Source organism: Trichosurus vulpecula, chromosome 3 (genome assembly GCF_011100635.1).
Source record: "Trichosurus vulpecula isolate mTriVul1 chromosome 3, mTriVul1.pri, whole genome shotgun sequence".
In the NCBI taxonomy this organism is placed as follows: domain Eukaryota; kingdom Metazoa; phylum Chordata; class Mammalia; order Diprotodontia; family Phalangeridae; genus Trichosurus; species Trichosurus vulpecula.
In genome coordinates this window covers 266,085,210-266,157,298 of record NC_050575.1, presented here as the reverse complement: position 1 = coordinate 266,157,298, position 72,089 = coordinate 266,085,210, and the positions used below count along the sequence as shown (strand labels likewise).

At 36.6% G+C, this 72,089-nt stretch overlaps 1 protein-coding gene across 1 annotated transcript; it reads right to left on the bottom strand.

Moving 5' to 3' along the window:
• Window positions 1-29,488: 29,488 nt before the first annotated feature.
• On the bottom strand, window positions 29,489-66,889 carry ANKEF1 (ankyrin repeat and EF-hand domain containing 1). The gene is made up of 9 exons (XM_036752627.1): window positions 66,544-66,889; window positions 64,691-64,890; window positions 63,257-63,406; window positions 62,398-62,521; window positions 45,180-46,002; window positions 41,264-41,490; window positions 39,172-39,338; window positions 36,623-36,760; window positions 29,489-29,647 (listed from the first exon to the last, which is right to left on the bottom strand). Exons 1-9 carry the CDS (start codon window positions 66,887-66,889, stop codon window positions 29,489-29,491), a joined length of 2,334 nt encoding a protein of 777 aa, XP_036608522.1.
• Window positions 66,890-72,089: the final 5,200 nt, after the last annotated feature.

Genomic DNA, 72,089 nt, shown 5'->3' with positions numbered 1-72,089 from the left:
ACAGAGGGTAAATAATCCCAGGCTTCTCAAAATTTTAGCATCCTCAGGTAAAGCCTTAGTCACTTCATACAGTCACTATCTTAGTCACTAGTTCTAGGGCCTTGGTGGTAACAGATCTGCTGAGACTAGATAAGGCTAGTAATGGGAATATAGGCAGATGCATGAGTAAAGCAAAGACCAGGGATCAAAAAACAGGTTAACAATCCATAGAAATAGTTCCACATTAATCTAGTAATAGACACATAGAGACAAAAGTCCCTAAAATAGATCTGAGTCCAGAAGGTCAAGATGAGGGGACAATATAGTTGAGATGCTGGTATTGAAAACCAAAGAAAGTTACTAGAAAGAATGTTAGATTTGGAGTCAGATGGCCTAGGTTCAAATCCTGACTGTGTCTGATCTTGAATAAGTCACTTAAACTCTCCGTGCCTCAATTTCTTTTTATGTTCAATTAGATGACCTCTGAGGTCAATTCCAACTCTACTTTTCTGTTCCTATGTGTTTATAAATGCAGAATCCTTTGAGATTCAAAGATGTCAACCCTGGAAGGAGCAATGTCTGTTAGATCCAGTAGCTGATGTCAGGTAATTAGCTATGGGAGGATTAAAGCCAAGGACGAGAACCCAGTCACTGGAGACTGGGGTACATTATCAGGGAGCTAATCAATAAGAGAGACAATCTATCCAATGCAAAAACATTTACTAAGTACCCCTTATTTATAAGACACTAACCCCCCCACCTCTACTCTGTGATCCAATGACACTGTCCTCTTTCCTTTTCTCACATAAGACATTCCATTTTCTGACACTGGACATTTTTGTGGCTCCTCCCTATCCCCCAGCCCTGACCACACCTGAAATTCTCTCCCTCTTCATCTCCATCTCCCGGAATCCCTGGATTTCTTCAAGTTCCCGCTAAAATCATACTTCTGCAAGAAACCTTTCCCAATCTCTCTTAATACTAGTGCTTTTCTCCAGAAATTATTTCCAATTTCTCCTATATATCTTGTTTGTATCTCATGGATAAGCCTATACACAAGATCTACAGGTGTGTGCTACAAGATTCGTTCATTCAATAGTGAATGCTCAAAAGAGTCAATATCTAGAAAGTGCTTAGTACCTAGCACACAGTAGATGCTTGATAAATGCTTCATCCCTTCCTTTCTCCCCTTCAATAAGTATTTATTATATTTATTATATATCTACTTGTATGTCAGGCACTGGACTTATTTCTAGGAATACAAAGACAAAAATAAACAACTCCTTACTTCCCTGGAGGTTAAATTTTATTGTGCAAAGTGGGCAGGGAGGAGTCAATATGTATACACATAAGTAAGTATAAAATACAAAAAAAAGTTACAAATAGGGTGGGCTCTAGCAACTGAGTGGGGTTAGTCATGAAATGGCGCTTGGTCTAAGCCTTGAAGAAACTAGGGGTTCTAAGAGGTAGAGGTGAAAGGGAATTCATTCTATGCATGGGGGGATAGCATGGGCAAAAGCATGGAGGTGGGAGATGGGATGTCATATTCTGGAGTTCCATTTAGCTAGAACACAGAAGGCATGGAAAAGAATAAAATGCAAGTACTCCTTACATGCAAGAGCCTTCGCATTTCGTTTATTGTGGCACTTAGCATAGTGCCTGATAGTAGATGCTTAAAATAAAGGCTTGTTGATTGATAATAGAAAAATAGGTTTGAGCCAGATTGGTAAAGGTTTTAAATGCCAGAGGAATTTGAATTTTTGTCCTAGAATCAATAGAGAGACATTAGAGAAGAGGTTCTTAACTTTGTCTCTCTGCGTGCGTGCGTGCGTGCGTGTGTGTGTGTGTGTGAAGAACCTCTTTGGTGAAGCCTATAGGCACTAAACACAGTGCCTGGCACATAGTAGGAACTTAATAAATGTTATTGATTGATTTATCAGAATAATATTTTAAATACATAAAATATAAAACATAGGATTATGAAGGAAATGAATTATATTGAAATAGTTGTCAGTATATATACTTGTATATGCATATATACTGATAACTATTTCAATGTATATGCATATGCATATTTAAAAATAAATTCATGTATCCCTACCTAAAACATCCTGTGCCAGGGTTTCTTGATCAAAGTATTGACCTAGTCATACCTATGTATTAGGAACATCAATTTGACAGGTGTGTGTAAGACAGATCAAAGAGAGCAGAGATAGTTTCATGTATTTATAACTGGTTGAATGAGTTAATCCCCAAAACAACAATTAATGGATTGATAGCAAAATGGAGGGAAATCTCTTGTGGAATGGCCAAAGGCTCTATCCTTTGATCTTATTCCACTTTTCATATTTTTATCAATAACTTGGTTAAAGGCATAAATGACATGAAGTTGGGTGGGTGGGATGGCTAACACATAGCATTAGAGAATCAAGATTCAAAAAGATCTCGAAAGTCTAAAATGATGGGACACATCTAATAAGATGAAATTTAATAGAGAAAATATAAATTTATGTGCTAGAGTTTTAAAAAATCGTTGCACAAGTACAGAGTAGAGATATGATTAGACAACAGTTAATGTGAAAAAAATACCCCAGGGCTTTAGTTTACCAATAGTTCAATATAAATCAACTTTGAGACATGAAAACCAAACCCTAAATCCAAAACTAATTCAGTCAGCCTTCATCAGTAGTGTTAGTCTTTGAATGTGTTTTGCAATCATGGCCTACCTCTAAAGTAGAGTGATAATCTGATGTAGAAATTAGGACAAAGAGGCTCTAAGAAACTAAATGTTCCATGTCACCCAAATTATTTATGAGAGTAGGGATTGCTAAGACTTATTAATCAAATCAATATCCAAGATGCAAAACACTTTCCCTACAATGAAACCAGTCATCATTATGTCCACCCTCTCCCCACCCCAGCCCACCCCCACCCCGACTCTGCCCCGGACCTTTCTTCCATTCCACCTCCAAATCAATCTTGCCTTTGGACCTCTATGGTAAGGTGTGGACCATATCCATTACCACACGTATGTATTAAACATTTAGGTTACTATAGTGCATTTTGAAGTCAGCCACCCTCCTATTCTCTAAATACCAATTGTCCTTTACTTCTTAGCAGTAATTCCATAGACTAGTGGAGAACCAAGAGGCAAGGAAAACAGATGATGGTTTTTCCTGCATGTTAGTGCCCTGGAAAAGCTCCATTTGTCCCATGGTAGCTATGGCTCTGGAAATATTTTAGCAGTTTTAAAGATGAAATGAATGTTGATTTACCTGGATATAAAAGTCAAATACTAACAGTGTTGAGGAGATATTCTAAAATGTGTTGAAGTAAATCTATAAGATGAAACACTCTTCCATGAATCATAATTTAAATTTCCTGTCATCCCTAGAGAAAGGTTCCTTCTATTCTTTCACTTTAGCAAAGGGAGCATGTATGTCAAAGTATTCCTTCCTGTTGACGAAGAAACTGATTTCACGGAACAAGCCCAGAAAGCAATGTAGGAAGTTGACAACCTTCCCAGCACTAGTATGGAAAAAGAAGAAAGGTTTCAATGTTAAAAGTCTACAACCATCTTTTGTTTAAAAAGTATTTGACTAATCATTATCATTAACAACTAAGGCATATATATATATATATTGTGTATATATATATATATATATTGTATATGTATATGTATATATATATCAGGTCCTCAATAAATGTGTTTAATGAATGAACGTACATTCCCATTGTGCATATAATCTTGAAAAGACTACAGCTTATAAATTACAGCAATGCTTAACAGCCCATTAGGGCTGTAAAGTCAAAAGGAAGGATATACTGAGCAGTGAGATGCTTAATATGTCATCATTCATGAGAATTTGTGCAAAGAAAGAGGTCTTCTCTATTTAAACTACAGAAAAAGGTGGGTAGCTGGCCGATTAAAAAAAAATCTCTTCTCTCATGCTGCTGTCCCTTGAATTTAAATAAGAGAAAGACAGGCAGATAAGACAGTAGATTCAAAGGCCAACAGAGAGGAGTATTAAACTCTTACTATGGGCAAAATACTGGGAAACAAATATAGGCCAAGAAGAAAGACTCATCTCAAAGAACTTACATTCTAATGGGTGAAATAATACACAAAGAGGATCAGGAAAGGGTGGGGCATGGTGAGGAGATGATTGGAAAGTGGTGCCCCTGGCCTATTTCCTGGGCTTATTGAGCTGGCAAGTGTTTTTGAGCCACGAGCTATTATTTTGAGAAGTCATAGCTTTCATTTTGTTCCTAAACCTTAGGGGACATGGCAACATTCTGTAGATTGATTGCTGGTTATCTATGACTTGCAACAGGGAGAAAAAAGCCTAGAGGAAAGAAAGATCATGATGAAAAATATCTCTAGCTCGTCTAGTTGGTCCTGGGGGGAAAATTGATTCCAAGGAAAGGAGGGATGTAATATTATGCATCCATACCTGACCCACAGGGAATAGTTCTGAAGAACCATTGAAGATCTAGGCCCAGGGCAGCTAGGTGGTGCAGTGAGCAGAGCACTGGCCCTGGAGTCAGGAGGACATGGGTTCAAATCTGGCCTCAGACACTTGACACATGTACTAGCTGTGTGACCTTGGGCAAGTCACTTAACCCCAATTGCCCTGCCAAACCCCCACCCACCCACCAAAAACAAACAAAGATCTAGGTCTGTGAGAGGGAGATTCACTGGAGGAGCTATAAGGGACAAGTTACGAAAGAATAAGGAGGAAGAGTGAGAGGGATGGGGGATGTGGACAGAAAGGGGGGCAGCAAGCCATAAGCATTGTATGACTGTTATAGCAGGGAAAATAGGTAGTGGTAGAATGCCTGTCACCGCTCTAACCACTGACACACAAGGGTTGGTGAAAGACAAGGATGAGTGCCCAGGAAATTGAGACACCTGGAACAACACAATGTGAGAAAAGCTAGGGAGCCAGGACAAAGTGTTTCTTTGTTATTTGTCTCATCTTTTGCACATGGACTTTTGTGTATATGGCTTTCAATTTTCATCATATTATTTGTTGGGGCTTCAGATACACTGCTATTTAAGTGTTAATTTTACGGCTGGTTTTAAGAACTTGATTTCATAAGTAAAAGATGGGGGTGGGATGTTTATATAACAGTTATTTTGAAAAAAATTATGGAGTTTTTAGTGGATTCCAAGTGCAATGTAAGTTAACAGTGTGATATAATCAAATGCCATAGGTTATATCTAAATACAATGTAAAGCAATTTTGGGATCCATTAAGAAATTCACAGCTTCTAGGGATAAAGAAGTGATAGTCCACCTCGGCTCTAGTCAGACCACATTTGGAATATTGTGTCAAATAACAGTCAAAACATTTTAGAAAAGACACCATATCTTGAGAAATGCACCTGGGAGGTTAACCACCTCAAGTTCATACCATATAGGCTCCACTGAAGGAACTGAACACAATTAACCTGGAAAGGACAAAACTTATAAGGCCAGACAATATTTGTAACTACTAGAAAAATTATCATATAAAAAATTAATTCTTCTCTCCAACAGTTAAAACTAGAATCTTGCTTGATGTCAAGAAAACAATTGCAATTGTTCCCAAGTAGAATGATTTACCTGAGGAGGTAGTGGGTTCCCTCCAATTGGAGAAATTAGTGCAGCAAGATTGGATGACCACTTGTGAGGTGGGTTATAGTGGGGATTCATTTTCAGGTGTAGGTTAGACCAGATGACCACCGAGGTCCTTTCCAACTCTGAAAGTCTGTTGTTCTGTAAGCCACTCTCCTCTCATTGTATTTACCTTATCTTTCTAACATTGAATTCCCCATAAAAGTGCCCCTTCTCCTTTTTTATATTACCTTAAGAATCCTGATGTATTGCTCTGCTTAGTATAATAATTCATGTGTAAAATATATCCATCTGGCTAAAGCAGCCTGGCAGCCAATTTAGTTTTGAACCTATTAACCTGGGCCTCATGTTGCATTTTCTAAGTAACATTTACTAATTTTAAACTCTGATGTTCTTTTTTCTGCTATCCAACAACTTCGTATTAAGAGAATGTGTGTGTCCACAACAAACAATCTTTGTTCCTCCCGCTCCAAACACACAGGTTCTTAAGAAATCCAAATATAATTCAATCCTATTTGACAAACACTAAGCGCCTAGAGTGAGCAGAGCACTTGACTGAGAGCTATAGAAAATGCAAAGCTTAGGTAAGTCTTCTTGCTGTCTCTGATTTACAACCTTGTAGGCTGATGAGATACATAGATAGATAACATCGATCGACCGATACATAGATGGATAGATGGATAGATAGATAGATGGATGGATGGATGGATGGATGGATGGATGGATGGCTAACTATATAGACACATATAGGCAATATGATCCAACAGGTACTTATGTAACAGGGAGGGCTGAGGCAATCCTCCGTTGTAAGAGGCTAGAGAGCCAACTTCTAAAAAGCCAGGATGATACATAATGAAAGTGCCCTGCACTTTTGGAACATACACAGATATTTCATAGCTAGGATGGCTATGACTTTAGATATGCCACCAGAAGCCTTTGAGTAAACACCACCAAGATTTTTCTGGAGGCTAGGTAATAATGAACAAAGTTCCAAATGACTTGCCCAGTCCAGTCTAGTAGTAGCAGAGATGCAGCCTCATCTACCCATAAACCATGGCAGATTTGGAAGTGAACTTGTTGGGGGTAAATGCTATGGAGAAGCTGTAATAAGTCTGGAACCACTCTCTTCTGGGACTAAGATGGTTTAGGGGAAAATGTAAACCCCAGGTGTTAAGGGGAAATGTTTGTACTTCTTTCTTATCTTGCTAACTCCGTAAAGATCCATTTCTAAAAGCTAATTCATGCTAATTAGTTAAATGGAACTGGGGTACTAATTGCCGGTGGCTAATAGTTTGTGTGGGAAAACACAATAAAATAAAGGCTCAAATCAATAGTATTAGTGAAAGCCACTCCATTACCCCTCAGGGATACCCCTAGTACCCTGAAGGGAGAATAGCTGAATTCACTCTAAGTGAGTAAGCCTAGAGCATTACTGCATTAAATATTTACTCAGCGCTAGGCACTGAGGAAACAAAGTACTATTAGAGGTATGAGGGGAAGGTTCTTTGCCAACAGGGAGGATCATGGAAGGCTTCATAGAGGAGAATGCACTTGAACCGGGTTCTAAATGATGGAAAGGAATTCCATAGGTGAAAAAGGAAAGGAAGGAGATTCTGAATGTGGGGAATAGTGCGAACAAAGGTCCAGGAAAGCACTGGGCCTGTTGGGGAGACATAGAGTAGCACAAGTTTAGCTGAATTGTAGAGTTCGGGGAAAGGAGTAATATGAGACAAATTTGGAAACATCGAGTGACATCAGAAGGGGAAGAGCCTTGGCTGCCGATGAAAGGAGGTTGAATCTTACTTATTTGGCAAAAACCTGAAAATTTGTAAGCAAAGGAATGACATGATTCGGTCTATATATGAGGAAGATTAGAAGAGTGACAATACAAAGAATGGACCGGAGGTGGTGCAGATTGGGGAGGCTGGAAATCCTGTAAGGCAAATTTAGGTAGATAACAGTAAGGCCTGTTCTCTGATGGTAGCAGTGAATATAGAGAGATGGAGGATGACCCAGGAGTCATAAGAAGTCGATTTGGCTTGATAACTGATTGTACACAAGACACAAGAGAGAGGAAAAAGGCAAAGACAAAGATAACAAGGTTTCATACCTGGGAGACTGAGTGAATGATAGTGCCACTGACAAAAAAAAAAAAAAAAAAAAAAAAAAAACGGAGTAAGAGGGAGGAGCAGATTTAGAAGGAAAAATAATAAGCTTGCTTTTAGACATTGAGGTGCAAGAGTAATAGGAGAAAAAGGAGAAAGTAATGAGAAAGTAGAAGACAGACCGACTTAATAAATACTTATTCACTGATCGATCGAGGCTAGAATCTTTAAACACTCTAAAGGATCAGAAAAAGGACAAAAATGAGTGAGGAAGAGAAAGAGCAGTTAGAGAGGGGCACCAAGACGGTATGATGCCTCTGAAGGCAAGGGAAATAGGATTATCCAGGGGGTGTGGCCAACATAAAAGAGATTTTGAGGAGTGTGAGAACTGAAAAAGAAATAAAGTAATGGTATAGTATACTATAAAGGGCAATGGAGATTTAGGTTCAAATATCGTCTCTGTTCCACACTACCTATTTATGACTTTGGGAAAATCATTTTACTTTTCTGGACCTCAGGTTCCTCATCTATAAAACGAGAGGGTTGGGTGAGGTGACCTCTAAAGCAGGAGTCCTCAGTGTATTATGTGTCATGGGGTCCCTTTAGGAGCCTGGTGAAACCTATGGATCCTTTCTTAGGATAATGTTTTGAAATGTATTAAATTTGAAATACAAAGGATTAAAAATGAAACAAATTATATTGAAACACTGTTATTAAAATTTTTTAAAACAAAAACAAGTTCACAGACTTCAGGTTAAGAATCCTACTCTAAGGTTTCTTCCAACTCGAATACCCAAGGAGATCCTTTCTTTTACATTGACAGGTGTGTGTTGTGTGTGTGTGTGTGTGTGTGTGTGTGTGTGTGCGCGCGTGCGTGCGTGTGGTATCAGTATCATGCGAATTTTCAATCTCATGGACTCTTTTTAGTTGATTTGCTCTTCAAACAGACTAAATATAAGATAAAAAATGAAAATTTAACACTTCAGAGGATTCAGGATAAGCATAAAAAGCCATTCATTCATTCCATACACATAGTAAAGATACCAAATTGTTCTGAAACCAATTACCAGTACTCTCAGTTTCATCTCAGATTTTGGTGGTAGACTCTGTGGTACCTTTAATAATAATAGCCAACAAGTTTATAACATTTTAAAGTTTACCCGCAAAAGGCCACAAAAGTCTTACTCCTATACCTCACCTTGCCATGGAGGTTGCCTGGGATCATTGCTCAAAGGCTCCTCTCATGCCCGTGGAGTGCGGTTGGTGGTTGTCCTTCTTACTCCAAGAGGAACAAAATGACATCACTATGTTGGAGCCAAGTTACAGTGTGTCCAACTGGCCGATCAGACCAATATGAACTCGGAATACTCTATCATAGGTCAGGCAAAAATAGTCCAGTGGAATGCAAACTGTACTGGAAGGTTCTACCATGAAGGAAAAGCTTTGAGTGTAGCCCTAGAACAAACTGAGTCTATTTTAAGAGGGCTAGCCTAGCTAGTAAAGGAGAGGCAGATTATCACTTAGCCAGCCATGGAACAAGGTAAAATAGAAAAATGGGCATCAATTCTGTGTAGCCCACTTCCCTTTTAAAGGGGTAATGGGGCAAGAAATGGATCAAAGGGTGCTAAGAGTCACACAATTAAATAAGACTTTTAACAACTTTTTCTTGTCTCTTGCTACTCTAAATGTGAGATCATTGACCAATGACTAATTAGATTTAGATGAAGGAGCTGAATAATATCAATCTCTTTTTTAGTTTTATTTTTGCAAAAACAGGGTTTGTTTTTTTAAATTCAAATAAGGAGCATTTTAGTCATCTATTCCCCCCCTCTATCTCCCAGTAAGCAAAATTTTAAAAAGAAAACAATCAAATCCTTCAATATAGAAGACAGGGAAGAAGATAAGCATTTATACAGCACCTACTACGTGCCAGATATTATGCAAAGTGCTTTACAAATATCTCTTTTGATTCTTACGACAATCATGTTTGCTGCATAGCCCAACAAAACAAAACCCCGCATTAGCCATCTCTTAAAAAAATGTCTCTTTGTACATTCTAAGTTGATGATTTCTCTGTTAGAAGGTGTTTTCCATTTCATCTTAATTCTTTTGGATTTGTGATTCATCATTTCATTGATAAGAATTTTAGTCATTTAAAGTTTTTTTTTTCTCTTTAATATTGCTGAGTGTGTAAATTGCTTTCCTAGTTCTGATCACTTTATTCTGTATCGGCTTCATGAAGGACTTCCCAGTTTCCTCTGACATTGTCCATTTCATCATTTCTTATGGCACAATAATATTGTATTATTCATATACAATAAATTGTTTAGCCACACCCCAATAAAAGGACATTACTTTCCAGTTTGGGGCTACTGTGAAAAGCTGACATAAATATTTTTACCCACGTAGATTTTTTTCATCTTTCTTTGATTTCTTTAAGGGACATAGTTGGGTCAAAATGTATACATAGTAAGAGTAGAGGATCTAAGACAGAGTCCTGGGGGAGCCCTATAGTGGCTGTCTGTGTACTCAGTAAATACTGAAATGAGGTCAAGTATATGGAGAACCAGGAAAATACTGTCACATTTGATTTGTTTGTGTAAAACCTTTATAATTTTATGTAGTTAAAAGTGTTCATATTATGAGATCCTATCACTTGTTTAGTCAAGAACTCTTTGCCTATCCATAGATCCAGATGGTGATTTCTTCCTTTTTCATTAATTTGTTTATTATGTGAATGTTTATATCCTGGCCACGTATTGATCTGGAGCTTATCTTGGTATATGGTGTGATGTGTTGCTCTCAAGACAATTTCTGTGAGAATGCTATCCAATTTTCCCAGTATTTTTTTTTTTTTGTAATTCAACCATTCGTTCAATCAACATTTAATTAAAGGCCCGTTAAGTACCAGGCACCATACTCAGTGCTGGGGATCCAAAAAAGCAAAAGATAATCCCTTCCCTCAAGAAGCCTACAGTCCAGGGAGTTCTTCCCCCAGTATCTGTGGTCTTTTGGATTTATTAAATACTATGCTACTATTTGAGGCAGCTAGATGGCATGCTGGATAGAGTTGTGTGCTTAGAATCAGGAAGATCTGAGTTCAAATCTAGCAGCAGAAACTTTCTAGCTGTGTGACCTTGGACAAGTCACTTAACTTCTGTTTGCCACTGGAGAAGGAAATAAGAAACCATAGGGTTACAAAGAATTGAACATGATTAAAGTGACTGAACAAAAATGTTACTGTCTGCTTACTTATGTTCTATATCTAATTTGTTCTACTGATTGACCTTTCTTTTAACCAATTCTAAATCATTTTAATAACTATTGCTTTGTAGTACAAGTTTAAAATCTGTTACCACTCGACCTCCTTCCTACTTTTTTCATGATCACCCATGGAACTCTTGATCCTTTGGTCACCCATAAGAATTATATTATTATTTTTTAGCTCTATAAAATATTCTTTTGGGAATTTATAACAGGACTGAATAAGTTATTTTAAGTAGAATTAGAATTTAAAAATTGTATTGTTGACCTATCCATGATTAATGTTTCTATGATTATTATGACTATATTTCTATGATTATTATGTCTATATTTCTATTTCCAGGATATTTTATTATTCAATTCATATAGTCCATAGGAAAATCTTGGTAATAGATTCCAAAATATTTTCCAGATTCTGTAATTATTTTGAATGGAATTTCTCTTTACTATTCTGACTGGGTTTTCTTGGTAACTTTAAAGTATTCTAATGATTTATGTAGATTTTGCTTATATCCTGAAACTTTGCTGAATTTTAATTATTTAAATTGATTTTGCTTAATTCTCTAGGATTTTCTAAGTGTACAATAATTTTTCAGAAAGTGATAATTCTGTTTCCTCTTTGCTTATACTTATTTCTTCACTTTCTTTTTCTTTTCTTATTGTTATAGTCAGCATTTCTAGCACTATGTTAAAGAATAGAGGTGATTATGAGTATCCTTGTTATACTCTTTATCTAGGAAAGACATCTAAATTTCTTTATTTCATATAATGTTTATTCTTGGATTTGGATAAATACTATTTACTATATTGAAGAAAGATCCATTTATTACTAGGGTTTTTAGAGTTCTAGGTGAGATGTTGGTCTAAACAATTCATAGATTTCTAGATTTGTTAATAGAAATTAGTGTCACAATTTTGTCAAAAGCCTTTTCAGCATAGAATGATTTAATCACATGGTATTTATTATTTATATTATTAAAATAGTTTATCATATTTGTAGATTTTTTATGTTGAATTAACCCTGCATTTGTAGTATAAATTCAACATGGTTATAGTACATAGTTTCTCAATATGTTGGTATAGTCTTCTTGCTAATATCATATTTAAAATTTTTGTGTTGGTGTTCATTAGGGAGATTGGTCTGTAGTTTATTTTTCTAACTCGTCTCTTCCTGGTTAGATGTCAAGACGTTTGTGTATCAATAAAAGAGATTGGGGGGGATCTCTTATGGAAAACACTTTATGCTAATAATGGAATTAATTGTTCATTGAATGTTTAATAGAATTTCTTTTGGAATCCATTTGGTCCTGGAGGTTGTTCCCCTCTTTGGGAGTACAGTTATGGTTTGCTCAATTTCTTTTTCTTATGCTGAATTATTTAAATAGTCTATTTTGTCTTTGGTTAACCTTGGTGTTTTGTATATATATTCATCTATTTCCTGTAAGTCATCAGCTTTCTGAGCATTCTGTATAGTGGCAGAATAGTTTCTGATCATTTCCTTTATTTCCTCTTTAGTTATTGGAAGTTCTCGTTTTTCATTTTTCTACAATTTGGTTTTTCTCCCTTTTATAAATTGAGCTAGCTAATGATTTTCTACTTTATTAGTTTTTTCAAATTATAACTTGCTAATTTTTATAAACTCAATGGTCTTTTTGCTGTCAATTTCATTAAGCCTTTTAATTGTCAGAATTTAACTTTGTTACTTAATTAAGGCTTTTTATTTATGTTCAAGTTTATTTTATCTTAAACCAAATGCCTATGATTGGTTTGTTCTTCTTTTCTTTTGTTGAAAATGTTGAGATATTAAAGTTCCCCTCAAAACTGCTTTAGTTGCATCTCCCAAATTTTGTTATGTTATCTCATTGTCATTTTCTCTGATACAATTTTATATTTGTTTCTATAATTTATTCTTTGATACAGTAGTTCTTTAGAATTATGTTAATCCCCAGTTACTTTCTAAATATTTAAGAGTTTTTTATTTCATTGTAGTTAGTAAAATATTTTTAGAATTTGTGTTTTTTACAATTTACAATTTACATTTACAATTTAATTAGGACTTTATGCCTCAATATGTATCTAATTTTGTAAAGATGCCATATACAACTGAGAAGTAGGTAAATTTCTTCCCGTTTCCATTCAATGATCACCAAAGAGCTATTATCTCTAAATTTCTTACAGTTCTCTTTAGGTCCACAACTTCTTTCCTGCTTATCTTTTGGTTATATCTGTTTAGGTCTAAAAAGGATAGATTAAGGTTTTCCCACTATTATAGTTTTAATCTCCTCCAATTTAACTCTTCCTTTAAGTATTTTGATGCTATATTATTAGGTTCATGTATATTAAGTATTGATACTCACTCAACATTTATGGTGCCTTTGAGCATAATATCATTTTCCTCATCATCTTTTTATAACATTTATATTTAATGTAGTATCTTTATCTGCCACCATAATTGCTAAAGCTGCTTTTTGTTCAACTGAAGCAAAATAGACTTTGCCCCTGTCACTTATTTTGACTGTATAAATCTTTGTTTCAAATGTATTTCTTGTAAACAACATGTCAGATGCTGCTTTTTTTTGGAAATAGTATTTTATTTTTTCCAATTACATATAAAGATAGTTTGCAACATTCATTTTTTATAAAATTTTGAGTTCCAATTTTTTTTCTCCATCCCATTCCCCTTCCTTAAGATAGCAAGCAATCTGTTATAGGTTATTCATGTGGAATCATGTAAACATATTTCCACATTAATCATGTTGTGAAAGAAAAAACAGAACAAAAGCAAAAAACCACAAAAACCCAACAAAAAGTAAAAATAGTATGATCTGATCTGCATTCAGACTCCATAGTTCTTTCTCTGGATGTGGACAGCATTTTCCATCGTGGGTCTTTTGGAATTGTCTTATATTATTGTAGTGATGAGAAGAGCTAAGTCAATCATAGCTGATCATCACACAATGTTGCTGTTACACATGTGTACAATGTTCTCCTGGTTTTCCTCACTTCACTCAGCATCAGTTCAGGTAAGTCTTTCCAAGTTTTTCTGAAATCTGCCTGCTCATCATTTCTTATAGCACAATAGTATTCCATTACATTCATATAGCACAACTTGTTCAGCCATTTCCCAATTGATGGGCATTCCTTCAGTTTCCAATTCTTTGCCACCACATAAAAAGCTGCTATACACGTAGGTCATTTATCTTTTTTTATGATCTCTTTGGGATACCGACCTAGTAGTGGTATTGTAGAATCAAAGAGTGTGATAGCTCTTTGGGCATAGTTCCAAATTGCTCTTCAGAATGGTTGTCTCAGTTTACAACTCCATCATTAGTGTCCTAATTTTCCCATATCTTATCCAACATCTATCATTTTCCCTTTCAGTCATATTAGCCAATCTGATAGGTGTGAGGTGTTACCTTAATTTGCATTTCTATAATTAATAGTGATTTAGAGCATCTTTTCATATGACTGTAACTGGGTTTAATTTATACATCTGAAAACTGCCTGTTCATAACCTTTGACCATTTATTAATTGGGGAATGACTTGTATGCTTATAAATTTGACTCATTTCTCTATATATTTGAGAAATGAGGCTTTCATCAGAAACAGTTGCTATAAAAATTGTTTTTCAGCTTCCTGCTTTTCTTCTAATCTTCATTGTATTGGTTTTGTTTGTGCAAACCATTTTTAATTTAATGTAATCAAAATTATCCATTTTGTATTTCATAATGTGATCTATCTGTTATTTGGTCATAAATTCTTCCCTTCTCCACAGGTTTGACAGGTAAACTATTCCTTGATCTCCTAATCTGCTTATGGTATCACCCTTTATGTCTAAATCATGTACCCATTTTGACCTTATCTTGTTATATGGTGTGCACTGCTGATCTATGCCTAACTTCCGTCATACTATTTTCCAGTTTCCCCAGCAGCTTTTGTCTAAACCAGAAGCTGGAGTCTTTGGGTTTATCAAACAGTAGATTACTATAGTCATTGACCACTGTGTCTTGTGTACCAATCCTATTCCACTGATCCACCTCTCTATTTCTTAGCCAGTACCAGGTACTTTTGATGACTGCTGCTTTATAGTACAGTTTAATATCTGGTATGGCCAGGCTGCCTTCCTTCACATTTGTTTTTCATTAATTCCCTTGATATTCTTGACCTTTTGCTCTTCCACATGAATTTTGTTATTATTTTTTCTAGCTCTATATAATATTTTTTGGCAGTATGATTGGCATGACACTGAATAAGTAAATTAATTTAAGTAGAATTGTCATTTTTATTATATTAGCTTGGCCTACCCATGAGAAATTGATATTTTCTCAATTGTTTAGATCTGACTCTATTTGTGTGAAAAATGTTTTGTAATTTTTTATATTGTCTACAATTATTTTAAATTGAATTTCTCTTTCTATCTCTTGCTGCTGAGTTTTGATGGTAACATATAGAAATGCTGATGATCTATGTGGGCTTATTTTATATCTCATGACTTTGCTAAAGTTAATAATTTCAAGTAATTTTTTAGTCAATTCTCTGGGATTCTCTAAGTATACCATCACATCATCTACATAAGAGTAACAGTTTTAGTTCCTCATTGCCTATTTCTTCAATTTCTTTTTCTTATTCCCTCAATTTCTTTTTCATTAGATGTTGCTTCCTGAACTAATCTATCATGTGCTTCCATTTTAAAATTGAGCTCATCCCATTCACATTCACAGTTATAACTATCAATTTTTTGTTTCCCTCTACCCTGTCCTCTTGTCTTCATAAATAAAGTGAAGGAAGAGAATTTGTCTAAAACTTGAGATCTTATAAATGAAACAATCTATCCTCTTGCTACATCTCTTTAACCCCTCCTTAACCCACCCATTATCATTATCTAATTTTTACTTTTTGTTCCTTTCCTTTTAATCCTCCCTTTATGCTCCTCTCTCCAATACTGGTTTGGTTAAATTATCTCTTCACTATCCTGCCATATCTCCTGCCATATCACATATCACTGCCATATCTCCTCTATCCCTCCTCTCATCCCAGACCTCACGTATTTCCATTTTGAGTTTTATATATTTCCATACAAAGAGAAATACATGTGTATATGGAGGGGAAATAGGGTGTGTCTGAAACTCTTCCATCTTCCTCTCTCTGGTTCAGATGAAAGTGAGGTTCATGGGATGCTGGTTGCCTCTATCACTTCATCAATGGCTATGTGCTCTTTATCCCATGCATCTTTATTATTCAATACTGATTCCCCTGTTCTCCCTCCTTTCCTCCTTAGGATAGTTCTCTGTCTCTCCTAATTTTACTTTCTTCAAAGAAAATTAAAGCAGAATAAATGGTCCACAGGTGCTTTGCCAGACCTTTTAGTTCTCTATGACCATTAAATATATTGGAGGTTTGAGAAAACTCTTGTTTCTTATCCTTTTATTAATATGGAAACAATTCATCCCCACGTATTCCCTTTCAATAAACTTGGCACTTGTGTTTTCATTGCCAAATGTCTACTCAGTTCTGATTTTTTCATCAAGAATGTTTGGAAATCCTATTTTATATTGAAATTCATTTTCCCCCATAAGATTATACTTACTTTTGCCAGAAAAGTTAATTTTGATTATAAGCCTTATTCCCTGCCTTTTGGAATATCATATTTCAATTTATTTTCTCTTTTAGTTTGGTAGCTTTAAGTATTATGTAATCCTTATTGTGATTCCTTGGTATTTCAAACCCGCCCCCCCTCTTTCTAGCTACTTGTACAATTTTTTCTGGATCCTGAAGTTCTGAATTTTGGCCATGATGTTCCTGGAGGTTTTCATTTTGGGGTTTCTTTCAGGTGGATTCTTTCTATTTTCACTTTGCTCTCTGTTTTTAGGAGTTCTGGGCAATTCTCATTTGCAATTCCCTGAAATACAATATTCTTATTTTATTCTTATCATAATTTTTGGAGAGTCTGATAAGTTTTTGACTGTCTCTTCTTGCCCCATTTTCCAGCTCAGTTGTCTTTCTTAGATTTTATTATTTTATTGGGGGAGGAGGTTGATTTTTTTATTGTGTTGTTAAGTCATTGTTTTCTGTCAAGCCAATATAATTCTCAGAACATTCAGATCTTGAGTGAAGTTTTCCATGATCTAGTCTAACATTTCAGTTTCCTTCTCATTATTTCCTCCCTAGTTTTTTGGGGGGTGTCTTGTTTTATTTCTTCTACTTACTTCTGCAATCCTTGTGGCCAAGACATTTTTCCCCTGAGGCTCTACTTGGACATGTGGGATCACTATCTTTTTTTTTAAGGTTTACCACCTCCTTTGTTTATACATGGTGGGGGGAGGGGAGGGTGAAGGTAGGGAGAGGGCCTGTAATGAATAGTTCAAGCTCCACAACTAAGTGGTGTGGGCAGGCCCTGCCTAGTTCTCAGCACAGCAGAACAGAGTAGGACCCCCTCCCCCTTCAAGTGATTCCAGGTCTGCTCAGCTGATGGACTCTGCCTGGGTTCTCCCTATAGTCACAAGGCTCTGAGACCTCTTTCTGGGTATGTAGGCTCTAACTAGGATCCTTCCCCTCAGTTGCTGAGATTAGGGGACACTGCCATTCTAATGTCCTCCCATAGGTTTCAGGGACTGATTATGCTGTACTTTACCTTGGGTCTTCTTCTAGAACCTTGACTCTGGACACTGGTGCCACATGCCACTTAGAATATCCAGAGACTATACTCTCTCTTGTCTTGGAGTCAGGCACCTGGGCAAAGGCTTGGAGAAGACTATACTGTTGGGCTAGGTCACAGAGTGCTGAGCTAGACCACCTAGAATGCTCTAAAATTGCTCTTTCAGCCACAGCCTTGAGGAAGGCTAGGATTCCATAATAGAGAGCTCAGGAAATTCTGAAACTCTTTGAAAGGCTCCAGGGGCTACATGAACTCTTGCCTTTGGTCTTTGCTCTCAATTCCCTCCCTCCCCTCACCCCTAGACTTACCTTTACCAGCCAGCAGCAGGACTCTGAGGGTACCTCTGTGGATTCTTAGGTTGGCTGGGGAAATCTAGAAATTATTCTTTCTATTGTTTATTCAAAGGGCACCTCTAAGCCTGAAGGAATGTTTGTGGAAGGTTTGAGATCCTCTGAGTCCTACACTACCATCTTCCTACAATTCCTATGTTACCAATCTTGTCATTCTTGGTATAAATGAACAAGAAGAATTAAAGAACTTGAAGTTAAATGAAAGGATATCTTAGAGGTACTATTTGGAGATAATAAAAAAGAATTTGTGAAGGGAATTCTATTATGAGGCCAAATGCTACAAGAAATGTTATTTCATTAGATATCTGGTCATGTTTTGAAGTACTAATAATAAGTGTTTTCAAAAAGAACTACCACGAAAATAATTGCAACTTACACATCAACATTAATTGCTGAACAGGAAGGAGTAGATAAATTCCATGACAAACTTGATAAGACCCTCAAAATCAAATCAACATACATTCTGATACTGACTTTAATGAAAAGGAGAGAACAGGTACGGGATGAAAGATATACATGGTAAAGTATGATTCATGGGAAAGAAGATTGGTAGATTATATGAAATTTCATGCCTTGAAATGATAAAAACAGTATTAGTGGGTGCTAGACATGGTGAGCACCAAACAACATCACAAAGAATGCAACTATTTTAACAGCTGAGAAAAGATGTATGGATATGAGATTTATACCTACATGCTGACTCTCCTATGGACATAAAACTTTTGTGAGGGTCACTTCACATAAATCGAAGGAATCCTCCAATGAGTGTATTATTAAGGAACAAGCAGACTTTCAAAATCTTTATCATCTAATAGCTGACTAAAAGACATAGAAAACATAAGGGCTCATTGGGATTATCGCTTGATCATAAAAAATTTGACTCAGTAGAACAAAATAGAGCATTACAAGCTCTTTGAGAAAAAGGTATCATGCACCCATAAATCAAAATCATTCATGCATCCTTGAAGGATTTAATAACAGAAATAGCCTGTTCAATAACCCTCTGATAATACATAGCAGGAAAGACATAAAACAGAGAAATGTAAAGTTGCCAAAATATCCATCACTGTGATGGAAAAGAACCAGCATAGAGTCCAGGCTGAGGAAGGATTCTTTGTGATTGGTGGGGTCCTCCAGATACTACTGGTGGAATCCTAATAAAGCTACCCCCAACCCAAATATTCTAACTTCCTTATGGGCCTCACTGAATAACAGGCATGTCCTGATTTGACCATACAATCTGGTTTTAACCACACTGGCCCCTAGACTCAATATCCTAACTTCCTCTTATATGCCTCTCTAGAACAGCAGGTATCTCCATGAACTCATGCCTCACTAGAACAACAGGCATGTCCATAAACTCATGTCCCAGTAGAACAGCAGTCATGTCCATGTGATGGAATCTCAGCCACTGCCTCTAGCTAGCCTTTCCTCATATTCCTCATAGAAACAGCAGGTGGGTGTGTCCATGCACTTAACCACAACTACATCCATCTAATCTCGGACAGGATCACAATAGCCAGGAACTGGAAACCAGCACCACCAGTTTTCCCTAGCAAGATGTGGACCCCAAAAATATAGAAAGGATTTTCCCTAAGTAGGCACCTGGCAGTAATAGCAAAAGCTATTCTTTGGGTAAACTTATGATATAGAGAAGCTTATTATAATATCATTATTATACATATATGCACCCCAATGTTTTTTTCTGTATACATTGTGGGCAATCACATAAACAGTTCCACTGTGCTTGGCACCCCACCCCTATTGCCTAATCCCTTGACAAACCCCTCCCATATTTTAATATTCATATGTTCTTTAATGATGTAATTGTATCTTTTGCCCTATAAAAATCCCCATCTTGCTTTCAGTAAGCGGCCAGCTCCCTCTTGGAACTCAGTCCACTTCCTGAGAGGCCATATTCTCAATAAATGCCTTTGCTTGGGTTGGAGATGGTCTGAGTTTGTGAATTCTTTTGAGATGACCCTACAACATACCATGAAACCACAGTTCTCTTCTTCTAAAGTCTTGATTTTAAAAAGTTCAATCTCTTGAAGGAAATTGCTGATAAGGAGATTGGACTTTCTTGTTCAAGACTCCACCCCTGTGGAGTAGCCCTTGTGTTTTGCTCAGGTTTGGGTGGGGCACAAATTCTTTGAATAGACTGCCCGAGTCTGGGGATGGTCTGAGTACAGAGATAGTTTCTCTGTCCAAGGATAACATGATGTCACTATCAACCCCTCATTGTAATATTCTTTCTTAGCCAGAGTCGATTGCCACTCCTCTTCCAAAAGAACATGTAAGCCCTGAGACTGCCACCATGATTGTCCTTAGTCTAAGAAAGAAAGAGCCAAATGACCACCCTTTTATTGATAACATGCTGGCCTTATTAATAAAATGATTAAATTATCTAGAAATTATCTCTCAAACCTTTTTAATCACTATACCTTACTATATCAGGATACTATCAGGAAAACCTAAAATACTTTGGGTGGATCCCTTGTAGTGAACTTTGTGAAGAACAGTCACAAAGGATGGGCAGGCATGGCTTCATAGTTGGAGGGAACTCTTGAACAGACAACATCACAGATCCATTTTTTTAGTAGGGTTTACAAAGCACTTAGCATATTTTCCTTAGGTCATGTATAAACAGGAATGTAAATTAATTGCTACGGGTATTATTATGCCCATCTGAAAGATTAGAAAACTGAAGCTTAGACACAACTAAATAACTTGCCTATAGTCACACAGCTAATAAGTTTTGGAGGCAGGATTTGAACTCTGTCTTCTGATTTGAGACCAGAACCAAAATGACATCATTCAGGGACTTCTATCATTTTCTCCCCATTCCTTTTTCTCTATAATAACAGCTATTTGTGGCAACACAACACTATTACCTCCTTGATTGTAATGAAGTCATTTAAGAAGGAGGGGTGGAATTTGTCTCTGCTAAAAAACTGTTGGATTTTTTTTTTACAATTAATAAATATTGAGACATTTTCTAAATTTTTTACTTGAGCATACAGAATTTAAACTAATGCCACAAAAATCCATTTGAAAGGAGGCAGCTAATTAAGAATCAAAGAATCAAAACATTTTATTCTAAATGGACAATTGATCCTCTTTTGAACTCAGACCCACATCAGAGTTCTTCCCACCCCTGCCAGGCCCAAGCCCAGATCAAAGCTTCAAGTCTATTTCTAGGCTTAAGAGTTGTACTCATTTTCATTTCTTATCACTTAAGATTCATATTCAATTTTTCTCTTTTCTAACACGTCCATTCCCATTTTATTCATTATTATTTAAGTCTTCATATAATCACTACTTTACGAAAGATCTCGAGAATTCATCTAGTGTAAAAATCCAGAGCTTTCCTAGTTCTGATACCTGGCTATATGACCACAGACAAGTCATATAGCTCTTTATGACACAGTTTCAACAGCTTTAAAAATTGTTATTGTTGAGTTGTATCCAACTCTTCATGACCCCACTTGGGGTTTTCCTGGTAAAGATATTGGAGGGGTTTGCTATTTCCTTGTCCAGCTCATTTTACAGATGACCAAAACTGAAGCAAATAGGGGTTAAGCAACTTGTCCAGAGTCACACAGCTAGTAAGTATCTGAGGACAGATTTGAACTTAGGTCTTCCTGACTCCAGGCCCAGAGCTTTATCCACTGTGCCACCTAGCTGCTCCTGGAGTAGTTGGTAGGATATAAAAGTTAGACTGGTTTATTTCTAAGAACACAGTAACTATGTCTTTGAAAATTTCAACATAAATAAACATAGAACTAGATCTCCAAGATATTTCCCAGTTCTAGAAGACTACAATCCTAGGAAATAGTATAATTGTCTGCCTTCATGTTGTAACTGTTTAATGCCACCATTTAATCATTGGGGCCGTTAAATAGTACAGCGGATAGAGCACTGGGCTCAGAATCAGGAGTTCAAATCAGTCCTCAGACACTTACTAGCTGTGTGACCCTGGGCAAGTCACTTAACCCTGTTTGCCTCAGTTTGCACATCTGTAAAATGAGCTGGAAAAAGAAATTGCAAAGCCATTCCAGTATCTTTGCCAAGAAAACCCTAAATGGGGTCATGAAGAGTCAGACACAATTGAAATGACTGAACAATAACAAAATTTAATCATTAGCAAAATGAAAAATTGATTTTATGCTTTTCTTCAGTGATTCCACATTTGGGTTAGGAACATAAAGAAATAAAATAATGCATACACAAATACCTGTTTATCTGGGACATTTTTTCTAGTATGCAGGGGGTGGGGTGGGAAATGAAATAAAGATCAATCCATTTCCTCTCATTTCAATTCTATCTCTCAAGAGGCCCATGATACCTTGCAATGAAATGACACTTCCCCTACTGTTGGGGGCAAATGAATGCTGTTATTAGCTTGTGTTTCAAATGTTATGATATTGGAAAGTAAGATAGATGGGCCATTTTCCTCAGCAATGGGAGCCTGCCTGGACATAAAGATTCGTTGCATTGAGACCAATGGGAAATAGATGGAGACAAAATCTGGAAATTGCTGAAAAAAATGTGGTATATTTATGTATTCAAATATTCATTAATTACAAATATGTTGAATTCAGAGAAACATGCTAATATAATGGACCAGATCTGCTTCAGATCAGGCCAACAGCTCAGGCTTAAAACTGTAATGAAGTGAGCCATGCATATGGCCTATCCAATGGTTAACAAAAAGAGTTTACTTTGCCATTGCAGAGGATGGACATTTAGAGTAGGGTAATGATACTCTTGAGGATAAAGTATTGATTCAGTTATGTACAACCTCCAGGTATTGGTCACATTTCTTATCTGTCCATCCAAAGCCTCAGGGATGAACCATGGCAACTTACATGTTGGTTTTTCTAGTTAGGTGACCAGGAGGCTATGTTGGTGATCTGACTCTTAGTCCCTTGAGTCAGTCAAGTCCTGAGGTCAGTTTCAATGCTTTTTAAGTAAAATTAGACAAGTGCGGTAGGGCCTTAGGAAAAGAAATCCCAACCTACATGGAAGGGCTTTAAGAAATACTGCTTTTTACACAGCACAGCCCTGGGGCTCAGGGTCCTAAAAGTCTTCTAGAAGATCTACTACTTAAATAGTTTTAGGGCTCTTATTGTCCCTAATCTCAGCAACATGAGAAACCTGTCATAAGTGCACTGGAAAAGAAAAACTAAATCAGAAAGAGAATAAAACAAAAGATAACAAGCAATGTAGTAACATCTTGAAGGAGTGAATCCAAGGGAATGAAGACCAGAAATCCCAGACTTTGCCTCCCTGCTTTGGAAGGACCACATCTCAGATCAAAATGATCTGGTCCAAGTAGTCGGCAAAGCTAAATCTTTGCACCTCATGGAGGGTTTCTCTCAATATAAAGAGATGATGATGAACTGAAGCAGCACCAGGAACATCAGGGCTACAATGCAGTACTACTTCAAGTTCAGTCACTGATATTTATTATAGTACACAGTCATCTATAGTAGGATAGCTAAGACTTGGTCATTACCTTCTGGCATGTAGCATGTGCTGATTCCAGGGTCAATAAAAAAGAATTATCCTGTACCACTACTACCCAATGTTCCCAGGCCCACCAACCATGATCTTTCTGCTCCTAGTGGTTATGAAAGAATCCCAAATATTTTCCCCTTTAAAGGTCTCTGAGAAACTAAGCCTCTTTCTTCTTCTTTTTTGGTATATAGTATTTTACTTTTTCCAATTACATGTAAAACAGTTTTCAACATTCATTTTTATAAGATTTTGAGTTTCAAATTTTTCTCCCTCCCTTCCTCCCAGACCCCTCCCCAAGATGGCAAACAATCTGATACAATCATATTAAACATATTTCTACATTAGTCATGTTGTGAAAGAATCAGAACAAAAGGGAAAAAAAACCAAGGGAAAGGAAAAAAAAGGAGAAAATAATATGCTTCTATCTGCATTCATACTCCGTAGTTCTTTCTCTGAAGTGTAGATAGAATTTTCCATCATGAATCTTTTGGAATTGTCTTGAATCACTGTAATGCTGGAAAGAGCTAAGTCAATCATAGTTGATCATCACACAATGTTGCTGTTACTGTGTACAATGTTCTCCTTGTTCTGCTCATTTCACTCAGTATCAGCTCAAGTAAGTCTTTCCAGGTTTTTCGGAAATCTGCCTGCTCATCATTTCTTATAAAGCAACAGTATTCTATTACATTCATATATCACAACTTGTTCAGCCATTCCCCAATTGATGGGCATTTCCTCAATTTCCAATGCTTTGCCACTACACACACAGAAAAGCTGCTATAAATATTTTTCTACGTGTGGGATCTTTCCCCTTTTATGATCTCTTTGGGATAGACCTAGTAATGATATCGCTGGATCTAAGGGTATGCACAGTTTTATAGCCCTTTGGGTATAGTTCCAAATTGCTCTCCAGAATGGCTGGATCAGTTTACAATTCCACTAACAATGAATTAGTGTTCCAGTTTTCCCACATCTTGTGCAACATTTATCATTTTCCTTTTCTGTCATATTAGCCAATCTAATAGGTATGAAGTTGTACCTCAGAGTTGTTTCACTTTGCATTTCTCTAATCAATAGTGATTTGGAGGATTTTTTTGTATGACTATAGATAGCTTTGATTTTGTCATCTGAAAACTGCCTGTTCATACCTTTGACCATTTACCAATTGAGGAATGACATATATTCTTACAAATTTGATGCAGTCTTCTATATATTCGAGAAATGAGGCCTTCATCAGAAACACTTGCTTTAAAAATTGTTTCTCATCTTTCTGCTTTCCTTCTAATCTTGGTTACATTGGTTTTGTTTGTACAAACCCTTTTTAATTTAATCAATCATCTACACTCATCCCGATGAATATCTGGTCAAAGTGAGGCTGGTGACCTTGCACAGCCCTCCCTCACTCAAATCAAAGTCAGCTGCAAGTCATGTCATAATTTCCCTCATGTCATGGTCCTCTTCAAAAACGAAGGACAAACACAACAACAATGTTCTCTATCTCTTATTTGGTCATAAATTCTTCCCCCTTCTCCACAGATCTGACAGGTAAACTATTCTTTGCTCTCCTAATTTGCTCATAGTATCACCATTTACATCTAAATCATATACCCATTTTGATCTTGTTTTGGTATGTGGTGTGAGATGTTAATCTATGCCTAATTTCTGCCATACTATTTTCTAGCTTTCCCAGCAGTTTTTGTCAAATAATGAGTTCTTATGCCAGAAACTGGAGTCATTGGGTTCATCAAACAGTAGATTACTATAGTCATTTACTACTACATGCTTCGTACCTAACCCATCCCTCTAATCCACCACTATATTTCTTAGCCATTACCAAGTAGTTTTGATGATTGCTGCTTTTTGATATGTTTTAGATCTGGTATGGCCAGGCCACCATCCTTTGCATTTTTTTCATTAATTACCTTGATATTCTTGACCTTTTGCTCTTCCAGGTGAATTTTATTATTTTTTTCTAGCTCTATAATTTATTGGTAGTTTGATTGGTATGGCAGTGAATGAGTAAATCAATTTAGGTAGAATTTTCATTTTTATTATATCAGCTTGGCCTATCCATGAGCAATTGATAGTTTTTCAATTATTTAGATCTGACTTTATTTGTGTGAAAAGTGTTTTGTAATTGTGTTCATATAGTTCCTAGGTTTGTCTTGGCAAGTAAACTCCTAAATATTTTACATTGTCTACAGTTATTTCAAATAGAATTTATCTTTCTAACTCTTGCTGCTAGGCTTTGTGGGTAATATATAGAAATGCTGATGATTTATGTGGGTTTATTTTATATTCAGTGTCTGCTAAACTAGTTTTTAGTTGATTCGGTAGGATTCTCTAAGTATACCATCATATCATCTACAAAGAGTGATAATGTTGGAAATAATTGTTCTTTAAATGTTTGGTGGAATTCACTTGTAAAACTACCGAGCCCTGGAGATTTTTCCTTTCTTTTCATTTTCTTTTTTCTTTCCCAGGCAATCGAGGTAAGTGACTTGCCCAGGGTCAAACAGCTAATAAGTGACAAATGTCTGAGGCTGGATTTGAACTCAGGTAGTCCTGACTCCAGGGCCAGTGCTCTATCCATTGAGCCACCTTGTTGCCCCAAGATTTTTTCTTAGGGAGCTCACTGATGGCTTGTTCAATTTCGTTTTCTAAAATGGTGTTATTTTGTTTTCGCTTCTGTTAATCTGGGCAATTTATATTTTTGTAAATATCCATCCATTTCATTTATATTGTCAGATTACTGGCATACAGTTGGGTAAACTAGTTTCTGAGTATTGCCTTAATGTTCTCTTCATTGGTTGTGAATTCACCCTTTTCATTTCTGATACTGGAAATTTACTTTTATTCTTTCTTTTTAAAATATAATTAACCAAATGTTTATCTATTTTTTCCCTCCAAAAAACCAGCTCATAGTTTTATTTATTAACTCAATACTTTTCTTACTTTCAATTTTATTAACCTTTGATTTTCAGAATGTCTGGAGATTTTTAATTCATTCTTTTTCTAGCTTTTTAAATTGCATATCTAATTCATTGATCTGCTGCTCTTTCACTAATTTATTTATATAAGCATTTGGAGTTATAAATTTTCCCCTAAATATTGCTTTGGCCACATTCCATAAATTTTGGTATATTGTCTCATTATTGTCATTCTCTTTGATGAAATTATTGTTTCTATGATTTATTATTTGACCCACTCATTCTTTAGAATTAGATTATTTAGTTTCCAATTAACTTTTAATCTATCTTTCCATGGCCCCTTATTATATGTAATTTTTATTGCATCATGATCTGAAAAGGATGCATTCAATATTTCTGCCTTTCTGCATTTGATTGTGAAGTTTTTAATGCCCTACTACATGGTCAAGTTTTTTATAGGTACCATGTACTTACACATGTATGTTCCATGTACCTATACATGTAGGTACCATGCTGTAAAAAGGCATATTCCTTTCTATCTCTGTTCAGTTTTTTTCTAGTAGCCTATCATATCTAACTTTTTAAAAATTCTATTCACCTCCTTAAACTTGTTTCTTGTTTATTTTGTGGTTAGATATATCTATTTTGAGAGGGGAAGGATGAAGTACCCCACTAGTATAATTTTGCTGTCTATTTCTTCCTGTAACTCATATAACTTCTCTAAGAATCTGATGCTATACCACTTGGTGCATATATGATATTACTTCATTGTCTATGGTACCTTTTAGCAAGATATAGTTTCATTCCTTTTCTCTTTTAATTAGATCTATTTTGGCTTTTGCAAAATCTGAGATCAGGATTGCTACCCCAGCTGAAGCACAATATATTCTTCTCCAGCCTTTTACCTTTACTCTGTATGTTTCTCTCTGCTTCAAATGTGTTTCTTGTAAAAAAACAAAACAAAACAAAAAAACCTGAAGGATTCTGATTTTTAATCTACTCTGCTATTCACTTTCACTTTATGGGAGAATTCATCCCATTTATATTCACAATTATGATTAGTAACTGTATATTTCCCTCCATCCTATTTTCCCCTTTTATACTTTTCTCTCTCCTTTCACCTTGTCCCTCCCTCCTCACCAGTGTTTTGCTTCTTACCACTGCCTCCCCTAATCAGCCCTCTCTTCTATCAGCTCTCTTTTTCTTTCCCTTTTCCCCTCCTACTGCTTTCCCACCTTTAACAGCTCCCCCTTTCTTTCCCCTTTCCCCTCTTACTTCCCTATAAGGTAAGATAGATTTGATCCCTCTATTTCATGAGTATGTTAATCCCTCTTCAAGCTAAATCCAATGAATAAGGTTGAAACAATGCTCACTCACTCCCTTCTTTCTCTCAACTCTAATACGTCTTTCACATGATATAATTTATCCCATTCTAGCCCTCCCTTTCCTCTTCTCCCAGGACAACCCTTTTTTTGACCCTGTAATTATTTTTCTTTGGTCATTACATCAAAATCAACTTATGCCCACATACTCTTTTTAAGTAAATTCCTTCTAATTGCCCTAATAGAGATGCAGTTCTCAAGAGTTAAAGTATCATCTTCCCATGTAGGGGTAGAAACAGTTTAACCTTATTGAATCCTATATTTTTTTTCATTCCTGTTTACCTTTTTATGCTTCTCTTGAGTCTTGTATTTGAAGATTAAATTTTTTGTTCAGCTCTGATCTTTTCATCAAGGAAGTTTGAAAATCCCCAATTTCATTGAGTATCCATCTTTTCCCCTGAAAGTTTAAGCTCAATTTTGCTGTGTAGTTGATTCTTGGTTGTAATCCAAGCTCTTTAACCTTCTGGAATACCATATTCCAAGCCCTCAGATCCTTTAATGTTGAAGCAGCTAATTCCTGTGTAATCCTGACTATGACTCCTTAATATTTGAATTGTTTCTTTCTGGTTGCTTGTAATATTTTCTCCTTGAGCTGATAGTTCTGGTATTTGAACTAACCCCTTTCTTGAGCGGGGAGTGGAGGATGGAAGAAGGTGAGCACTTAAATGTGAAAGAAAGCCAAAAGGAAAAAAAAGTCAGATTTCTTTAGGGCAGCTAGATGGTACAGTATACCTTGGAGTAAGGATGGCCTTAGTTCAAATACTGACTCAAGACACTCACTAACAAGTCTTTTAACCTTCATTGGTCTTATTTTCCTCAACTGGAAAATTGAGATAATAAAGTGATTGTGATAATGATCAGATGATATATATATATATATATATATATATATATATATATATATATATATATATATATATAAAAGAGCTTTGAAAAATATCACAGTGTTATATAAATATTAACTTTTATTAATTTGTCTGAGGTTGGCAAGTGGGTAGGATTGGGGAAGAAAAAACCCTTTGAAGATAAGTGGTGGAAGCTTCTCCCAAGAGTATCTATGCATAAATATGAAAACTTCTGAACAATCGTGCTTTGTGTTTACTCCTTGGTTTCCTTTAAGTCCCCCTCCCCTCCCCAAGTCACACCTTCTAAAGGAAGCCTTCTCTAGATGCTTTTAATTCCAGTACCTTCCTTTTGTTAATTATTTCCTATTTATCCTGTGTATAGCTTACTTTGTATATATTCACTTGTATGCTGTCTTCTTCATTAGATTATAAGTTCCTTGAGGGTAGGGACTATCCTTTACCTCTTTTTATATCCCCAGCACTTAGCACAGCACCTGGCATATGGTAGGTGCGTAACAAATATTTATTGATTATCATAATTATTATCATCATTATCACAATGATATGCCATATGGATAAATATATTTTACATACAAAACCATCGATTTAAATTATATAAAAAATCTAACTAGCTGTAAAAAATGATTCACTGAAAAAAATAACATGGTTCTTCTACAGTACAGAATATTTATGGCTGTTAAAGGTTATTTGCTCTCATTTGTAATCTGAAGCTTAAAATTAAAGTGACATGATTTGGCTTTGTAGAAACATCTAACTTCTTTAAATTCCCATTGCTGCTACTGAAGGCATTTACCAAAGACAGACTGAAGTACTTTAGGAAACCATAGAGGCTTCCATGGCTCGAGCTTTTTCAGTGAAGTTCTTTTGAAACGGCATCATGAAGTCTTCAAAGTCCACCTCATAAGTGAAACGCTCACGCCGCATTTCTCTTTTCTTGACTAATTCTGCAGTTGTAGCTTCAGGGCTCCAGAGCTGAAAAGAAAAGTAAGGAATCATTACAGCATGCCTAAAAGGAAACAACACTGAGATCAGAACAATTTTGGATATAGTGAAATTAGGAAGATTAAAGTATCCACATTCACTTTCAAATGAGTTTTATCTTTTTTTTAAAATGTTCTACTAGTGCTTTTGTGATAATGGGCTCTTCCAGCACCAACCAACAAACATTTATTAAGTGCTTCCTTTAGGCAAGACACTCTAGGCATCATTAATTTACGCATCTAAACTTAAATGAATAACAAGACAACAATAATAATTTTAAAGTAGGGAGACCTAACCGAAGAAACCCAAACTGTGTGGGAATGTAATGAACTGTCCTCCTGGAGTTGTACTGATGATGATTTCAGTGAGTTACAGATGAGGGCACAACCGAATGCTCTCATTTTCACTTCTGAAAAGCAGACATTTTAACCACCTGTGCAACAGTCCACAAAATATGAAATATGAAAAGAAGATATCAGGATATTATCAGCATAACATCAGGATAACAACTTGTTCTTGGACTATTTCTATCTCACCTTTCCAAAAAAGGTGAGAACAAGATTATAATAATAGCATATCTGACAATTAATATCATGCTTCACAACTAGTAACAAAGCACTTTAGATACACTGTGCTTTCTGATCCTCACATCAGCATTGTGAGATAAGCAAGATGGGTATTATTATCTGCATTATACAAATAAGGAAACAGCTGATTGGGAGAGGAGCAGAAGCCAAAGGTCATACAGTATTCTTCCCCTACTGCCACGCCATGTTGCCTCCCTTTCCAAATTCCCCCCTACTAGCTCCCTATAGTGGTATAGTGGCCCCTGGTTCAGATATCTAAGATTTAGAATGGAACAAAAGGAAAATGAAAGGACAAAAGAGGAGACAGGGGATGCATTCTCTGCTTCCTTTGTGGCACCAGGACTAAATTCTGGAGATTACTCACAGCTGTAGTCAAAGCAAGCGTTATGCAGAGATGAAGGAAATTTTGGCCTCAATGCTCTGTGATGGACATTGGGAAGAGCTCTTTTATTCTAAATGAATTCCCTGCCATTTTCAGTCAAGATGGGCTAGTTCGAGTAGTTCAGGCATGAAGTAACAAAATATTATACTAGAATATTTGCAGTGGGAATAAGAGAAATTTAAAGAGGAAGACTGAATCACAGGACTCAGTGTCACTTGTTGTCCATTACAGATGGAAGAAAGGAGTTCAAAGATATCCTTAGAAACAAAGGATTCAAAGAACTGCTAATAAAAATTTAGAATGAAAGCTGGTTTAGAGTAGACTGTGAGTTCAATTTTGGGGTGACAACTGAGTTTCAATTGAAGTGACAGCGCAACATCAGAATAAACTGTAGCAAAAGAGAGGATTAGAATTTTAGGGAGAGAGTCAGGCCTAGAAAGGCAAATTTGAAGATTGTGAGTATAGAGGTGATAGTTGAAGTTTGGAGAATAAGTGAGCTCTCCAAAGGAAAGAAACATAGAGCAGAAAAAAATACAGAAGGCCAAAGATGGCCTTGGAAGAAGCCCAAAAGGCTTTCTGTAGAAGTGGAAAAAAGAACCAGCAAACATGGAGATGGAGTGGTTAGAGTGGAAAAAAGGAGAAAGAAAAATTTCAAGAAGGAAAGAATGGTCAAAATGTCAAATGTCAAAATAAGATTAAGAAAAATGAAAATTAAGACCACTGGATTAAGAAGGAGTCCATGAATTAATGCTTATAAGGGTTTTTCAGAGGAGTGTGTGCTGTAGAAGTCAAATTGAAAAGGGTGTTAGAGGAAATGAATGAGTGATGAAGAAAATGAAAAAACCACTTGTTTTAAGAAGCATACTCACAAAGATTAGAGCGATAAGGGACTTTTGAATTTACACTGAAAGCAAAGAAAAACAAAACTATTATACATATTGTAGATGCTAATATTGTACATACTACTGTATAAGGATTCTGTAGGGTGAGACAATTAAAATGTTTGTTTTTTCCCCCAAATGGAGGAAACTATGCACATATAAAGGCAGAATACAAGATATTACTGGAAAAAGATGAGATTGTAAGTAGTAGAGAAGAAAGGGTAAACTAAATATAGGATGACAAAATCTCCCATTTCTGTGCCTTTGCATAGTGTCTTCCAAGTTTGGAATTCACCTTCTTCTTTACCTTTGCCTCTTAGAATACTAAGTTCAGGGGGACGGAGCCAAGATGGCGGCTGGTAAGCAGGAAATAATGTGAGCTCCGTACCGAGACCCTCCAAAAACTTATAAAAAATGGCTCTGAACCAATTCTAGAATGGCAGAACCCAGAAAACAGCAGAGGGAAGCAGGGCTCCAGCCCAGGACAGCCTGGATGGTCTCTGGGTGAGGTCTATCCCACACGGAGCTCGGAGCTGGGAGCTGGGAGCTGGGAACGGAGTGGAGCAGAGCCCAGCCTGAGCGGCGTGGACCATCCAGACCAGAAGCTGGGCGAAGGGGGCCCTAGCGCCCTGATTCAGTGAGCTGCGGCAGTTACGAGACTTCTCAACCCACAAACACCAAAGACTGCGGAGAAGGTTAGTGGGAAAAGCTGCGGGAGTGGAAGGAGTTCGCGGTTTGGCTTCCAGCCCCGGGGGCAGCGGAGGTGGGGCAGCTACAGCTGTTGTTACTTCCGGCTCCAGGCCCACCTGGTGGGAGGAATTAAGTGGCGGATCAGAGCAGGGGTGCACAGCCTGCCGAAGATCTAAGCCCAGTTCGGGTTGGGGGTTCTTGGGGAAGGAGCAGTGCTGGTGTGGCAGAGCTGGCACCTCCCCCCCAAACGTGGAACATATAACTCTGTAATCTACAAGCAGTCGTACCCCACTGAAAAACTCAAGGGTCAAGTTAGTTGGCTGGGAATATGGCCAGGCAGCGAAAATGCACCGAGATTCAGTCTCAGACTTTGCATTCTTTCTTTGCTGACAAAGATGACCAAAACATACAGACAGAAGAAATTAATAAAGTCAAAGAGCCTACAACAGAAACCTCCAAGAAAAACATGAACTGGTCCCAGGCCATGGAAGAGATCAAAAAGGATTACGGAAAGGAAATTAGAGAAGTAGAGAAAAAATTGGGAAGAGAAATGACAAGGATGCGAGAAAACCATGAAAAACAAGTCAATGACTTGCTAAAGGAGACCCCAAAAAATACTGAAAAATACACTGAAGAAAACAACACCTTAAGAAATAGACTAACGCAAATGGCAAAAGAGCTCCAAAAAGCCAATGAGGAGAAGAATGCCTTGAAAGGCAGAATTAGCCAAATGGAAAAGGAGGTCCAAAAAGGAGGTCCACACCACTGAAGAAAATACTACTTTAAAAATTAGATTGGAGCAAGTGGAAGCTAGTGACTTTATGAGAAATCAGGATATTATAAAACAGAACCAAAGGAATGAAAAAATGGAAGACAATGTGAAATATCTCCTTGGAAAAACCACTGACCTGGAAAATAGATCCAGGAGAGAGAATTTAAAAATTATTGGACTACCTGAAAGCCATGATCAAAAAAAGAGCCTAGATACCATCTTTCAAGAAATTATCAAGGAGAACTGCCCTGATATTCTAGAGCCACAGGGCAAAATAGAAATTGAAAGAATCCATCGATCACCTCCTCAAATAGATCCCAAAAAGAAATCTCCTAGGAATATTGTCACCAAATTCCAGAGCTCCCAGGTCAAGGAGAAAATCCTGCAAGCAGCCAGAAAGAAACAATTTGAGTATTGTGGAAACCCAATCAGAATAACCCAAGATCTGGCAGCTTCTACATTAAGAGATCGAAGGGCTTGGAATGCGATATTCCGGAGGTCAATGGAGCTAGGATTAAAACCTAGAATCACCTACCCAGCAAAACTGAGTATCATGTTCCAAGGCAAAATATGGATTTTCAATAAAATAGAGGACTTTCAAGCTTTCTCAGTGAAAAGACCAGGACTGAATAGAAAATTTGACTTTCAAACACAAGAATCAAGAGAAGCATGAAAAGGTAACCAAGAAACGGAAATTGCAAGGAACTTACTAAAGTTGAACTGTTTTGTTTACATTTCTACATGGAAAGATGATGTGTATGATTCATGAGACCTCAGTATTAGGGTAGTTGAAGGGAATATGCATGTATATATGTTTATATATATGTATAAGTGAATGTGTATGTATGTATGTATCTATGTGTATATGTATGCATGTGTATGTAGGTATATATATGTGTGTTTTTATATATGTATATACATATATATATGCATGTAAAAGAGAAAGAGCAGACACAGGGTGAGCTGAAGATGAAGGGAAGATATCTAAAAGAAATAAAATGAAATTAAGGGATGAGAGAGCAACATAATGAGAGAGGGAGATAGGGAGAGATAGAATGGGGTGGATTATCTCGCATAAAGGTGGCAAGAGGAAGCAATTCTGTGGGAGGAGGGGAGAGGGCAGGTGAGGGGGGAATGAGTGAACCTTGCTCTCATCAGATTTGGCCTGAGGAGGGAATACCATACATACTCAGTTGGGTATCTTACCCCACAGGAAAGAAGAGGGAGGAAGATAAAAAAAAAATAAAAGAGGGGGGGATGATGGAGGGGAGGGCAGATGGGGGGGAGGTAATCAAAACAAACACTTTGGAAAGGGGACAGGGTCAAGGGAGAAAATTCAATAAAGCCGGATGGGTTGGGAAGGAGCAAAATGTAGTTAGACTTTCACAATATGAGTATTGTGGAAGGGTTATACATAATGATACATGCGTGGCCTAGGTTGAAGTGCTCGACTTCTTAGGGAGGGTGGGTGGGAAGGGAAGAGGGGAGAGAATTTGAAACTCAAAGTTTTAAAAACAGATGTTCAAAAACAACAAAAAAAAAGTTTTTGCATGCAACTAAAAAATAAGATACACAGGCAATGGGGCATAGAAATTTATCTTGCCCTACAAGAAAGGAAGGGAAAAGGGGATGAGAGGGGAGGGGGGTGATAGAGGGGAAGGCTGACTGGGGAACAGGGCAACCAGAATATATGCCATCTTGGAGTGGGGGGGAGGGTAGAAATGGGGAGAAAATTTGTAATTCAAGCTGTTGTGAAAATCAATGCTGAAAACCAAATATGTTAAATAAATAAATTTTAAAAAAAATTAAAAAAAATACTAAGTTCAAGGTCTCTCTGAAGAACTTTGGAATTGATTGTGTGACAAAGGAGACACTGGCAAATGACCTCCCAGCATGGTATACCTGCATCAAAGAAGGCACTGTGCTCTCTGAGCAAAGCAGAATCGAAGTAGCTCAAAAGAAACACGAGATGCACAAACTTAGAGAATCCGCCCCAAATGTTCATATGGACTATTTGCGCCCATCCACAGTTGGGTACGCTGTAACCTGACTATGACATAGTGATGTCATTTTGGTCCTCTTCAAGAACGAAGGACCACAATGAACTAAGTTTTCTTCAAAGCTCAAACCAAATATCTCCAATTTTGTAGCCTTTCCTGATCCTCTAAAACTGTTGGGGACTTTCCTCAAAGAATTTACCTTGTATTTATTTTCTATATACTTTTGTGTATATACACATCTTGCTAATTCCTATAAGTTCTATAGGAATTAGCAAGATGAATACATATCCTTAAGGGAAAGGATTATTTAATTTATGTCTTTGTATCACTAGTACCTAAGCAGCCAGGCAGAAAGAAACTTTAATAAATGCTTGTTGATTGAATTCTTGAACAAATTATTAGACAGGAAAAGATTACCTTCAGAAGGAACAAAAGACAACTCTTTCTCTGAGAATTGTGAGAAGACCAAGAGGTGCTGAACTGAAGACAAGAGTAGATAAGGATGCCTACAGGATTACTTTGGTCTCAATATGGAAACTGCACTGTCCATCAGAAAGTGCTACATTTAGAGTCAACAGACCTGCATTTAAATCCTGGCACTTAGTACTTGTATAATCTTGGTCAAGTCACTAAACATCTCTATGTCTTGAAGTTCCCTCTCCAAGTTCCTTTCTCTTCTAGCTCCTATACTTCTGGACTTTTCAGTAAAATAGGAGTGAGGTCACCTACTAAGAGTGAGATGGTGGATGGGGTGCAGGACTTAAGGGAAAGGGCCAAACCTTGAAGCTGTGGAGAGCATCGCAGGGAATCAACAAAAGATGGATCAACAGACTATACTAATTAATTGCATATAACAAAGATAGTTTCAAATATCTATGATAGCATCTGAAGAAACTTTAAAAGCTTGTACAGGGAAATATATGGAATGAAATACTGCCAGTACTGAGAGTGCTCATCGTGAAATAAAACAACAAAGGTAAATACTTCAAAGAATATTATAAATACCAGTTCCTATCTCTCATTCTACCATCTCTTCCATTTTAACAATAAACTACAGTTCCTTTGAAACTTAAAAATATGGTTTTAAAAATTATTTTAACATTATTAATTTTTAAATAATAGTAATATATGTATTAAGAACATACATACATTCATACATACATACATATGGAAGCTTTGTCATCAAGAAATTAACTGACAGCACATAGCAAAGTAGTGGAAGTGATAGCACTGGAAACATAAAAAGCTCATCTTTTTCAACATCAAAATATTTGGAAGAAAAGCAGAAAATCCAGTTAGCCATCGGGATTTTTGGGGGTGCTATTTACAGATAGCCTGAAGGTTACAATTTAAATATTGGTTAGCTGCAGAGATTCAGGATCTTCACTTTCCTCTGGATTATATTTTTCACAAGAGCAAGTACACTAACTCTCAAAATTTACAAAAGAATTATGATCTGAGGGAACAGATTAGTAGATCTATGTTAAAATGATTAGTGATAACTTTAAGCATCTTAGCAGGTTAGAAATTAAACCAATGAGGGTTATATAAACCATATAATATTTTAATCAATACACATGTTATTTCAAGAGCACTTGAAAAAACTATGGTTTGAAATTATAAAATAATATTTAACTTCTGCCAAAGTACTTACTTTCCGTGGTATGAATGTGATGTTAACTTTCTTTGTAAATCCACTGGTAATCAGGGAATTGAGGTGAACAACATTATCCTTAACGGGTGCTTTTACTTCCTTTATGGGTGGGATATCATAAACTGGTGGAAGTGGCTCCTGAAATTTAATCCCAAAAAGTTATTAGTTATAGAAAATTATTTTTCTATGTTTTGTAGCTTTTTTTGCAATATGCTGGGCTCTATTCTAAAGCAAGAAATAAATTTATATACCATTTCATTCCACTGTTAATAAGTAAAAATTCCAATCCAAGCTGAAATGGCTCCAGTTCAGAGGTTTTGCACAAATTTGGGAAAAGCTGGCTTTGTCTTTAACTTGTTGCAGCTAGAGCCATTTCACATAAAGGCTTTACTCTAGTCTTTTGTGACCAGGTGCTTTCTCATTGGTTGGAAGGTTGGCTATGTACTGAAAATTACATTAGCATATGACACGGACCTGTCACCTACTATATTGGAGTCATTATCACTGCGGCTCTCAGTTTAACTGTTTCAGTCTTACACCAAGATTCCCCCTCATTCCTTTTCATGCTGAGGCAGCCAGGACTTCCAGGGAAACATTCCTATTTCCTACCACCCCCTAACAGTCCCCTTTGTTGAAAACAAATGCTGTACTTCCTCTGCCAATCACAGTGGTAGAAATACCCATCATCTTCAACTCTTCACTGGTTTTCCAAGGGGAAATTTTCAGCACGAACTTTTCTGGTGACTCAGAACTAGATGGGTAGTAAATTTGACCTATTCCCAGTAGGAATACTGCAGGGGGGGAGGGAATATAAAACATTCTGTTGTCCAGGTTACCAAGGCAAGCATGACACTAAACTGTCACCAAAGCACAGCATCTCAGGTAGAAGGAAGGGACCTTAGCAGCCATCAAATCCAAGCCCACCCTCTCTTCTTGGGAACACCAGAACAAGGGGTCATCCAGCCTTTGCTTGAAGACCTTCCATAAAAAGAAACATGCACACATCCTGAAGGGACTCATTCTAATTTTGTACTGAATTCCAATTTCTAATTGTAAGGATTTTTTAAATAAAATTACATTAGGCTGAAATCTGCCTCTTTTTGACTTCCTTTTATTGCTCCTATGGAGTCACTCCTTTTATACTTGACAGTTATAGGTACTACGTCCCCCAGAAGTCTCTTTATTTCCTCATAAGGGATGGTTTCTATAGTCCCCTCATCACCTTAGTAGCCCCTCTCTTCCTTATATACTCCAGCTTTGCCAGTCTCATTCCCAAAATTGGCATTAAGAACTTAGTATGACGTTTCAGATGTGGTTCGTAATAATAATGTTCCAGATGTCATTTGACTAAAGCAAGGAACAGCATGATTATAGCCAACCATTTTTTAAAACTCTAAGCTTCTCTTAAGGAAGATTGCTTAGCTTATTTTGGTTATCATACCATATTATTGACTCATATTAAGTTCACTAAAATCCTAGATCTTCACATGAAGTGTGACCCACTTTGTATTTGTGAAGTTGATTTCTTAAACCAAGCCTGGGACTTTACATTTGTTTTCTATCAAATATAAACTTATTTGTTCAAGCCTGCCCCAGATCTTTTTGGTTCCTGATGCCATGAATAACTATGTTAAACAGTACATGAATAGACTGATAGATTTATGTTGCACTCCAGTAGAAGCATCACACCAAGTTGACAATTACTCATTAATTAATGACCCAACTCTTAGTGTGGTAATGTAATGTTGAGAGTTGCTGTGTACTAGAGTGGCATACCTCTTGACCCAAGAGTTCAGGTTCAGTGGAATAGTATCGATGTATCTTAGAGAAGCATTGAGACATTACAGGACTAAAAGAAGAAATATAATCCTTTTGGTGATTCCTGATAAGAATGCCTTCCTTTTTTCTTGAACCATGTTGATATTTAGTTTGACAATTTTAGAATTCAAGGTGGATTTAAAAAAATACACTAGTTAATTCTACCATATTAAAAAATATGTTAGAATCTTTCACCAGTTAACATTTACCTTGTTAGAGGGCAAAATGGATGGATATTAATAATATCTCACATTTAAAGTTTTTACAAAAAAAAAAGCTTTCTCAAATAATCTTAGGAGAATGGTAAATGCCAGTATTATTTTCTCCATTTTAGGTATAAAGATCTAGCTATAAGTACAGTTTCTGTTTGCCCTGAGGATTTCCAGCAATGCTTTGTTCTTTTTTTTCTTTTCTTTTTTTGACAAGGCAATGGGGGTTAAGTGACTTACCCAGGGTCACATGGCTAGTAAGTGTCAAGTGTCTGAGGCCAGATTAGAACTCAAGTCCTCCTAACTCTAGGCCCAGATCTTTCCCTCTATCCACTGTGCCACCTAGCTGCCCTGTAATGCTTCATTCTTAAGCTGGACATGTTTTTATTTGTTCTACTATCAATACAATTATAAATTTTCATTACGTATACTATTTCTTAAGCATTGTATAAAGAGTATTTTAATGCTGTACAAATTCTCCTAGGGTGACAAGTCACTTAACTTGTACATTTTTTTTCTTACCTCTTCTTTATTAACTTCACCAACTGGAGTTGCAGGTTTAGGAGGTGGCTTTTGTTTCCCCTTTCCTTTCCCTTCTACTGCTTTTGGCAAACGGTCCATCTTCTCTTGGATATAGTCAATTATTTTGTAGTCAGCATAGGCTTTGGCAATATCCAAAGCATTATGTCCTGTTTAAAAAATGATAGCAGTCAAGGCGGAGTGTGTGTGTGTGTGTGTGTGTGTGTGTGTGTGTGGTAATCTGAATGATCACTCCTCTTCACTCAGGATCTCTTTCTACTACACTGCATTGCTATTTGAGCTTACTAAAATTAAGATACATTTTAAATGCCACTTATTGGCATCATTATAACAACTAGCTCTATTCCTTCCTCCCCTCCTTTTTCTTTAACTTTTTCTGACCTTTCTTTGATGAGGTATCTCCAAAATGGCGGCCATAAATATTGATATGTTACACGCTCTGTACCTTGTAAGTATGGTTGCTGCCCTCTCCCAAAGAATCATGGGATATTGAAGGTGGGTGCCACTTTAGAGGTAATTTAGTACTTCATTTCACAGGTGAAGAAACCAAGTAAGGAGAAGAGAGGTCAAGTCACTTGCCAATAGTCTAAGAGTTGGAATCTAAATGTATCTTCTGACTCCAAATCCAGTGCCTTTTCCAGTAAATCATGAAGACTTCCTGTAAGGCCAATCAGTGAAAGATCTTTCCCACCCACTGAATAGGCCTCAGGTGTGGCCAACAAAGGGAGGCCTGATTACAGGCAGGCCCACACCCTTTCACTAACTAGATGTGAGGCCCCAGGCCCACACCCTTTTGCTAGTTAAGCCTATGTGGGTGTGAAGCCCTCAGAGCCCTAAGGGAGTTGCTAAGACCAGAGCCAATGGGATGTGCGCTGAGTTCTAGTCAATCAGATGCTGGCTAGGATAGTATAAAAAGAGAGCCCAGAACTGAAAGCATCAGAATTAGGAGCAGGGGAACTGAGAGGGGCAAGATTCAGAAGCAGACATCAAGAGGACACTGAGCTAGTGAGAACTACAGGAATCGAAATTCAGCCCAAGGAGAAGGAGCAGAACTTGGAATCTACAGAACTGCAGGAGAGAGACCTGAGCAGAGAGTTAGGATTCGTGAGTGACTGTTTACGGGAAGGCCGTAAACAGCAGGGGGGAAGGTTACAGGATGACTTGGCTCCTTGCTATAATACTGTGTTACAATTTCCTTGTTGCTATATTGAGGTGGGCTTACTGGTTTTGGAATATTATTGCTACTATATGGAATTGGAATTACTGGTCCTGGGATCAGATTCTCTCGTGTCTAAATAAATGTTATACTTCCTCTGCCTTCTATCCAGGAATTCTATAATTCGTGAAGTCCAAACCATTCAGGCATGTTTGTGGTCATCCTCGAGGTCACGAATCTTGCCTTACTGATATACTTCCCTAACATGAATAGTGCTACATAGTTACAGAGTTTGGGGTAGAAGTGTGTGTGTGTGTGTGTGTGTGCGCGTGTTTGAAATGGAGATGACTGAATGTATTCGATGACTATGCTGGTCATCCAACTGCTGACTCAGCATTGCACTGCCTCTTCTGTGACGGTTTTATAGAGCTTAACAGAGGTTACAAAGACTATCAGTAACTAGCCAACAATTCATCTAAACAAAAGTTAGTTTCTTTTATTCTCTCTATGCTTGGGAAGTTATTAATTCCCTCACATACATAAAGATCTGGAGTAATAGCATTTTAGATTTATCATGTGGCGTTTGTTTCCAAGAAACTCTAAAAGAATCGGCCCTAAATTCTGATTTACATTCATTTGTGGTGTAGAATACCTCAGGTGGCCTTCCCTTGGATTCTTAGAGCCAACAATGGCCCCTACTCAAGTCGATCCTTTATCACCCTTTAGGAGGAAACTGGAGGCCACTGAAACTTTAGTATCCACTTCTTACAGATTATAAGATGAAGCTAGAAATTTCATGTGATCATGTTTGCAGCCATGGCCAAGATGTTGCAGAAGTGTAGCTGTATAGCAATAAAATACTAGATGTCTTGAATACTATTGGCTAACTCTAATTCCAAATTCATTTCTCCAACATACCTTTTCTGTTTGTAGCCTGAAATTTAGCACCTAATTCAATTAAGTATTGTACAGTATCCAGTCTACAGCTTTCAACGGCTCTCATTAAAGGTGTTGAGTTGTTGATTGAAGGTGCATCTATAATGGCTCCGTTCTGTACAAGGAGTTCAACAATATCCTGTTGACCTGCATGGCATGCATGATGGAGTGGAGTCCATAGGAAATTATCCGTTTCATTAACATTGGCCCTATTAAAAAAAAGTTGCATTAGTTAATGGTACTGGTTAATGGTACCATGGTTAATGGTTAGGCAATGGCTTTCAAGTTACTTTTCTTTAAAGTTAAATTTGAGATGAACATTCAAGATAGTATTATTTCATCTGAGGCAGCAAGGTGGTAGTGTGGATTGAGCACTGGGCCTGGAGTCAGGAAGACCTAAGTTTAAATCCAGCCTCAGACACTTACTAGCTGTGTGACCCTGGGCAAGTCATTTAACCTATTTGCCTCAGTTCCTCATCTGTAAAATGACCTGGAGAAGGAAATGGTAAACCACTCCAGTATCTTTGCTAAGAAAACCCCAAAGGGGGTCAAGGAGAGTCAGAAATGACTAAAATGATTGAACAATAACAACATTATTTCATCCAACTTCTATGAAACTTCTTCAAACTAGGAAAGTTGTGATTAAAGTGAAATAACTTGCCACAGATTTTGATGGACTTTTAATTTCCATTATGATTTTTAAATATTCTGTACTATAACCTACTTTTAATTTTTATTTTCTTTGCCTTTGTCTTTATTCTCAAGATTTTTACATGATAAAATAGCAACAGCTTGTGTTTATATAATATTTTATAATTTGTGAAGTACTTTCCTTACAATCCCAAACTGGCAAGCAAAACAAATATTATTATCCCCATTATATGATAAAGAAAGTAAGGGTCAGAGAGATTAAAAGATTTGTTCTTAGTCTTGAACCCAGTAAGTCTTCAAGTCATGACTAGAACTCGTTACTTTGCCTTTGAAGTCAGTGTTTCTTTTTACCTCACCATATTGCCTCTAATTGCTTCATGTATGTAGGTTTCCATGCATGGATGTGCATATACACATACATATATGCATATGATACACTCCATGTGCAAATATCTAAATAAATATCCATGTGAATGCAAATATATACATTCATTTTGACGTTTACATATGTGTATACACATACATATAAAGATGAAGATGTAAATCAGAGCTCATGGTAAATCCACAATAGGAATAATCCAATTTTATTTTTTCTTGCACACTACTACTTTTATTTTATTTTTTTTTTAAACTTTTATTTTACATTCTACTTTTAGCGTTTTCCAAGTGCTTTATAGACATAAGCTCATTGGATGCTTACGACAACCCTACGGCGTAGGCGATACATTTTAAACAAGGGAAGACAGACTCAAGGATGGAAAGGCTGACTTTCTCAAGGTCACTGGGCAAATGGGTGGAAAGGCCAGGATTCATTTCTGAGCTCTGGAATCCAAGGGCAGGGTTTTCTCTACTACGTGGCTTTGTTTTTTGCTGGAATGAGGGCCAAGATTCACAAAAAGGAGCGAGCTAGCAAGAGGAACTGTTGGGGCGGCGGTTTCATGCAGAAACTGGCCTGATTTGAATTTGTTACTCTGTTTATTTCGTACATAGTTTTCTAATATTTTCCCTGAGTGGGCCTGGCCTTCACCAAGCCCCTGACTGAGAAGTAAGCATGGTGAAGGGTACACAGTAGGCGCTCAATAAAGTGCTTCTTCCGTGAATGGAGGAAAAAGCACACTACTACTTTTAAAAAATAATTCTTCAAAAAAAACCCCAATTCTTCATTATGTCTACTCCTAAGCATGATATTTCAGTTTTAAATCTGCAATCTCTCATAAAGGTCAGTTAAACAGATTACACTTTATCTGCAATGAAGCGATTCTCCACTAAAATTAACTCATTAATAAACATATCTGAATATTTATGTGTTTATTAATTGTAGCATTTTAGTTACAAAAGTTAAATATATGAAGGGTTTAAAGCAAAGATCATAGCAGCCAACATTCTCATGAGGCTTTAAGGCTTTCCAGTTTTTAAAGTGCTTTACACATATGAGCTGGCATTATTCTCACAACAGCCCTGTGAGGTACGTCAGTTTTTAGATGAGGAAACTGAGACTAAAAGAGGGTAAGTGATGAGGACCACACAGCTAATTAGAGTATGAGGGAGGATTTGAACTCAGACCTTCCTGCCTCCACATGCAGTCCTTTACCTGTTTCATCAATGGCACACGACTATTATTTTTTCCAAAGCTCTTTCATGTTTGTTCCATCATCTGAGTCTCACAATACAGCTGTGAGGCAGATAGGGCATGAATAAATTTTATTTTCCAAAAATACTTATTTCAGTACTTCAAGGAGCTGTGATTCTGTGAATATGGATTCTCCCACCACTGACACAGATCACAGTTTTCCTAGAATACAGCAGATAGATATTTTAGAGTTGCTGTGTACCCCAAAGTCATTATTCTAGAGCTAGCCTTGTGATGAACCTCTAGGAACTTAACTTTGGACAACAAATAATCCATCACTATCTATAATTGATGCCTCTTCAGCTCAGCAGGACAACCAGGAGGAGTGGAAAGTGGTCTCCTGTACTCTATAAGTGGGTGTCGGGGACTTCATATACTTTTAGTTCCCAAAATTACCTGGCAGAAAACATAGCAATTAGTCTATATATATATATATATATATATATATATATATATATATATATATATATATGTGTGTGTGTATATATATGTGTATATATGTATGTATGTGTGTATATATATATATACACACATACATACATATATATATATATATATGTATATAGTATGTATTCCTAAGTGTGGAATGGATAAACATAATTATTGTCATTACTCTGGCCTGCCTATTAATTCCACACACCAAAGAATGTCTGAGAGAGGGTTGTCTTTTCAACTTCATATCAGATTGTCATAAGCTTTAGAGCTGGAAAGGACCCCCTGAAAGATCATCTAGTTCAACCTCAGAATATGTCACAAAGGTCATGCTGCTAGTAACTAGAAGAGTCAGAATTTGAACCCAGGTTCTCTGAATCTAAATCCAGTATTCTTTTTACTATACGTTACTACACACACACTTTCCCACCCCTCTCCTTTTATCTCCCCAGGAAGATAAAGCAGGATCCTAAGGACCCTGCTTCTTACTCTAGTAGCATCTTTGAAATGGAAAAATTATGTTGGGAGTTAGCAAGGATAATGTCGTTTCATTCAAGTAAAAAGAAGGGAGGGACTATTTTGAAAGGACAAAAATGTGCTTTAGAGAGAGAGAGAGAGAAAACATAGTCCACCTCTTGTCCGAATTGACTGGAGTGTCTCAAAAAAAAAAGACATCTCCAGAAGGGGCTTCCCCATACCATTGAGTGGTCCTGATATTTAACTACTGGCTAACTAGTTTGGGGGTGGTCTGGAAACCTGATGGCTTAGCTCTTTGACCTGCTTACTGCTACATGGAACCTTAGGCTGGGGGTGGGGTGAGGAATGGGTCTTTCCAACAAGCAGTATTCCTTCACCAGAGTGCTGTGGGTCTACTGTTTCAAAGCACAGTAAACCACAGACTACCTATTTATCACAAAAGAAGTCCACAACTAAATTCTCCTTTGGCTTTGGAGGCTCTCTCGATCTTCAGAGAGCAAAAGGATCTGAAGCGATCTCTTGTACTCATGAATTTAGTCAGCTACCCAGAGGAGGTCCAGCAGGGAGTTAGAACTGAAAAACAGGATGCTTTCAGGGAAATTAGTCAAATTCTAGAGTGGAATTATTGATACCCTAATCTTTATCACAATTTCTTTTGATCTTGAAGAATGATGGCCAGAAAACGTTTCACTAAACAAAGTAACATACCCCCTTTCAAGAAGAAATTTCACAGCGTCTATGTTTCCACATTCACATGCAGCCATTAATGGAGTTTTATAAAAGCTGTCCTTCATATCTACTGGTATTCCTGCTTCAAATGCTTTTTTCAGGGATGCCAAATCTCCACTTTTGGTGATGTAATTAATATTGCAGTACATTTTTCCAGGGTCATCAACATACCAGGAAGAATCATCCTGAATGGGATGTCTGGGTGGAAAATCTCGATTAAATCTATTGCAGTCTGTAATGTTGTGGTAAGTTTCAATCATATAGTAAGGTGGCCCACCCTCCTTTCGGCGTGGAAATACATGGTCAGGAATATAGCAGACTGGAAGAGGAAGGACAAACTTGCCTTTCTTGCCCCTCCTGCCCTTTCCCTTCTTCTTTTTCTTGGGTCCATAGGATCCCAGCACAAAGGCCTTTTGCAAATATTTGGTCCCTTTAAAGAATTCATTAACGTTAACACCTGCTCCTCGGCTCTTTTCATGACGCTGAGCGAGAGCAACTAGCTCTTCTGTGCTTGCTAATGATTGCATTTCCTCAAGCACCATCACAAAATCCTCTTTAGTTAAAGTTCCATCACCACGATCCACAGAAGCAAAGGCATCTCGCAATTCTTTTTCATGTTCATAAGACCAGTCATGTAATCTAACTGCCCAGGGTGGATTTGGATTATGCACTCCAGGCTTGGATAGTTTTTTGTCAATTCGCTCAGCTTTGCGTATTTCTTTGGATGCTGCCTTGAAGCCACCTTCTTTAGCAACATTTCTTGGTGTCTTGTGATCTAAGTTCTTCCATTTTAGGTCACATCCTAAAAAAACCCACACATTTCTTTACTAATTGGGGAAAAGACTAGCATGATTTCTTTTTGTTCTACAAGCACTACAAAACATATCTGTAATGCTATTCAAGCAATTATTGCATGTTTATATTTATAATTCTGTCTAACATCATAATGGTATTTCTACAGTATTGAGGACATATACATAGGAAAAGATTAATTAGAAATAGAATGATACATATTTCAGTTCTTATAGAATTGAAACAGTATTTCAACAGCATAGGAAATCCCTTCTCTGACTCAGATCAGAACCTCTCTATGCCTTAGTAAATAGCCTCTTTGAATTGTTGTGATAACAAACATTCAACACCCTTCCACCAACCTGGTGATGGGCATCTCTTTGAACTCAGCTAGCAAGTCGTCAGAGCATATATCTAAGTCCTTCATTCCTGAAGGCTTTCCAATTTTGTAGGACAGGGATGGTCTTTGGGAACACAAGCACCTCCACGCCAAGATGAGGCTTTGGGATGGGATTAACTAAGGTCATAAAAAGTTAAAGAAAATCAGAGCAAACTGCTACAATTCTAACTTAATATAGCATATTTTTCTTAAACACTGGACCTCAAACAGCAATCAATCAGCAAGCATGTATGAGATAGCTACTATGTGTCAAGTGCTGAGCTAGGCACTCTGAATATAAAGATAAAAGGGAGAAGTCTCTGCCTTCAGGGAGCTCATAGTCTAGCCAGCAAGACAACATGAACATTGGTGTATACAAAATAGATACAAATGGGTACAAGGTAGCTCTAGGGAAAGGTTAGGGCACTAGCCACTGGGGAGGATGAGGAAACATCTCATGTAGAAGGTGGCACTCAAAGAAAATAAATAGAGGAAAGAAAGGAGAGCTTTCTAGGCACTGGGGACAACCAGTACAAAGATTTGAAGACAGAAGTTGCCATGTCATATGGAAGAAATATCAAGGAGAGTTTGGTTGGTCTGTACTGTGTATAGAGAGGAATGATGTATAATAAGGTTGAAATGCCAAGAGACATTTATAGATAATAGAAAGCTATTATAGCTTATCGAGTAGGGAATACCTTGTTCAGACTCACTTTTCGGAAAAATCAGTTAGGCACCTATGTGGAAGATGGATTAGAAAGGGGACAAACCAATTAGGAGACTATTGCAATGAACTTTGGAACTTTGTAGCCTTTGACCAGAGAAACCAGCTGGGATGGGGGAAGGAAGGAGGACATATCACAAAAAGAATGGGAGAAGAGGGATTTTCCCCACATTTCATTTTTCAAGAATGCTTTTCTCCAAGACGGTAAATTAAAAAGTCATGAACTGAGAAATAGTTTGTGACAGTAAACAAAAATATTTCGGAAAAAAATATCTATGTATCGGAATCGTGGCTTCACTTCTTTGGAAAAAGAAATTCCACTAAAGACTCATTGATATGTATCATGGCATGGATGTGACCATGGGTTTTTGAAGAATTTGCTCTAGTAGGCCCTATGAAAGCTAGAAAAGTTTGAAGTATGGACCTGAAGATGGATGATATAGCTGAAATTGAGGACTTGTCTAGCCAAAGTGGAGTGGCATATCTTACACGGTTGATTACCAGGTGGTGAAATTAAGCCTTAGTACTTCAGAAAATCCATTTATTAAGTCAAAATGGCATGCTATATGTATTGGTGAAAACATGCTATATGTATTGATGCTAAAAAGCTACTGTAGCATAAAAATTACTTTACATTGAAGGCAATGAATCCAGTGTAAGAGAGAGAAAAGCTGTGACGTGGTAGAAAGGGAGCTGAGCTGAAAGTTAAGAACTTGGTTCCTCTAATATTGATGATGCCACAAAGGAAAGGCATAAGATAAATAATTTGTTTTCTGAGTCACAGTTTCCTCCACAAGTGGAATTGGATGATCTATAAGTTCCTGACCAGCTACTAGGAAAAAGCTGTGGAACTTCTGGGAAAACTGGAAAGCAATTTGCCAGAAATTAGGCTTAGATCGACACCTTATATATTATTCCACAATAAATTAAAATGGATTCAGGCAGGACCTGGATATTAAGCATCATATCATTAAAAATAAGAGAAGTAGATCATATTTATTTCTCAACTATGGGTAAAAGATGTATTCTTAACGAAACATGGGAAAGAAGCAATTGCAAAAGACAAATAACTTTGACATGAAATTAAAAAGGAATCTCTTAAACTTAATTCACCTAGTGCAAGAGAATTTAATGGGAATAAAAATCATCGTGACAAATTTCTCAGATAAAATTTCGCTAACCAAGGTATATAGAAAATAATTAGAAATACATAAAATTACAAGCCATTCCCCAGTGAAAAAAACATGGGAATTATCTATTTTGGAGGAGTTGTAGGAATATAGGCATACAAGTGCATTGTTGGTAGATATGTGAATCAGTACAACCATTTTGGAAAACAATTTGGAATTATGCAAATAAAGTAATTATGATGTCCATATATTTGGACCCAGAAATTCCAGTAGTAGGCCTAAAATCTAATGAATTCATTGATAAGAAGAAAATTTCTAAATACAACATTTGTAACAACATTTTTTTATGATTGCAAAGAACTGGAAACAAAGCAGATACCCATGTACTAAGGAATGATAAACAAATTGCGGTGTATGAATGTAATGGTATATCGCTGTGTTGTAAGCAATGACAAATATGCTAAATATGGAATATCATAGAAAGACTTATATGAATTGATACAGATTGAAGTAAGCAACTAGAAACCAATCTACAAGACTACAACAATGTAAAAGAAAGAAAAACCACCACAAAACAATCAAAAGTAAATGCTGCAAATTACAAAGAATAAACATGACCCCCAAAGTAGTGATAAGAGAAAACACCTCCATTCACTCCTTTAACAGAGGTGAAAAGTCCACAAGAGTGGAAAATTACATGTATTTTTGGATGGATATTCTCAACGCATTTATTGATTTTGCTGATTCTCTCTTTTATTTTAAACATTGCTTTGTCATATGAGATGGCTTTTTGGGTGAAGGGGGGTGAAAATACAGGGAGAAATTTTAGTGATGTCAAAGCAAAATACATCAATAATGGCTGATAAGCCAAGATGGCAGGGTAATATGATGAAATAGAGCTAAGCTCTCCCCACAGTTCCTTCACAAAGATCTAGAAAATTCACTAGATGAACTCTTGATAAGGAAATTTTAAAAAAAAATTCACAATGATATTGGGCATAGGGATAGAGAGTGAGAGAGAGAAAGAGAGAGAGAGAGAGAGAGAGAGAGAGAGAGAGAGAGAGAGAGAGAGAGAGTTCATTTGACATGGGCTCAAGGCCTTTTAATATTCTGTTCTCCCTCTTCTGGATACTCTCCAGTTTATCAATGTCCTTCCTAAAATGTAATATTAAGAACTGAACATAATACTTCAAACTGACCAGGACAGAGCATAGTAGGACTATTACTTCCCTAGGCAGCTAGGTAGTGCAGTGGATAAAACACCAAGCCTGGATTGGGGAAGACTTCAATTAAAATCTGGCCTCAGACACTGTCTGTGTGGCCCTGGATAAGTCACTTAACCCTGTTTACCTTGGTTTCCTCATCTGCAAAACGAGTTGGAGAAGGAAATGGCAAATCACTCCAGTATCTTTGCCAAGAAAACCCCAAATGGGTCATGAGGAGTCAGACATGACTGAAATGACTGAAGAATATTGCCTCCCTATTCCTAATCATTAAACATGTCAATGTAATCCAAGATCATATCCGCTTTTTTGACTGCAGTATCATACTGATGACTTGCATTGAGTTTGCAGTTCACTAAGACCTCTAAATCTTTTTCAAAGTGCCATCTTGTCCATGTGAAGCCTTTCTTTTTTAACCTGAGCATGAGAATCTTAACCTGAGCATGAGACTCTACATTTATCCCTACTTGAACTTCATCCCTGTAGATTAAACTCAATGTTCTAGTCTCACAAGATCTTTTTAGATCCTTACTCTTTCGGATAGTATATGTTAGTTATTCTTAGCTTTTCATCATTGGAAAACTTGATGGGCGTATCTTTAATCCCAGATAGAGTTTAGTTCCATAGTTGTAGATTTATATACTATATATTCATATTAAATATAGGGTAAAATAGCCAGGTATGATAAAAAGGAGGCTTCACACATCAGGAGAATGAAAACGTGGGCTTTTATTTTATTTTTATTTTGCACTTAAACAAAGCTCATTCCACATACATACAAAATACCTGATGTAACAAAGAACCCAGTAAAATAAATCCACACAATGGTTGTGTCCAAAAAGGTATGTTTCTTTCTGTTATGTGATTCCATCACCTCTATGTTGGGAAGTTAGAAAACATATTATCATAGTCTTCTGGAGATGTTGTTAGTCATTATAATGACTGAAGTTCTTAAGTCTTTCAAAGTTGTATTCTTTCAATATTATTGAACAGTGGCATTCTTTCATGAGTGTTCCTTTCAATATTGTCACCCTGATAAAAACTGTTCTACTACTTCTGCTCACTTCACTCTGCCACAGTTCATACTACCCAGGTTCTCTGAATTACTGTCTTTTGTCATTTCTTTCTTGGTTTCTCTTGTATTTCAAATTCCAACATAGCTCTGCTCTTTCCATCAGGAATATTTGAAAATCCTCTATTCCAATAAAGGTACATTTTTCCCTGACTGTAGGATGATAAAACTTTTCAGGGTAAGCTCTTGTTGCTTATAAATTTAATCTTTTGACTTTTAGAACAATGTGTTTGAAAATCTCTCATGTTTAGGAGGAGCTTCCAGGTCTTAAATGATCCTGTGTTTCTTTAGTACTTGATGTATTTCTTTCTGGATTCTTGTAATATTTTTTTGACATGACAGCTCTAGGTTTTGGTCATGACATTCTTGAGACTTTTCCTCTTAGGTTTGTTTTTTTTTAATTGAGGAGGTACTCAAAGGTTTTTTCTATCTTCACTTTGCCCTCTGGCTCTAATACATCTGGGCAGTTTTCATTTGCTATTTTTTGAAAAACTGTCATCAAGGCTTTTTGTTTGTTTTTCTCATCATGGTTTCTCAAGAGACCAATGATTCTTAAATTATCCCTCCTTGAACTGTTTTCCAGGTAAATTGTTTGCTGCATCAGATATGTTACACCTTCTTCTTTTTAAAAAATCTTCATTTTTTCTACTATTTTTTGCTATTTCATGGACCCACTGATTTTTGTTTGATCCATTCTAGGATAAAGGGAGTTATTATATAGTAAAGATTTATCTCTTCCTCTTCTAAGTTATTTATTTTCCTTCCAATTCTTTTCTTAGAGCTTTTATTTAATTTTTGTCTCTTGCTTCATTTCTTCTATATATTCATGTAGTGCTTGTGGGAAAATCTATTCTTCCCATCTTGAGTCACTGCTTTTATTTGTTACAAAATTACTAGGTGGCACAGCGGATAGAGTACCAGCTAGGCCATGAGTCTGGAAGACCTTAGTTCAAATTTTGTCTTAGAAGCTTACTAGGCTCTCATTATTTCTTTTATTCATTGTGAATTCTTTAAAGTTTTGATACTGGCAAATTCATTTTCTATCTTATTGTCTATTTCAAAGAGACATAGAAAGCCTTGTAGGAACTAATGCAAAAATGGCAAAATGGAGTACTAGAAAAAATTTACATTACAACAACAATTTTAACAGTTTTTTAAAACTTCTAAGGAATGAAATGAGTAAAATCAAGAGAAAAATCCATACAATAAGAACAGCATTGTAAAGTCAAATAGCTCTGAAAGCTGTAAGAACTCTGATCAATGCAATAACTATCTATAATTTCAGAGGATTGATGATTACAAAGGACTGATGATTAAGTGTGCTATCCACATCCTTACAGACAGGTAATAGATTCGGGTTGCAGAATGAGAAATGTTTTCTGAATAAGGCCAATGGAAGTAATTTGTTTTGTTTGACTAGGCAAATTTGTTGAAAGGAATTCCTTTTTCTTTTTTTAAATGAGGTATGGAGTGGGAAAGAGAGAAAATAAGATTTATATTCGTTAAAGAATAACATTTTAAAAATGAAAAGTAAAATTAATTCTCTTTTTAAAGAGAAGTGGGTAAATGGTAAAATTCTTTGCTGCAAGTCTCTCTGATAAAAAAGTCTTATACCTAAGGGAACTGATTTATATTTATAAAAATTGCTGTTCTCCAAATGATGGTTAGAGGACACGAAGAAGCATTTTTCAAAGGAAGAAATTTAATCTATTAATGGCCACATAAAATGTTTTACACCATTAATAATTGGAGAAATGCTCATTAAAACAACTCTAAGGTGCCATCTCACACACAATAGATTATTAGCATGTTGACAAAAAAGGAAAATAACAAATTTAGGTGGACTGTGAGAAAATAATTATATTAATGAATACACTGTTTGTGGAGCTGCAATCAGGTCCAGCCATTCTACAAAGCGATTTGAAAATATGCCCAAACAGTTATTAGACTGTACATACTCTTTGACCCAGTGATACTGCTACTTTGTCTACACTCCAAAGAGATCATAGAAAGGAAAAGGACTTGCAATTATAAGTAGTTAGAACACTTCTTTTCATGGTGGTAAAGAATTGGAAATTGAGGAGGATCCAGCAATTGAGGAATAAATGGCTGAATAAGTTATCGTATATGAAGGTGATAGAATACTACTGTGTGGTAAAAATTATGAAAAGGGTGGTTTCAGAGAAACCTGGGAAGATGCGTACGAACTGATGAAGAGTGAAGTAAACTAAACAGGAGAACAATTTATACTGTAATAACAATATCATAAAGACAAACAACTTTGAAAGACTTAATTGCTTACTACCTACTTGTCCTTTGGCAAATCCCTTCATGTGTTAGGCTTCAATTTCCTCATCTGTAAAGTGACAAGATTAAACAAGATGGCCTCTGAAGTTCCTTCCTGCTCTCATTCTATAATTCCACGTCCTCTTTTCCCCCAGAACACTGGCACTCTCACAAGAGAAGGAAAAGTGGGATGGGATCCATCTTGTTGATTTTACATAGAGATTTCTGAATGGAGATGTTCCTGTTCTGTTGATTGGAAGACTGGGAATGGGATGAGTATTAGCAGTGAGATCCATTTACTCATGTAGCAATTAGAAATGCAGAGTTTATTGCCCTGCTTGTTCGAGAGACTTAAAACAAAGAGATGAATGAGTGTAGGTTGAAATATTTTGAAGTCTGAAGTTCCTTGGCTCTGGACCTTCGAAGATACAGGGGCTCTAAAAGAAAGTATGCTTTGATACCAAAAGGTAAGAATCTAGATTCACCTAAATTCAGGATATAAAACTATATTTTTATCTCATTCTCAAATTACTGAAACCTATGTAAATTTTAATTGAGTTTCTGTTAATCTGATGCTGTATGACTAAATCAGTTATCTCATTCTATTGACAGTAAAGTGAGGTCTGTAAGAAAGAAAATTGCATATAGTCAGTCCTGAAAAGATCACATTATTCAATTTATATGTGAAATAGCCTAGCATTATTTGCAAGAAAGCCAGTAAACTACAATATTTTTTCCTCAGAAAAATGGTAAGACCAACTTTTACCATAATTATGGGATACTTCAAATTGTTTTTGAGAGTGGGGAACTCACCCCAAACTCAACAACTGGCAAATATTATCAAAGGAAATACGCTCCTTAGAATGACCAAACAAATCTTTATACTGAGGAAGTATACTTAAGTTGGCTATACTTAAGAAGTATCCTCAGACATTTTAAAGTGGTTAAACTGTTTTAGGAAGTCAACACAATGAAAAATTACCAGTAATTCTTTCTAGCTTTCTCAATTCAGAATTCCTTCTTCTGCAGATGATTTAGTTATCATTTTAATTTTTTCTTCTAATTTGGTATCAATTTTTGCTCTAATAAGCCAATGGCTTAATGGAACAGAAAGCCAGTTTGAAAATGAATTCCCTATTAGTAACCAGTCATTTCTAATTTATTAAAATATAGTCAAAATTTCATTTATTATGGTGCTATTCAGAGCTTGCTGTGTTCAGCACTTCCCAATTCTCATCTTGATGAAAGTATTCATGATACATAGGTTTGAGACTTCTGTGTAGTTTATAAGCCTTTGGCCCTTTCTTTTGATAAATCCTGGTGTGCATTTTCTAAGATATTTTTCACAGCCCTTACCTATAGCGTTCCTTTGAAGTGCAGCTGCTATACACTGAAGTTTACGCTGATTGAATTTATAGAGTCTCAGTGAGTTCTTCATAGAATTTCTTTACTGCCTCACCATAGTGGTATATAAGCTATTTGCAAATGCTGATCACAGACACTGAACTACACGATGATGGGATGGCTCTTCATGTTTCTTGTTTCCTTTGGATGGAGAATAAAAACCAATCTTCCTAATTTCCTTTCTAAGGAGAACATGTGACCCAGGTTCCTGCAACTTCTTTTTTGTCATTTCGTTTATACAGATAGCCACAATGCCAACAGCACTATCATTCAATTCCTCTGATAGTTTGTCAGCCCATTGTTCACTGAACGAGCATCACCTAAAGCAACAGCACTTGTTAATATAGCCCACCTTTTGGCATGCCAACAAAAAGGCTTGGACACTATGATAGTATGCCATTAGATGATATGAAGGGAGATAAGAGACACAGCTGATGTTTGATGGGAAGTAACTTCTCCATTTCTCTAAGCTGTTAGAGGATTTCTGATTCTACCTGAGGGCAAAATGTCAGAAAACCTTTTAACTCTGAACTTTACAGGGGCTTCCTAGAGAGGAAAAGGAAGTTTAAACAAGCCAGCAAGAACAGAGATTAAGAGACTTTGACCTTGGTCAAAGGTAGAGAAGACCAGAGGTTACAGCTACAGTAACCCTAGACACAGTCCATACGCCTAACTCTGATACTGTCAGCTTTCAAGTTTGAGACTCTCCCAGCAGCAAGGGGTACCTTGAGGTGCTGGGGCAAGAATTGTAGCAAAGGCCTGTGACATCTGAGATATAGAAAATTTGACTATTAGTGAGACTGCCTTGAAGACCTCTATGTTTTTTTGGGGGGACTGAATTCTACTCCCCCACCTTCCTCACTTTCTCCTTTGCTTTACCAATTCTCTAACAAAGAACCAGACTGCACAGAATCAGTTGCACTTCTCTGAAATTATTTTTCTAAATAGCATTATTTTAAGTGTTTCTCAATATGTGTGTGACAATGAACTACAACCCAAGTGATCATTCAAACCCTGTGCCAAGTCTCACTTGAATGATAATGGTGAAGCTCAGAACAGTAAGAAAACACACGCTTAAAGGGAGAAGAATTCTGGTACTTAAGTTTTATAAATAACTTGGAATCATCAGTATAAACTGGCTTGAAATTCAAACCACATTGAGAGAACAGTAAATTAGAAGAGAAAGAGAATGATACTTGAGGCCAGATTCCTCCTGACACAGGAAGAGAAAGAATGACCAAGACTAGAAGCAGGCAAAACCTAGGTAAGCTTATTTTCATTTTTAAAGTCAGCATAGTTTTTCTTGCTGTACTGAGTTTTGAAAAGGAAAATTATGTTCCTGAGGAAAGGAGAGAGCTGAAAGAAACCCATCCCTCCAAAGAAGAGAGTAAGAGTGCATTCAGTAGTTCTTCTAGTACGGATTACTGGCAGCTCAGTCACCCTAGATTGTTAGGGCCACCAGCTTCTTATGTTAAAGTTTATAGATCTGAAAACGGTCTAATTCTTAGTACCCTCATAATGAATGTTCACATATTACTGCAGGGGCCGCTAGGTGGTACAGTGTATAGAGCACCGGACCTGGAGTCAGGAGGACCTGAGTTCAAATGTGACCTCAGACACTTGACACGTATTAGTTGTGTGACCTTGGGCAAGTCATTTAACCCCAACTGCCCTACCCCCCCCCCAAAAAAAACCACATATTACTACAATAGGATGATGTTTATCCATCCACCAAAATTTTCCTTCAATGGTTCATTGTGATATAATGGTAGCACTGAATTCTTAACACCTATTTCCATAGGGAAGTATTAGTTCTGGCTGCTCTTATCAAGCTGAAAATACTTCAGGTATGGTCTTGGTGACAGGTTGTGTCTGTATCTGTCATCTGAGTATCAACTAAGCTATGCATTGAGCCTAGACAGGCTTATCACAAAAAGGCTAGAGAGTAGATAATAAATTATTTGGCTGTAGCAACCAAGGTAAATACTTTTTTCAATTACTTCTTCTATGGTGTGATCTTCATTGGTGGAGGGATTATCCACACCAATCAAAATTATATTTTTAAGGGAGGATGCAAATTTCATGGCCTAAAATTTTTCCTTAAGATCACTGGGCATTCTTCAAAGCTCTCAAGAATGAATGAAAAGGACAAATTCTAAAATGAGTAGAAGGTACTCATATTAAAAGACAATATGGCATTGTCTATACAGAACTAGAGTCAGGACACGAGTTCAAATTCTGCCTCAGATGCTTACAGGGCATATTGTGAGGAAACTACTTTGTCATTATGATTATTATATTGTAACTGCTATCTTCAAAAAGAGAATAATAGAAAATAAAAATAATGACCCTAAAATACTTTTGAGTAAAACAGTGGAGTAAACTACTAAAATACTTTGAGAAATCGTTACAAAGCAAGATGGGTCCTTAAGAAACAGCAATAGTCATGGATCTAAAGGCACAAAGAATTACAAAGAACATTATACTTTGTTTGTATGTCTAATGGTTTCAGATATAGAGCTTTCCAGAGATTCCATGACCATTTTTTCCACATCCTAGTAAGATTCATTTTACTTAAAAATTTATACACAGCTTCACTTATAAGCAGGAAAAAAGGTGAGGCTCTTAAGAAATGAGAAAAAAAAAACTATTTTGGAAATTAGTTCATACCAGTCAATCAACATATTTTAAGAGCTTACTTTGTGCCAGGTACTATGCTGCCGTGATAAAATAATGGCTTCCGAGATCCAAAGGAAGAAATATAAGTGATAAAAGGGACAGTTTCTGCAACTCATGGGGTTATTAAAAACAAACAAAAAAAACAAGCAGTGGATTTAAGGCTTTATATTGGAATTGTACCTTGAGAAATCTAGAATGATCAACAATCTTGTTCAAAGTACTCCATCTCCAGACTCCAGGCATTTCATTGGCTGTCCCCCCATCCCTAGAATTTTCTTCCTACTCATTTCTGTCTTCTGGCTAAAAGCTCTCTTTCTACAGGAAGCTTCTCTCAATCCTTCTTAATTCTAGAGCCTTCTCTCTGTGGAATATCTCTCCTATTTGTCCTGTACAGAGTTTATTTACGCATAGGTATTTGCATGCTGTTTTCCTCATTAGATTGTGAGACGCTTGAGGCTGTAGTGGCTGTCTTTTTTGCCTTTCTTTGTATCCCCGGCATTAGCACAGCCCCTAACATAGAATACACACTTAATAAATGTTTATTGACTAAATGACTGATTTAACATCCCTGAGACTGCTGGTTCTTAGAAATACTATCTGGGATTCTGTGAAATATTTTTCTTTTGCCTCCCACATCAAGGTAGCAAGGCCTGTGAACAGAGAATATCAGACTCTTGCTTCTTACTTCCTTCATATTTTTTATTCACATATAAAAGGACATTTTGACCTAGGTTTAGAAATAGTTGTATCAAATCACAAAATAAGCTAACATGTTAAGTGATAGAGAAGCTTGATTCAGGGCAAACTTTGTAGGTTTCAGAAAAAAAAAATTTCATTAACAAAACTGAAACACCAGAAAAAGTAGAAATATCTGACAACAACAATGTAAAAAATGAGAAGATAAGGGAAATGTTAATGTGATAAAAGTTAAATTCAGGAAGGTTTTTTTCACCTCTTTTCTGAGCACATTTTCTAAAAACTGGGTAGTACTTTTTATATCAACTTAACAATGGTGAACACTTAAACTAGAAAATGAAATGAGACCAAAAAAACCCCTCTTTATTATAAGGCCAATGTTTTCTTTCTTACTCGAGTTCTGGACTACTTGTCAAACACTGGCCAAAAAAATAATAATGCTTGATTTCTTATATGAAGTCTTTCTTGATTCTCTCAGATGCTTATTCCCTCCCTTTTATTTTACAACCTTACATGAATTTTCTTCATATTCATTCTGTATAAATAAAAATGTATATACATATATATAATACTATATACGTATATACATACATATAAACACATGTGTGTACATGACTGTGTTTTACATACATATATGTATTTATATACATATATAAACTTCTTGTCAATTCCTTTATAATGTACTCTCCTTACAGGTAGAGATTGTTTCATTTTTTTGTACTTGTTCCCCTAGTGCTGTAGTACACAGTGGTTGCCTAATAAATGTGGATTGACTGACAGAGGCTGCCTAGCACATAATAGGTACTTAAAATAAATACTGTTGATTGGTTAAGTTCAACATCTTGCAGATGCACTCAAAATAAAAAAAATGAAAAACAATAAAAAGTATACTCCAGTAAGTTTAAACATTTTATACTAATAAACCACATATTTCTTCTTATTTATCTATCGCCTCCACTAAATGCCTGCTGCAGTGTTTCATCTTGTCATGGATGTGATTTTGACTATTTAAAGAATGTACCAGCAAAGTACCACACTATGACAGGCCTTACCAAGATGAAAAAAAAATTCATTGTGGACCAGGTGATGGATCTGTTATCTGAACATAAGCTAAGTGAAGTTTGTGGATGTTTACTATGAGGTAGGTCCCAGGATAACGAAATTATCAGCCTCAGCAATTCTCAAAGACCATCTATTTATTCAGGGAGGATTACAATCTGCATTTGGTGGAGCCAGTGTCCACACTAAAAAAAAGATCTTATATTCTTCAAATAAGTCATATTTAATTTTAACATACAAATTATTTTATAAGAAAGCCAACTTATGCTTGATTTTCAACGTTCTTTAAAAGTGACTCGATACAAAGAACACAGAAAAAAACAATTAAGCTCATCAGAAATTTTGTCAAAGTTTTCAAAGAATAATGAAATATGGACTGCCATTCTGGATTTCTCTCTTCAGTGCTGTGTCCCTCACCCCCTGCAAAGCCCTACACACATCTTAATAACTGTTCTACCATATATTATGTTGGGTCTTAAAAACAGATTTCCAAAATAACTATTAGAATTCATGTACTCAGAAACCTAACTAGAATTTATATACCCAAAACCTAATTTATTCATAGTTGACTATTAATAACTTTTTAACCCTTTATAACTTCTGTTGAATTAGTGAAATGGGGTTCATATCTTTCTCTTGTGAAACTATAATAATCTAACAAACTGAGAACATAATAAAGCACAGAATCTCAAGAGCAGAAAAAAGGTCTTTGGGTGTCATCTGATACAGGCTAGACCAAAAGCATCCCATTTAATACATATTAGCAATTGTAATCCAGCCTTTGCTTGAGTCCCCAAAGAAGCCTGTTCTACTTTTTAGATTACTCTAATTGTCATGATCTTAGTTTCATGAAGCCTAAATTTGATTCTCTAAAACTAACACCAGTCACTACTAGTTCTACTACATGGAGTCAAGCAGAAAAATGTCTAATCCTACTTCCCTTTGATAGCCAGTCAGATACTTGAACATAGCCATCAAGCTAAGTCTCCTTTTCTCTAGGCCGAACACGCCCAGTTCATTCAAATGATCCAACTATGGCATGATCTCAAGATCTTTCAGAATCTTGGTCATCTTCCTCTAGACACTATTCAGCCTAACAACATCCCTTCTAAAATGCAAAGCCCAGAACTGCACACAATATGCCAACGAAGTCTGACCAGCCAGAGTATAGTGGGAACCATCCTCTTCCTAGCCTTGGATACTGTGTCTCTTCTTATGCAACCTAAAATTCATGATTTGTTTTCTGACGTTTACTCACATTGAATTTATAGTTCATTAAAACACTGAGATGTTTTTCAAATTAGCCACTATCTAGCTATATGTGCTCAAACTTCTATCCGTCAAGATGACTTTTGGTACTCAAGTGTAAGATTTTACATTGTGTACCTATTAATATTTCACCTAATTGAATTTTGCCCAATGTTGTAGCTAGTGTCGATTTTTGTTTTGTTTTCTTTGTTTTGTCCCCGATGGTATCATATAACATTTAGGCATACTTCCTAGCATTAGGTCACCTAAAAATATGATAAGCATGCCTTCTATGCCTTTATCTCAACCATTGGTAAAAACAATGAAAGGCCCAGGTTCAAGGACATACTTCTGGGCTGTGGCACTCTATCACAGATCTTACAATTTTATATTGGACCATTAATGGCTACTCTTCGGGTATAGCTACGATTCAATCAGTTCCAAAACCACTTTAGACCACATCTTTTCCTCTTATCAGAAAGAATAGCAGGTGAGACTTCATCATATGTTTTTGGTGAAATCTAGGTAAATGATATATAATCCTACAGCATTCTGTGATGTACTTGTCTAGTAAATATTTCAAAAAAAGTAAATGCAGTTAACCTGGAAAGACTTGTTCTTTAGGAAGTCATTCTGTCTCTGTGATATCACTGAATCCTTTCTGAGATGATCATTAACCTTTTCTTTAATAACAAGTAAAAGAATTTTGCAAGGAATTAAACTCAAATTCATTAGCCTAGAGTCTGAAGGTTCTACTCATTTTAAAAAATCAGGATCTTTGTCTTTCTCTTTTCCTATATGTTATGCTTTGTATTTGCCACGTACTCTTTCAAGGATAACTGAAGGTAATCCAGTAAACACATTTATCAGCCTCTTCACCATTGTGGATTGTTATTTACCTGCGTGTCATAACTTAAACTCATTTGGGGCAGCCTGATGCTTTCTTACAATCAACCTACTTATCCTGTGCTTCAACTCCATATTATTTATTTTTGTTCTATCTTTGAAGTAAAAAAGGAGTTCAGTATATGCTATTTATTGTCATGATCATATCCACCCTGAGCAGTCCTCGTATACCTTCTTTCCATAAATGTCTAGATTTTTAAAAATCATTTTTGTTTTCCTTATAACATTCTTTATGAGCTCAGATCATTCTAAACTTTAGTATTGACATAATCCTTATGGATAATGTCATGATTTTATATTCATCATCTTCTATCCACCTTTATTTCTGTTTTCTGTTTATATCTTTCAAAATCTAAATTGACTGACGAGTTCTTTGGCATACAAGTCTGCCCTTCTAGACAATTTCCCTTTTTAATCCTCACTGGAATTATTTCCTTCTTTGTCTTTAAAATTTCAGTATTGATATTTTTGATCCTTCCTGGGCTTAGTTTGAATTTTAATAGATGGGTCCCATTCTTTTAGCACCTTGAAACTGGCTTTTCTTAAATCTAGGATGCATGCCAGACTCTGCCTGCCTTTTATTTCCCCTTATCTATCACCATTCTAGGACGGAGTCACTCCCAAAAGAGGTTTCATTTCTATTTCCACAATCAGTTCCCCCTTATTGCTGATAATTGGTCCAGATTAGCTAGTCTTCTTGTTGCTTCTTCCTACTTCAAAAAAAATGAAATTGTAGCTACGGTCACAAAATTTGTCTATGAAAAAAAAACTCTCCTTATTTTCAGGCTGGATTTGTAGTTTGCTAGTCGGCTGTTTTGTTGTTTAGTCATTTTTCAGGTATGTCTGACTCTTCATGACCCCTTTTGGTGTTTTCTTGGCAAAGATATTGGAATGGTTTTGCCATTTCCTTCTCCAGTTTATTTTACAGATGAGGAAACTGAGACAAGCAGGGTTAAGTGACTTGCCCAGGGTCACACAACTAGTAAGTGTCTGAGGTCAGATTTGAACTCAAGAAGATGAGTCTTCCTGACTCCAGGTCTGGCACGCTATCCACTGCGCCACTTAGCTGCCCCTTTCAAAGTAAGTCACTTACTCTTAAGAAGTCTCAGTTTTCCCATCTATAAAATGAGGGACTAAGATTCTGTGACCCTTCATGGCTCTTATGTTCCATGATATTATGATCCACCTAATTTCTCACTTGGCCATACTACTGTGGGACTTCTTTGATTGACTTCTCCATGCCCCCACTTCGGGTACCTTTTCCTCCTCCCCATACTCCACCTCCAACTTTTCACCTTTTTCTGTTTTTGTCTTGCCCCACTGCTCCATGAGGGTAGGGACTGTATTTCTTTTTCCTTATTTGTATCTGTATCACCAAAGCTTAGCACAGAACCTAGCACACAGTAATAGATTACTAAATGTTTATTGACTATTGGTTATGACCTTTAAAGTTTCTTCCAACTCTAAAAATTTTATGATTCCATGATTAAGATTTGATAACTGAATACAATGTGTAGAAAAGATTATAAATTGACAAGATGGAGTTCTACATCCTTTGCTTAGCTACAATACAGAGACATTTAAAGTAGAAAAATTTACCTCGTTGAGATATAAATTTACAGCACTCTGCGAAACCACCCATGGCAGCATAATGGAGTGGTGTATTTCCATTCATTGCGATAATCCCCACATCGCCATTATAAGCAGAAATAAGCTTCAATATCTAAAAGAAAATGAAAGCTTTTAAAGAAATACAGAAAATATAACAAAAGAACTAGGAAGGGATGGATTTTAAACACAGTTTTATTGAAGTTATGAGCCATAAAGACAAGGAATTAGAATGTTAAATATCAGGTAAATATCAGGTTAAATATCAGGTAAAGGAATTCTAATTGACTGAAGTTATTTTTTAGAAGTAGGACAGACCTTGTACTTTTTTCAATTTTGTCATATTTATTTATTCTATGTAGTTTTACCTATGAATTACTATTTCCTAGTACAGTTACATGACTGAAATTTAAAATTTAGAGCAGTAGCTGGACTCACAAAAACCTTTTAGAGAGGTGACAGTATGATAGTTATGTTTTCTTAGTAACAAAGAAATAACCAGTGTTGACATTGGTGAAACATGTACTGTGCTTCCAGATTGGCAGAACATCAAAATCTGTTACAGTTGAACAGACTGAGATAAATTATTAGTAAAGTACAATAAATGAAACAATCACTACAAAACATAAAATTGAGCAAGATCATATGGAGGACAAAATGTTTTTAAAATTTTGCGTGAAACTGATTTTTGCAGTTTATAATCTTTTCAGGGAGTCACAGTGGCATTCAAGACATATGTAGCTCAATTTTTAAAGATTTCTATTTACTAAAAATAATATGTAAGTCCCTGGGAAAAGGGAAATGTAAAATCTATGGTAGGAATTTTGGGAATACTTAGCAAGATTATTACATCAAAATAGCCCCCTTTGGCAGCAAAATGTGAAGCATGTTGCCTCTCGTTGTCATAAGCATTAACATCTCCTCCTCTTTCAAGTATACCTCGAACCACATCTATCTCTCCTTCTCTTGCAGCTTCCATTAATGCAGTTCGACCTGTTGACTGACAATGAAAAAAAACAGATATCAATTACCTCGGTCATACAAAGTAAGTCTTTGCCACTAGAGAGCAAAATCTCAATTTTAGCTTCAAGCTGCGCAAACTCCAAATTGTGGTGTCTTTTTGCATATAAGATTCAAAAACTATTAGGTCCCTAGGTTATAAATTTAGTAAGTACAATTTAAATGGAAGCATAAATAATTAAACCTAAAAATCAGAGACCTTAAATAAATGATGTCAGAAAGGGAATGACTGTAAGAAACCAATGTTAAGGAAAGTATGTATTGCAAAGTTGAAAACAGCTGACCAACAAGTTAAGATAGAAAAAAAATGATGAAAGATGATTAAATGAAAGCTAAAGAGCCTGTACATATTTAATAAGTAAGTTTTAAAAATATACTAGTGACATAAAAATAACAATAATGATATAAGGAAAGAAAATAAGAACAGTTAAATAAAAGCCTACATAAATGTTTCCTAATATATAATAGAAAAAGCAAAATATTTTATTTCTATTAAAATAAAATTTATGTGAGTAGTGGTTTCTCTATTATCACTTTTTTTACTACTTTTCTTTAATTATATTTATTTTTATGCAAAGTTTTAACCATTTTTTTCCAAAACAAGTTTTTGAGTGTTGACCTATAATTTTATTAGTGTAAAGAGCACCTATTAAGGAAACTTCCTCTACCAATCAGATTAACAATTCTTCTTCAAATTATAGTCTTAGAGAAGAATCTAGGATACTATAATGTTAAGTGACTTGTCCAAGGTTACACAGTCAGTATATATCAAATGCAGAATTTGAACTGAGGTCTTCTAGACTCCAAAGCCAGCTCTCTATTCATTGTACCACCCTGTCTCTCTCTCTCTTAAGTAAATTTCCAGAACACAAATAGAGAATAAATTGCTGAATGGCAATGGGAAAATATGAGGAAAGAATGTCTCCTTCAGGTACTCCTAAGCCACGGGTGTCAAACAAGTAGCCCAAAGCCTTACTGAGTACAGCCTGAAGCTGATCAAAATGTAATTGGGAAATACTTAGCAAAATAAATACTAATATGATAAAACATAGATAATATTACATTTTAAAACAAGATTAAAATGTGGCCCACAGGGATCCTCACATACAGATTAGTAGCTGCTATTTCTGAATTTGACACCACTATTCTAAGCAATTAGAAATTAGCTCCTACTGCTTAATAGAATATTTCTGTATTTAAATGTAAGCATTACGTTAATATAGTATGTAACTAAAAGAATATTTATTATCATAGTAAACCATACCGAATTGATTGCATTTGGATTGGCTCCTTTTTCCAAAAATCTCATACACACGTCTTTAATTTGATGTGCTTCTTCACAAGCTCTAAGAAATATTGGCTTTCCATCAAATGTACAATTGTTGACATCTGCCCCATTTTCCAGGGCAATCACAACACAGCGATAGTGTCTTTTGGTGGGCAATAAGCAATAAAACAGAATTCCTGTAGAAAACCAGAATCATATAACTGAAAAAAAAGTAACAGGGTCTGCAATACATCAATTTCTGAAATGCAAAAAAATTTACAGTCAGTAATATAGTATATATATATATATGTATATATATGTATATATATATGTATATATATAGAGTATATTTAGCTATATTTCTATATGTATGTATATGTAGATAGATAGATGTAAATATGTATATATGCATGCTGATAAGCCCACAGAGATATGCCACAGGCCAAATCAAATCCCCCAAACATAAATTTTTTGAACACTGATGGTTTCAATAAAGGCTTAATACCACAGCTTTATTCTGCAAGGTAAGTTTAGATCCTGCCATTTACTATCATTATATAAAAGGACTCTGCCTCATATTACAAAATTCAGATTTCCATACAAAATTTCTCCATGTATTTAAGATTACTTCACACAAAGGAGCAACTGACCTTAATGGTTTTGTAGTTTTGTTAGCTTTTTTCAGGACATGAATAATTCTGCCAACTCATTCAAACTCATCAAAACCAAAACCTAAATTCCTGGGGCTAGTCTGGTCTATTTCTGGAGCAGACCCTAGATTGGGTTTTGAGAACCTTCTGTCCAGAACTACTTAAGAAACTAACAGGAGGAATAACAAGATGTCATTATTTGGATTATTAATGACACAGAACAAGAAGCCCAAGTCTGAAAATTCAAGTCCTTTTCTGATAGACAGGACGATAACAAAGCAGATTTACAAGATTATTAAGAGCAGCCTAAACACCAGGAATGGAGTATCAGAACCAACCGGATCTTTCTCTGAACCCTAGGTCTGAAGAAGATTTGAACATAGTCTAGGCTATAGGGCTACTATGGATAGGAGAAACATCCTCAGGGAAAGTTCTGGCTTAGTACAGTTCTCTTAGAACTACCTAAAACATGGAAAAGAATAAGAATCTGGACAATAATTTCCCTAAACAGGACTTCTTTTCTTTAAGGTTGAGTAGGATTGCCAGGTGTGATGGTCCCTGTTGCTGGAGAGAGTGAGGCTGGTTGATTACTCAAGTTCAAGAATTCTGAGTTGACAATGAAGTGTCACACTGAGTCTGGCACCAACAGAGCAACACTACTACCCCCCAGAGCAGGGGCCACAAGGCTACCTACGGAGGGATAACCAATGTAGAAAATGAAAAATGTGGAAAAATGGAGCAGGTTAAAGATCTTGTGGCAATTCGTATTGGTATGCAGCCTGCGAGTGGCCAATGTCATTCCAAGCCTGGGTGAAACACGGAAATCCAGTCTCAAAATAAAATAAAGAATGAGTAGGATATCTTTGTCATTACAAATATAAGATAGACTATCATCCTATGTAATGATGATAATTTCCTACATTTAAAATCAATTAATGCATATTAATTTTTTTAATATTGCTTTCTTTTACCCTAAGAAAATACTGGAAGCTAAATTTCCATACAATAAATATGAACTGATTTATGGTAAGATTTTTGTCATTGGAAGAAGCTTTGAGTAAATTGCTTAGTGATAGAAATGTGGCACTTTATGTAAAAACAAGGACACAACTTAGAAAATAAGAAAATAATGCTTCTCCTTCTTGGGATCTAGCTGTACATACACTTCTGTGTTTGGCAAGATGCTAAGATTTTTTTTACCTTTTCCTTCATTATCAACTATGGTCATGTCAGCCTGTGCTCTGGCCAATTTTTCCAGAGTTAAGTCATGGCCCAGCTCTGCGGCTCTCATAGCTGGAGTACAGCCCATTCGATCTTGCACGTCAGGGTGAGCTCCCAGATCAAGGAGAAAGCTGACCATATCAACATCATTTGAGACAGAGGCCAAATGAAGGGCACTATCACCATTCGTGGGCTCGGTGAAATTAATAAGTTCAGGGTATCCCAACTTGGTCAGTTTCTCTATCTGCTTCTTATTTCTTTCCCGGACACATTGAAGAACTTTGTATATCTGCAAATTTTCAAGTCTCTTATCAGCTAAGGCCATTCTGGATCAACTTCTTCCTGAAGACTGTTTCTAGACAAAAATATGGAAATACAAGACCATTAGTTTTAATCATTTTGTGTTTTGTTAATTTTTTTGTTATTCTTTCCTATGAAGTGAATTTTTTCTCATTTTGACATTGCTATCATTTCATTATGTAAGTTGAGGTTAATATACTTAGGAATCAAATACTGGTGTTCAGGTGGGAAAATATTATGGAAAGAACATATAAAATATAACACCTAAGGCATTTACCTTCATTTTAATACTTACTAAAATAAGAAAATAAGTGATAGATAATCTCAGAATTAGAAGACATTTCAAAGGTCATCTGGTCCAATCTCAATCACCCCTGGAAGTGGGAATCCTTTTGACAATCCCTTCATAATTCAACCGAAGACTGGACCCCAATAGGTCCCTGCCTAAACTCCATGTAATGGCTATATTTTGGGCCCTCATGGCTTAAGGTGAATGTCAATGGTAACTATTTCTCTTTGGAACAGCAACCCTGAGGGTCTTCCCCTCCCATCTTGATTTTTTTTCTTTTGTTTTCTAATTAATGGGGCAGTCCCTTGACTCACTTCTTAAAGAGGCCTATTCACTGAATGGGTGTTACCTCATTCTAAGTGCATACATGAAAAGGCCTTAGCCTAAAAGGGCCAGAGTCTCCCACTGCATCTTGGGTCATCTCCAGTCAACCTGATGAATATCTGGTCACTGGACCCAGATGGCTCTGGAGGAGAAAGTGAGGCTGGTGAGCTTGCACAGCCCTCCCTCACTCAAATCAAAGTCAACTGCAAGTCATGTCATCATTTCCCTGATGTCATGGTCCTCTTCAAAAACAAAGGACAAACACAACAAAATTCAACCACAAATTTGATACAAAATGCATTTAGTAAGGATCTACTGTGTGCTTGGTGCTAGAGAAAAAGAAGAAAAATTCTGTCTTCAAGGAGTTTTTGTTTTATTATTAAATTCTTGTAGAATCTAAAGATTTACCTTTACATATCAAAGAATGCCATTACTCTTGAAATCATTTACCTCATACTTCCTTAAATGCTTCTTAATTTAATGTAAAATTCTGACTTTATAGAAAATAGGCCCTACTCTACCAAACATACATTATTTTCCATCCCATTGTGGTAGTTATTTAATTATGAAATAAATCTGGTTTACTGCACCATCTAGGCAACTTATCTAAGGTGATTACTATGCTCTTGAATCTTCTTTAGGAATTAAGAACAGATCAAAATGTGGGTTATTTTGTCATTTTAAAGCATAACACCTGGGGCACCACCTACTTCTTTTACATGGGACCTCCAAAAAAAGTTATCCTGGGCTCTAAGTACTCTGTAAGTCTGAAGCCACACAAACTATAGCTCACAAGTCCCCAGCAATGTATTTACTTTTATCAGTCAGCATAAGAACCAGTTAGCTAAAAGCAAAGGTATTTAATGAAATAGCATCATAAATAAGTAGCAATAGAAAATTCCCCCCATAAATCTGGAGAACACTCATCTACAAATAAACACGTTGACAAAAGGATGATTATAGAAGACATCTATAAGCATCACATATGGGTGTATACACAAAAAGAACACACAAGAAGGTCATATTTAGGGAATACAAGATGCCCAAGAATATACGTGAAACAGCACCTCACCCTCCAAAAATTCGGGGTTGCCACTGTATTCTGTTGCTATTCTCAGACCTACTTCATGCTGGGCTGTATCTGGGCATCTTGCCCCTGTCGCTCTCTGTCTCTCATTTCCTCCGGTTCTTATCTGCCAGGTATGTCTTGTGATCACTGCTAAACATTATTACCATGTTCCAGGCTTCATCTCTTTAGGGCCACCTGCCAGTTTCAGTACTCTAGGATGCAGGAACTGGAAAGCTTCTCCCTAATGAGGGCAGGCTGACAGTTCTTTAGTCCCAATCACCACGGCAGAGCACCATAAGGCCTAAAGATCAGGACCAGAGACCCCATCTCCTCCAACTAAGGTGAGATAATCAATTCAACCTCAGAATTGAGTCTGGGACAGAACTGCCCTCAATAATGACTGGAGATGACTTCACAACAGACTATTCAGAGGGTAAATCTATTACCATAAAGATTCCAGACTCCGGATTCTTCCCATCTAGCCTCTAGTCTTTGGCTTTCACCACCAGATTAGAACCAGAGACTAAACCAAACAGTTATCTTGTCATCTTCTGGTTGTCATATGATGCCCATTTACCTCTTACTCAGGGAATGATTCAATTCTAAGTTGAGACCTAGGGCTCAACTGCCTGAGAAGCCCACAAGAGTCTCCTGCCCTATCGAGAAATTGATCAAAAAGATTTTATTAAGCCCTTACTATGTGCCAGGCATTGCACTAAGCAACTAGAAGGCTTTTCCTTCCACTCAGAATCCCTATGATTCAGAGCCATAGGGTGTCCAGGTAAAACCTCCTTTTCTATATTACCATTCCCCTCCCTCATACACATCTATATATCTGCCTCATCCCTCCTATATTCCTATCCCACAATACCCTTCCATTCCATTGGGCCCAATGCAACCTGGGTTCCGTTGTGAACCAAATATCCTTAACATTAGACTTCTCATGTTCCTTCCATTTTCCTGAAATCCATAAATCTGGCTCCCCTTAAAAGTCATTGAGGCAGCAACCACCTGCTCAAATAGTCAACCTTCTTTCATGGGGACTAAGAGGAGTAAAGACGTTTCTTGTTCTTCCCTCCTGACATATTTCAACTCTCACACTTTTACTCAGCAATTTCTCTTCCTTGTGGTTCACCACCTCCGGATATATCACCTTAGTGATATGTTGGTGGCTAGTGGCTACTGGATCCCAGGCCATTCTCCTTCCTCTTTCAAGGAATTCAGTGCCTGGCTTACAGTGTTCATCTCTACCCCAAACCTTTTTCTTATACTGGGGACTTCAGCACAAACACTTTGGCTATTTCATCATCCTCCTCAACCTCCATAATCTACACCTTCACTCTACATTAGCCTCACAGGGATGGTCATAGGTCAAGGTCAAACCTTGATCTCATCAGCACCTATGAGTCATGCATCTCTATAATCGATAACTCTAAAATTCTTCTGAACAAAAATCCTTATCCATCCATCTCTACTAAATAAAATTTGTCCTTAGGAAACCTCCGTTCCTTCCTCCTTTCACAAGCCATCAGCCCTACTTTGATCTCACTTTCCTTCCTTCAACATCTTCAAATCCCCCATAGGTTGACCAGTTCAACATATACTGTCCTCTACCCATGAATCCCATATCTCTTTGTCCAACACTTTTCATTCCTTTTCAAACTCCAATCCTCACTTACGCTTATGAGCCTCCTCCACTCTTACTCACAACCTACAGAACAGTGCTGGAGAAAGCCATACAACCATACTGATATGGTCCCCTCCAAATCTATTATCTAATCTCACCTAGGCTCTCATTTCTCTAACCCTATTTTACAGAGAATTCATGCAAGGAAAGTGCTCACATGGTGGTCAGAGGAAGCAATACAAGGATACTCTCAGGGTCCTTCTGAAGAACTTTGGAATCAATTTGTGACAAGAGAGATGCTTGCAAAGAACCATCCAGCATGGCACGTCCTTATCAAAGAAGGTACCGTATTCTACAAAGAAGCAGAATTGCAGAGATATCTCTATTCTATATGATCATATGGACTATTTGTGCCCTACCTGTGGTAGAACCTTCTGAGCTCATATTGGTCTGATCAGCCACAGTTGGACAAACTGTACCTTGACTCCAACATCGTGATGTCATTTTAGTCCTCTTCAAGAATGAAGTACAACAACCAACTAACTCCCCACAGCAACTGTTCAAAGTCTTATCTTTTCTCACATAACCAACATGACCCTTCCTCTCTCCTCTCAAGAGAGTACTTCTGATGTAGGCCAGGACACTAGTTGAACTGGGAAGGCGTGAGTTAATCTCCACATAACCACAACACCAAGCAGAACTGTTTTGAGCCAGAAGCAATAGGGTTGTTTGAGTTAACCTTGCCTCAAGTGGACTGATGTAGGACCCAGTTTTGGGCCTTTTGGGCAAGGAGGATAGAAAGAGAGTTTTAGGACTTTGTCAAGGAATTCCTGTGACTCCAAGAGACTTCCTGGATAACTGATTTTAATATTCTTTCCTATTGTTTTTTACCTTTCTGGACTATTTAAAAAAAATCTTAAGAGACTGCTTTTATCCAGGGGTTGTAAATAATACTTTTATTTAAAAAATTCTTCATCTACACCCTCAGATTTTTAGTAATCCACTGAATCACAGGTAGAACCCTGAGGATAGTCAAATTTCATTCTTTACAAGTGCCTTTGCCCAATTCTATGACTCAAATCTCTCAACATAATCCCCATTCTCTCCTCCCTCACTCAAAGCTTTGGGGAGGGGCGACTTCTTCTGGTCAAGGGCAACTTGCCAAGGCAGCGTGTATGAGTGGACAGATGACAGAACTTAGAAGACCTGAGTTTAAATCCTGCTTCAGACACTTGCTCACTGTATTACCTAGACAAGTCACTTCTCGGTTTCCTTTCTATAAAATGAGGAAGCAGGACTCAAGGCTTCCAAGACTAGCTCCAAACTTATTATTTCTTTATTCACACCCTTGATCCAATGATATGCGTTTAACAACTGACTCTCCAAAAGAAAAAGGTATGTAATATACACTTCTAGGTTTAATCTTCAATATTAATATTTTCTCCATCACTTTCTTAAGTCTAGAAATCAACAAAAAAATAAATCAAGCCCCGATTTGCACCACTGTCAATTTCTAAGACATAAATGTTCACATTGAAAATTTAAATGTCAGGTCTAATACAAACAATATATAACCCAACCCTGCCTTATTCCCACCCCCTGACCCATCTCCTCTGGAAGTTTGTCCCTTTGATCATCCCCTCCTCACCCTGTCTTCAATCTCCTAATTCACTGGTTCCTTCCCTCCTGAATATAAACTTGTCTAGATCCATTTCCATCATTAAAAACCTCTTCACTTGGCTCTACTATACTGTCAAGCTATAGGTATGTATCTCCCTTCCCTTTCACAGGCAAACTGCTTCAAAAGAAAAGGTATATACCTTCCTTGCTTCCCCTCTCTAAACTCCCACTTACTTCTCAGTCCTTTGCAATCTAGCTTCCATTATAACCACTCAAATGAAACTATTCTTTAATGG

Excerpts from the sequence above, each read along its gene's own strand:
- ANKEF1 (XM_036752627.1), bottom strand. The coding sequence starts at position 66,889 with ATGGCCTTAGCTGATAAGAGACTTGAAAATTTGCAGATATACAAAGTT. Across the intron at positions 63,407-64,690 it reads ATCCAAATGCAATCAATTCG|TCAACAGGTCGAACTGCATT; the intron begins GTATGGTTTACT and ends TTTCATTGTCAG. Across the intron at positions 62,522-63,256 it reads CCAAAGGGGGCTATTTTGAT|ATATTGAAGCTTATTTCTGC; the intron begins GTAATAATCTTG and ends ATTTTCTTTTAG.